Here is a 72,089-nt window from a genome sequence, read left to right as displayed (position 1 = left end):
GGCTGAGTTTTTCCAGCACTTTTTGTTTTTATTCCAAATTTCCAGCAGCTGCAGTATTTTATTTTTATTTTAGTCAAACTTAGCGATGGTTTAAAACTTGGTATTAGGAGAATAAATGGACTTTTACTGTGAACTAGAATTTATAAAACAGGCCATGGGGCACCTTGGGAATTCTGCACTTTTGTGGAATGCCTTGGGAACATTTATATAATTAAAGGAGCTGTTTGAATACAAATTGCTGGAGTTATTTCTGCGATACAGAAAACTGTGATCATCTGTAGCCACAAGCAGCACCTTGTTGTCAATAAACCTATAACTGATCCAAGAAAAGTCTCCACTGGCTTTTACAGAATACAGTTTTGAATGGAAGATGAGAGTCTTTTTTCTACTTCCAACCAAGGAGACATGAGGTTTAGTCAATCAAACTAAGTACAATCTACAATCTATAAGAGGGTAGCCTGATTCAATGCATCCATTTGGTGATCCCTTAATCTCGTGTCTGATGGAAGCAATGAATTTAGATTAGCCTTTCACACCATTCTGATGTGGCTCTCCATATTATAGTCTAAAGATTGCTTTGAGGTCAAGAATTGAGACTTAATTCAAGAACACGAAGGCAAGGTTTAAAGGAGATGTACGAGGCAAGTTTTTTACACAGAGGGTGGTGGGTTCCTGGAACTTGCTGCCGAGTGAGGTAGTTGAAGCAGATACGATAATGACTTTTAAGGGGCATCTCGACAAATACATGAATAGGATGGGAATAGAGGGATATGGTCCCCGGAAGGATAGAGGGTTTTAGATCAGTCAGGCAGCATGGCCGGTGCAGGCTTGGAGGGCCGAAGGGCTGTCATTTTCTTTGTTCTTTGCTCTTTGTTCTAACACGTATCAAAGCTACAAACTTAGAACAAATGTATACCTCCAATAAATGTGTATAAGGAGCATAGAAGGAAGCAAATCAGCTCCAATATCCAAACAAATGCGTTTGAGGTTGGCTTCTTTTTCTGCTTGCTCCATATATAAGTTCCTTGGGAGGAGGAGCAGATAGGAGTGGGCTGGGTTGGGGGATAAGGGGTGGGTTGGACTATGTCTAATTTACCCATAGCTGAGAAAGTTAAATCAGTCGTAAGGAATCATTGCAAGCATGATCATCCTTATACATTACATTCTATTTAACCAACAAAGGGTATCAGACGAGATTAATAAAAACAGCAATATGAACATAATAATAAATTTAATATGAACTGGATTGTAATTTTATAATGAGCACAAAGATGCTTTTATGAAAGGATTTATTTTACTGCATTGAAAGAATTACAGTCAAAAATAAAGCTCTCTATAAAATATGCTTGAAGGACAAACTTGCTGTAAAATATAAGTACAAGTTGAACAAAGTTATCCAAAAAGGCATTCCACTCTCTCTGCTTCATCTGTTAATTTGGTCAGTGTTTCCTATTTGGGACCTGGGTACTAAGAGGGTGAAGTTTGAAGTCAATTTTTTAAAAATCTGGAATTAAAAGCAAAAGTCTAATGATGACCATGAAACCATTGTCAATTGTTACAAATACTCATCTGGGTCATTAATGTCCTTTAGGGAAGGAAATCTGTCATCCTTCCTCAATCTGGCCCACAAGTGACGCCAGATCCACAGCAATGTGTTTTGGCCATTCTCCTTGCCACCTGATATTGTAAAGGGAGGTTGGCATCGCATCTCAGCACAGCGCAGCGTCAACATTTTTAAAATTTGTTCATGGAATGTGGGCGCCGCTGGCTGAACCAGCATTTTTTGCCCATCCCTGAGAGCATTTAAGAGTCAACCACATTGCTGTGGCTCTGGAGTCACATGTAGGCCAGACCAGGTAAGAACGGCAGATTTCCTTCCTTAAAGGACATTAGTGAACGAGATGGGTTTTTCCAACAATCAACAATTAGATTTTTAATTTTAATTCCAGATTTTGTTTTTAATTAACTTCAAATTTCACCATCTGCCATGGTAGGGTTCGAACCCAGGTCCCCACAGCATTACCCTGGGTCCCTGGATTATTAGTTCAGCAACAATATCACTACGCCACAGCCTAACCCTTCAAATTCCAGTTCCAGTGATTGCTGCAGGTTGGCTTTAAGACGTGAAACATTCAGGAGAAGACCTTTTACCTCAAGGCTAATGGCCTCCCTGAAGAGGAGGCGCATCTAATATTTATTTAATTCTGCTGTTGGACCTGCCAGCTTTACCCACAGCTGTGTCCTAGCACTGTAATTATGTCCCTACCCTATTAGTGGGCACAGATACTGGCAATCTCTGCCATTATGAAAATTGCCTGACTCCCAGGAGACCTGGCAGGTGGGAGGCAGTCAGGCACTTTAGTGGGCTGGAGGATCTGCTCCGATTTTGCTAATTGCTTTTTATTTGGTGCCCTTTTTACAGAATTTATTTAAAGTAAAAGTGTTCACACTGTGTTAGGAGAACTCGGATCAGAAAACCTAGGCTTGACTAACTGGCATTCGTCAAATCATTGTAGGCAACCAACATTTTTCAGAGACGTGATCAAGGAGAAAATTGGCGGAAAAATATGGCGCAGGCAAGTGCCCGAATGAAAGGTCAGCCTTGCAAAACATGCCCACATCCAGTGTGTTAGCAGTTTATAGCAGAGCAGAGAAAGGAAATGTCAAGATGTTTAAGAGCTTCTGAGGTTTCTGATGAAGAAGCATTTTGCAGTTTCTAAATACCTCAGCAGAATCTCAATCAGTTTCTCGAGGCTAGTCAACATCATCAAGCCCTAGACAGGCATTTTTTGTCACTGTCTTGACCTTGCGACCAGATAGCGTTAAATATCGACAGTAACACTGAAAGAATGAGTTGGCATCTCCAAATTCCATTAACAATGTTAAGTCATTGAAGTTTGATTCTTGATGACTTGAACCAGAGAAAATGTTAGCTTCAAACACATACCTCTACTGACCTCTGCTGGTTGTTGCTATAAATGCTGAAATATACTCATTGCCAGAATTTTGTCCAATGTGGCTTGCTGAGCCCCACACCCACTGGGATTCAGAGGTCAGGCCATCGATGTTGCCTATAGACTGTTTAGTGAATGAGAACGTGGGTTTTCAAACTTATTTGGGGGCTGACTATTAGAGAATTCTTGGGGGGAAACCACAAATTTCTCTGATAAAATGCAGGAAATACTCCGGTCTGGCAGCATCAGTGGAGAGAAAAACACAATTTAGGTCGGTGATCTTTCGACTGAACTAGGGGGAAGATAGAAATGGAATACGTTTTAAGTGGGTCAAATGGGGGAGGAGGGCAGATAAAGAACAAAAAGGAAGGTCTGTGATACAGCAGAAGAGGGAAGACATTCAATGATAAAGGATGAGGCAGAGTCAAAAGGGAGTGGAACCAGGACAAGCAAAGAAACAAAAGGTGGGTCCACAGAGGAGGTGTGAATGGCAGAATTGAACAGCTGCCATACAAAAGCAAAAAGCAAACAAGAGGAAAATCATGATTAGGAGTGAAACATGCAAAGAAAAGGAAACAACACAGAGTGGGGTGGGTTTGGGGAAGATTTCTTCGTCATGGTCAAGAACATAAGGAATAGGAGCAGGAGTAGACCACTCGGCCCATCACACCTGCTCCACCATTCAGTACGATCATGGCGGATCTTTGGTTTCAACTCCATTTTCCTGCCCATGCCCTGTATCCCTTAATTCCCTGAGAGATCAAAAATCTGTCCATCCCAGCCTGAAACAGGCTGGGATGGACTGATACAGTGGTTAGCGCTGCTGACTCACAGCACCAGGGACCTGGGTTCAATTCCAGCCTTGGCTGACTGCCTGCAGTCTGTATGTTCTCCCCAGATCTGCATGGGTTTCCTCTGGGTGCTCCGGTTTCCTCCCACACTCCACAGACGTGCAGGTTAGATGGATTGGCCATGCTAAATTGCCCCTTAGTCTCCCAAGATGTGTCTGTTAGGAGGATTATCCATGGTAAATGCATAGGATTACGGGGATAAAGTAGGGGGGTGAGCCTAAGATGCTCTTGAGTCTGTCCATACACAGTGGGCTGAATGGCCTCGCTCTGTATTGTAGGGGTGGAGCATACATCTGGGGCAGAGAATTCCAAAGATTCTTCTCATCTCAGTCCTAAATGATCAGCCCCTTATCCATGTTTTAGATTTCCCGCTGAGTGGGGACAATCTCTCAGTGGTCACCCTATTAAACTCCTTCAGAATTTTGTAGGCTTCAATGTTCATAGTCTCTCATTCCTTTAAATTCCAAAGAATATAATATATACGAGTTCAAATTTTTGAACTCATCGTTGAGTCCAGCAGCCGCCAAATCAAAAGGTGAGATGCTGTTCCTTGAGCTTGGAAGAATTGGTATGGAGGGATTTTCTTATGAGGAGAGGTTGAGTAGGTTGGGCCTGTTTAGAAGAATGAGAGACAACCTTATTGGAACATATAGCATTCTCAGGGGGCTTTGGCAGGGTAGATATTGAGAGGCTGTTTCCCATTGTGGGAGAGTCTAGAAGCAGAGGACATAACCTCATAGTAAGGGGTCACCCATTTAAGACTGAAATGAGGAGGAATTTCTCCTCTCAGATGGTAGTGAATCTGTAAAATCCTTTACCGCAGAGGGTTGCAGAGATTGGGTTATTATGTATGTTTAAGACTGAAATTGACAGGTTTTTCATCAGTAAAGGAATCAAGGGTTATGAGGACAAGGCGGGAAAATGTTGAGGATTATCATTTCAGATCAGTCATGATCTAATTAAATGGTGGAGCAGACTCAATGGGCCGAATGGCCTACTTCTGCTCCTACATCTTCTAGTCTTTCTTGAGCTTTATTGGGGCACTGCAGCAGGCCGAGGACAGAGATGTCAGTGTGAAAGGCAAAGAATTAAAGTAGCAGGCCACCAGAAGCGAGGAGGGGTATTCTTGTGGATGGAGTGGAGGTGTCCCACAAGATAGTCGCCCAATCAGCATTTTATCGCTCCAGTGTAGAGGAGACCACATTGTGTGGGGTACCACTTCAGGACTTAATGACCAAGGAAGGTGCATTCCTTATGTGTCCAAACAAGTCAACATTGTAAATCCTTTGGCACAGAATGGGAGAGTTTTCTGATCAGCCATACTGCAGAAGGCAATGGCAAACCACTGCAGTATTTTGCCAGATATCATCATGGACCAATTCAAAGGAAGTCCATGGTTGCCAATGCCCTCTTAGGGCATGTTTCCTGAGGGAGGAGAATGTGCAAGTCTCTATTTCATCTTCAAGGACCGTTTGAAGCCTTGGATAGTGAGGACAGAGGAGGTGAAAAAGAAGATGTTGCATCTCCGTACTTGCATGAAAAGGTGCCATGGGAAGAGAATGGGATGTGAGTCTAATTGAGTAGTAGAATACAATACTGTCCCAATTACCATGAGGTTAGCACTACTGCCTCACAGCGCCAGAGACCTTGGTTTGATTCCGGCCTCGGGTGAATGTCTGTGTGGAATTTGCACATTCTCCTCGTGTCTGTGTGGGTTTCCTCCTGGTGCTCCAGTTTGGTTTCCTCCCACACTCCAAAGATGTGCAGGTTAGGTTGATTGGTCATGCAAAATTGCCCCTTAGTGTCAGGGGGATTAGCAGCGTAAATACATGAGGTTACGGGGCTAGGGCCTGGGTGGGATTGTTGTTGGTGCAGGCTCGATGGGCTGAGTGGCCTCCTTCAGCACTGTAGGGATTCTATCATTCTATAATTGCTCCACTGAAACTGCCAGCAACTTTGGGAGTCCACGCATATGCAGAAGAATACTGAAATTCAGAAGTTGCTGTCAGTAATTCTCTGCTCCTCCTGTAGGTTTACAGCTGATGTCCCCACAGACTGCAGTCCCTAAGCAATCAGTGAGCTGACGACAATTTCCACGTTCATGTTGTTAGTCTCACTGTAAAAAGCCTTGAAAAAGTTAACCAAGTTGAATAAGGTGTGATTTAGTGAACTAGCTTCATAATAACCATTAAATGCCCTGGACCTTATGAGCTAACTTTATCTGTGCAGAATGTCATTTTTTTCAATTATGCTTAAAACAAATCCATATGTTTTAAATTATTTGTTAAAGTTTGTTTATGATAGATTCGATTGTATATTAATCTAATCATAGTCGTGTATTTGACTTTCTGAAAATTTACATTTAAATTGATGTTAATCGTTGAAACATAGAAACTAGAAGCAGGAGTGTTCATTCGGCCCTTCGAAACTGCTCTGTCATTCACTATGATCATGGCCGATCCTCCATCTCAATGCCATATTCCTGCTTTCTTGATGTCATTAAAATCTAAAAAATTATCTATCTTTTTCTTGAACTGGCGCTTTTAAAATCCTGGTTTGCCCCATGAGAGAATACTTCAACGTATTGGCGGCACACCCTGATTGCTGATATCACTGCAGTTGGATTCTTAGAGTTCCTGTTAGAATCATAGAATCCTACAGTGAAGAAGGAGGCCATTCAGCCCATCAAGTCTGCACCGGCCACAATCCCACCCAGGCCCTATCCCCATAACCCCATGCATTTACCCTAGCTAGTCCCCCTGACACGATGGCGCAATTTAGCATGGCCAATCCATCTAACCCGCACATCTTTAAATGACGGGAGGAAACCAGAGCACCCGGAGGAAACCCATGTAGACACGGGGAGAATGTGCAGACTCCACACAGACAGTGACCCAAGCTGGGAATTGAACCTGGGTCCCTGGCGCTGTGAGGCAGCCGTACTAACCACTGTGCCACTGTGCCACCCTGGTGTTGACCTGGTGTAAAATTTAAAAGGGGGACCACAGGTAGATCTTTGTGCACACTCTTCTTCAAGGTCAGCCACAAGCTCCATAAAATCTAACCCATTGTCTTCCAAAAGTTGGAAGTAGTCAATAATTTCAGAAAAAAGTTAAAACCATTGTTCTAGGATTCCAAGGCTATAAAATGTCTTTGCTTGTACTTCCTGCATGACAGGTGCTGGTTCAAATCCACAATTGTTTCTGTGACACCCGCTCCCATTTCTGCCTACTGGACACTCTTTTGGATAAGGCATTGGCAGGGGCAATATATGCCGGCAGTATTAGGCAGATTGTACTGCCATTTTGGAATGTATCAGAGAGCATGGCGCCATGTGTTTGGGTGATATGATTGCAATGTGGTTGAATAATTGGCAGTGGTTCTGTTGCTCGGAGCAGTGCTATGTGGTCGCAGCGTTAAACTTTCATGCAACCAGATTGAACTACCACTTGTAACATGTGCCAGATTTGTCAGACTTCAGCCCATCAATGTTTCAAGGAGGTTCCAGGAGCCTTGTCAGGGACCTACTATTGTCTCCTTATTGCCATGCAAAGGGGGCAGCAGCATGAGAACATACACCATTTTTCCCAAGTTTCCAAAAGTGTAGAGTCTTATCAATAGCCCACAGGACCACCATTCAATTAAGATACAGTGGTGTTGAATACAATAATGTAGATGAGTACTTTATAAATGGAGGGCTATAATACAAGTCAGTAGAAGTCATACCTCAGCTATACAAAGCCCTGGTTAGACAACACCCAGAGCACTGCGAACAGATCCAGGCAAGACACCTTTGGAAGGATACATTGACGTTGGAAGGAGTGCATCATAGTTTTACCAGATTAATACCCAGACTCCAGGGGTTAAATCATAAAGAGAGGTTATTCAAGCTAGGATTGTAACCCCTGGGATTTAGAAGCTTAAGGGGTCATTTGGTCAAAATGTTTGTGATATTAAAGATAGGGCAGAAAGAGAGAAACTATTTCACTGGTTGGGAATCCATGACTAACAGGTAGGATTAAAAAATTAGAGCTAGACCTTATCGGGGTGAAATTGGGAAACGCGTCTGCAGGCAAAGGATGATTGAAACATGAAACATTCTTCTGTAGATGGCAGATCAATTGTTCAATTTAAAACTGAGATTGATAGATTTTTGCTAACAAAATGTATTGAGGGTTATAGGTCACATGCAGGTATCTGGAAGTAGGTTGCAGAGCAGCCATTATCTCACAGGGTGGTGGAACAAACTCAAGGGGCTAAAAGGCCCACTTCTATTCCTATATTTAGATATTGCGAATGTACAATAGCACCACAGCAGCCATGATGTCTTTGTCCAGTGTCTGTCTAATATACCAGGACAATTTTCAGAAACAGGCAGATCCAAGAAAAGTCAGTTCAGAGAATAAGCAGTGCTTGCATCTAAGTTATACTGGAACATTTATTGTACCTGGTTGTTGATTCCAACTGAATTCTGGTAGAATCTCCCATTGGCACATTAAAACTCAGATTCCACTACCTAGGCAAATTAGGTGAGTACTGCTTTACAGCTTTGAAAATATCTTAAAGGCTACCAGCATGCATTATATCCCATATAGTTTGTAAAAAGGCTGTATCAGATATAATGGATGGTGGTAGCCTTTAAGATCTTTTTAAAAAACTACATCCCATATAGTTTTTAAAGTTTAAATTTACTTACGAGTGTCACAATTAGGCTTACATTAACACTGCAATGAAGTTAGTGTGAAAATCCCCTAGTCGCCACACTCTGGCGCCTGTTCGGGTACACTGAGGGAGAATTTAGCATAGCCAATTCACCTAACCAGCACAGACTGTGGGAGGAAATCAGAGCACCCGGAGGAAACCCACGCAGACACGGGGAGAACGTGCAGACTCCGCACAGACAGTCACCCAAGCTGGCTGAACCTGGGTCCCTGGTACTGCTAACCACCGTGCCACTGTGCTGCCCCAGGTTTGTTTTTGCGAAAGAAATGGACCTGATCAGTCTGACTGTACATGCTGTGTGAAAGCATGTTGTCAAAACTTACCGCTGATGTACTGTGCTTAGCACACATACATGAACATACACACAAAGCTTTTTGAGAACCCCATTTTGTGGACACCTTGGATTGATTCTGTCAAGTGGCACTAATTGGCAGTGTAGGCGGTTGTTCTGAGGTCAGTTGGCACAGTTAGAAAGAAGCAGTATAGCTGCAAAGCAGGTTTGAGATAGAGATAGTTAATAACGCTGCTGATTTCTTTTCTGCAAAGGTTGGGGGATGGAAAGGTTTTGGCAGTAAACGTGGCTGCTGTTGAACTCTGACAGGAGTCTCATTAATCAAATACAACTCAGTGTCCCATGACACACAGATGGCATTTTCTGAGTGAGGTGCCCACTGTGACGACTGCACCATGTCAATCTGTCTGGGAGCCAGTAAGGGCACTGAAGGTAAGGTAATAAAGGTTTGCTTTTCTTAGGACATCTGTGCTTTCCTTTCAGGGATTTAACATTCACGCATTTGGTAACTTCATGCTGTCACTTTGCCTTGGTGATGTTGGGTTCTGCCAATCCAGAAAGAGCCTCTCTGTGTTAACGCACCACATGCACCAGTTCAGACAGAGCATCATCTGTTAAATGAGAGTTTTGACTGCACATCTGAAGCATGTTAGCTTTGGAATTACACATTTCATATCTGACCCACAAACAGAGGCGACACTTGTACCTCGTTAGTTGACTTAATCCAATTGAGAAATGTCAAATTGGCACGATCACATGTAAATAAGGGGTGAGGGGAGGGTTCAGATAAGGGTAAATTTTTAAATGTAAAATGGAAAGTTTAGGCTGTAGAACAAAATGGCGATAAAATCAAGCAGGGCTTGTCAGGAAGGGACAAAAAGCTTATCAAAGACAATAGGGTACTGTATAAGCAAGTAACGACGCATCAAGGAAAAATACTTTAAAAAATAAAATTAAAGGTGTTATGTCTATAATGAAAGCGTGTTTATGTCAAATAATTATTTTTAATCCACTGGCTGTAAACCTGAAGGACAATGACCAAGGATATATGATTGAACCACATATCCTACCGTGCCAGGGCGGCACGGTGGCACAGTGGTTAGCACTGCTGCTTCACAGCTCCAGGGACCTGGGTTCAACTCCTGGCTTGGGTCACTGTCTGTGTGGAGTTTGCACATTCTCCTCGTGTCTGCGTGGGTTTCCTCCGGGTGCTCCGGTTTCCTCCCACAGTCCAAAGATGTGCGGGTTAGGTTGATTGGCCAAGGTTAAAAATTGCCCCTTAGAGTTCTGAGATGCGGAGGCTAGAGGGATTAGCGGGTAAATATGTGGGGGTAGGGCCTGGGTGGGATTGTGGTCGGTGCAGACACGATGGGCTGAATGGCCTCCTTCTGCACTGTAGGGTTTCTATGATTTCTATCTCCGTCAGCAAGACATCAAGGTATTCACCTGAGGTATTCAACTGAAGATAAACTGAATTGCTTGGACACTGGGACCCTAAGCTGAGAAGGGGTTCCCAGATATAAACTCATCAAACTACAATAGGAATGCCTCAAACCCAATCACTTGGACGATGAGAACCTGACTGAGAGGGGGGTAGTCCCAGACATGGACTGATTAACTTACACGGGAGAATACCCTCGCAATGACTATATTTGAATCACTGGGTGACAGCTAGGTGACACGCCCACCCTTTGTGTGTTTAAGCTTCTGCTTTCTCTGTAGTAGAAGGTCATGAGATGCTGATGAGAGAAGACTTGAGTAGGGTCCATCCTCTTCCTTCTCTCTCGAACCAACCCTGCAAGCTTTTGAACCCTGTTTGATGGCCGTGTCCACCCAGGCACACTCCTGCTGCAGAAAAAGACTTCTTAAAGAAAATCAACACTGCACTATTGTTTCCAAAAGGACAGACCAATCAATCCTCCAAAAGCCAGCCAAGTCACCAAGCTATGGAAAATATACTCCTTATATTTCTCTGGACTCTAATTAGATTAATTCACAAGTTTCCAAACTCTGCAATCTATTTTTGTGTGTGCAAATTTTGAGTATGCACGTGTCTGCAGGTCTGTGTGTATGTGCACGTTTGTGTGTGTGTGTGTGTGTGTGCGGCACGTGTGCGTGTGTGTGTGCACATGTGTGTGTGTGTAAAAGATTAAGTACAATAAAGCTAACCTTTTTCTTTGAGAAAACCTGAACTTAAGAAAATTATCCTATTGGTTATTTTATGGTCACAGCACATGAACAGTTAAATGCTCTCTGAATTGGAAAGTATATCGTTTCCACAAAAACCCATTACAGCCAAACAAGGCGTGGGAAAAGATGGGAGCAATGCAACCCCTCCTCACTTGATTGTCATGATAGCTGAATTGAAAAAGCATTAATTACAAGAGAAATAAATTAATGGCACAAATAGAGATAAAGGAATTTAATCTAATTACTGAGACATGATTGCAAAGTTTGAAATTGAATATTCCAGGACAAATTACATTTAGAAAAGATAAGCAAAATGGAAAATGAGTTGGGGTAGCCCTGGTAATAAAGGATGAGGTAAAGACAATACTGAGAAAAGTGCTTAGCCCAGAAAAATAGAATATAGAATCAATATGCGTAATGCTGAGCAAAGGGCAGAAAATACATATGACAGTAATTCACAGAAACCCAAACAGAAGTTCTGCTGTTTGTCACAATATAAATCCAGAAATTAAAGACCATTACCAAGGGTAATACAATAATCATTGATGAATTTAATCTTCATATGTTGGAAAATTGCCAAAAGTAGTTTGAAGGATGAATTAGGGAATGAATTTGAGACAGTTTTCTAGAAAATTATGTCAAGGAACCAATTTAGGAACAGATTGCATAATGCGACAGCATTCATTAGCAATCATGTGGTAAATGATCCTCTTGGGAAAGAGTGATCATAATATGTTAAATTTCATATTGTGTTTGATAGTGATGAAGTCCAATCCAAAACTAGATTCATTAATGTAAAGAAGCCAAATATGTGTGTCTGGGTTAGCTATGGGAAATTAGTTTGAGAGATAGATAAGCAATAGCAAACATTTAAAGAACAGATCACAATTCTCCACAGATTTGTATTCCCTTTAGCCCATGGAGTCTGCAACAACTCTCCAAAATAGCATCTTAACTTCCAAAAGGAAAGTGATCCAATGAAAGCATCTTATCTTCCAAAAGGAAAGTGATCCAATGAAAGCATCTTATCTTCCAAAAGGAAAGTGGTCCAATGAAAAAGGCTAATTAAAGAAGTTAGAGGTAGAAATCAAAACAGAAAATGCTCAGCAGGTCAAGCAGTATCTGCGGAGAGGGATTTAGAGTTAACGTTTGTGGCTGATGACCTTTCAACAGAACTGATGGAAGTTCCAATAAAAGATCGTCACAATTCTGTTTCTCTTGCCACAGGTGCTAGCCGAGCTTTTGCCTCTTTCCAGTATTTTCTGGTTTTATTTCCGATTTCCAGCCTTCACGCTACTTTGCTTTTGGATTAGGTTGAAGATGGGAATGGATTAAAAAAAGGGATTTACAATGTTGCCAAAAAAAGTAATAAGCCCGGGGATTGAGAGGATCTTAGAAATCAGCAAAGGATTACCAAGAAATTGATAAAGAGAGACCACCCTCGTTCGCGGCTGGGATTTTCCGGTGCCACTGACAGTGAATGGAGATTTAGCTGGAATGCCAAATTTTCCATTCTCGCTCGCAATGGGTCTTGCCACGGATGAGACCAGGGAATATTGCCCATTGTGAGAGTTTCTTCAAGTGTATATGAAAGAAGGGATTAGTGAATGTAAACATGGGACCCTGAGAGGCAGAGACGAGAGAAATTATGATGGGCAGAAGAAAATGGCAGAAATCTTAAATAAATATTTTATCCTTACAGCAGAATACACTAACAGCATACTGGCGAAACAAGAACCTAATGAGAGAAAGGAACTTAAAGCAGTTAACATTAGAACAAAGAACAAAGAACAAAGAACAATACAGCACAGGAACAGGCCCTTCGGCCCTCCAAGCCCGCGCCGCTCCCCGGTCCAGGATTGAATCCTGAATCCAGGATCCCCGCCCAATTTTCCAGCCTATCTACATACCCATATTCTATCCACCGAGCTGTCCCCCACAGCTACGATGCTTTGTTCATTTCAACCTATTAACTCACCCCCACCCCCCCATTCCAGACCATGTGATCTCCAGGGAGAGGCGAAAACCCAGAGTGAAAAACCCCAGGGCCAATATGGGGGAAAAAAAATCTGGGAAATTCCTCTCCGACCCCCTGAGGCGATCGAAACGAGTCCAGGAGATCACAATGGCCCTGATCGGAAAATACTTCCCAACCCTAGTCATTTCCACTTCCACGAGAAACAAGGAACAATTAGCCCGCGCCGCTCCCTGGTCCAAACTAGACCACTCTTTTGTATCCCTCCATTCCCACTCCGTTCATATAGCTGTCTAGATAAGTCTTAAACGTTCCCAGTGTGTCCGCCTCCACCACCTTGCCCGGCAACACATTCCAGGCCCCCACGACCCTCTGTGTGAAATATGTCCTTCTGATATCTGTGTTAAACCTCCCCCCCTTCACCTTGAACCTATGACCCCTCGTGAACGTCACCACCGACCTGGGGAAAAGCTTCCCACCGTTCACCCTATCTATGCCTTTCATAATTTTATACACCTCTATTAAGTCTCCCCTCATCCTCCGTCTTTCCAAGGAGAACAACCCCAGTTTCCCCAATCTCTCCTCATAACCAAGCCCCTCCATACCAGGCAACATCCTGGTAAACCTCCTCTGTACTCTCTCCAAAGCCTCCACGTCCTTCTGGTAGTGTGGCGACCAGAACTGGACGCAGTATTCCAAATGCGGCCGAACCAACGTTCTATACATCTGCAACATCAGACCCCAACTTTTATACTCTATGCCCCGTCCTATAAAGGCAAGCATGCCATATGCCTTCTTCACCACCTTCTCCACCTGTGACGTCACCTTCAAAGATCTGTGGACTTGCACACCCAGGTCCCTCTGCGTCTCTACACCCTTTATGGTTCTTCCATTTATCGTGTAGCTCCTCCTTACATTATTCCCACCAAAATGCATCACTTCGCATTTATCAGGATTGAACTCCATCTGCCATTTCCTTGCCCAAATTTCCAGCCTATCTATATCCTTCTGTAGCCTCTGACAATGTTCCTCACTATCTGCAAGTCCTGCCAGTTTTGTGTCGTCCGCAAACTTACTGATCACCCCAGTTACTCCTTCTTCCAGATCATTTATATAAATCACAAACAGCAGAGGTCCCAATACAGAGCCCTGCGGTACACCACTAGTCACAGGCCTCCAGCCGGAAAAAGACCCTTCCACTACCACCCTCTGTCTTCTATGACCAAGCCAGTTCTCCACCCATCTAGCCACCTCCCCCTTTATCCCATGGGATCCAACCTTTTTCACTAGCCTACCATGAGGGACTTTGTCAAACGCTTTACTAAAGTCCATATAGACAACATCCACGGCCCTTCCTTCGTCAACCATTTTGGTCACTTCTTCAAAAAACACCACCAGGTTAGTGAGGCATGACCTCCCTCTTACAAAACCATGTTGACTATCGTTAATGAGTTTATTCCTTTCTAAATGCGCATACATCCTATCTTTAAGAATCTTCTCCAACAACTTCCCCACCACGGACGTCAAGCTCACCGGCCTATAATTACCCGGGTTGTCCTTCCTACCCTTCTTAAATAACGGGACCACATTAGCTATCCTCCAATCCTCTGGGACCTCACCTGTGTCCAGTGACGAGACAAAGATTTGCGTCAGAGGCCCAACGATTTCACCTCTCATCTCCCTGAGCAGCCTTGGATAGATTCCATCAGGCCCTGGGGATTTGTCAGTCTTTATATTCTCTAACAAACCTAACACTTCCTCCTTTGTAATGGAGATTTTCTCCAACGGTTCAACACTCCCCTCCGAGACACTCCCAGTCAACACATCCCTCTCCTTTGTGAATACCGACGCAAAGTATTCATTTAGGATCTCCCCTACCTCTTTGGGCTCCAAGCATAAGTCCCCACTTTTGTCCCTGAGAGGTCCGATTTTTTCCCTAACAACCCTTTTGTTCCTAACGTATGAATAAAATGCCTTGGGATTCTCCTTAATCCTGTCTGCCAAGAACATTTCGTGACCCCGTTTTGCTCTTCTAATTCCCCGTTTGAGTATTTTCCTACTTTCATTGTACTCCTCCAGAGCTCCCTCCGTTTTTAGCTGCTTGGACCTAACATACGCCTCTCTTTTTCTTTTGACCAGTCCCTCAATTTCCCTGGTTATCCACGGTTCCCTAATCCTACCCTTCCTATCCTTCTAGTAAACAAAATATACAGGAAAAATTAATGGAGATAAAAGTTGAGAATTCCCTGAACCTGATGGCCTACATCCTAAGGTTTAAAAGAGGGGCTACTCTCATTGCAATCTTTCAGCATTCCACTGATTCTATAATGGCTACCATGTTGAAAAGTAACAAATATAACCCCACTGTTCAAAAAAGATGGTAAAGAGAAACAGGGATCTATGGGCTAATTAGCCAGACATCTATCGAAAGGAAAATGCTAGCACCTATAATTAGAGGTGTGGTGATTCCGCAGAATGAATGCAGTTTTATTAAGTGGAAACCTTGCTTGACAAATTTGTTAAGAGTTTTCTGTAGGTGTACCCTGGTAGGATAGATAAAGAATAACCAGTAGATATAGTATCTTTGAATTTCAAAAGGCGTTTGATAACATACTATACAAGATGTTGCTGCATAACATTAGGGTTCTTGGAATTGGAGGTAACATATTAGCATAGATTGAGGATTAGTTAACAGAGAGTAGGAATAAACAGATCATTTTAAGGATGGTGGGTTGTAACTAATGCACCGCACAAGAATCAGTGTTTGGATTTTAACTACTTAACATCTATAATCAATGATTCAGATGAGGGAACAGGGTGCAAATGTATTTAATTTGACTAATGATACAAAGCTAGGTGGTGAAATAAGCTGTGAGAAGCATGCAAAGAATCTGGAAAGGAATCTAGACAGGTTATGTTAATTGACAAGAAAGCAGCAAAAGGAGTATCATAGAAATCATAGAAACCCTACAGTGCAGAAGGACACCATTCGGCCCATCGAGTTTGCACCGACCACAATCCCGCCCAGGCCCTACCCCCACATATTTACCTGCTAATCCCTCTAACCTACGCATCTCAGGACTCTAAGGGGCAATTTTTAACCTGACCAATCAACCTAACCCGCACATCTTTGGACTGTGGGAGGAACGGAGCACCCAGAGAAAACCCATGCAGACACGAGGAGAATGTGCAAACTCCACACAGACAGTGACCCGAGCCGGGAATTGAACCCAGGACCCTGGAGCTGTGAAGCAGCAGTGCTAACCACTGTGCTACCGTGCCGCCCCCCACAGTATCACGTGGGGAAACGTGAAATTGCCACTTTGGTAGGAAGAATAGAATAGCAGCATTTTTTTTAAACTGAGAAATTAGTAAATGTTGGTATTTAAAGGGATTTGGATGGTAAACATGCAGACACAGCAAGCAATTAGGAAGACAAATTGCATGTTAGCCGTTATTGCAAGGGGTGTTTGATTATTAGTAAAGAAGTCTAGCTGGAGTTGTATAAGGTTTTGGCGAGATCCCACCTGGAGTAGTGTGTGTCCAGTTTTGGTCACCTTACCTAAGGAAAAATATAGTTACCATTAGAGGAGGGGCAACTAAGGTCCTCCAGACTGTTTGTCTGGGGTTGGAGGGGGGTTCAATAGGGAGAGATTGAATAGAATGGGCCTATATTCTCTGAAGTTTAAAAAATGAGAGATGATCTCACTGAAATAAATAGCATTCTTAGAGAGGTTAATGGGGCAGATGCTGTAAAGTTATTTTCCCCATTTTTTTTTTCTCCTGGCTGAAGAGTCTAGAACTAAGTCACACTCTTGGGATAAATATTCAGCACTTTAGAACTGAGGTGAGAAATATCTTCACTCAGAGTGTTGTGAACTTTCTGAATTCTCTCCCTCAAAGGGCTGTCGACATTCAAACTCTGAGCATATTCAATTAGATTTTTGGACTCTAGAGGGATCAAAGGATATAGGGGATTTGGCAGAAAGTCAGCTCGAGGTAGGAGATCAGACATGATCTTATTGAATAGTGGAGCGCGCTTAAGAAGGCAAATAATTTATTTCAGCTCCTATTGATACCCTTTTGTTCTTATGTCTGGACTTGTGAGATGTCTGTATTGGCATTAATGGCAAAATGGTAAATGTGAGAAGCACAGGTGATTTCACACAGAAGGACGTGGTGACACAGTGGCACAGTGGTTGGCACTGCTGCCTCACAGTGCCAGGGACCCAGGTTCGATTCCGGCCTTGGTCACTGTCTGTGTGGAATTTGTACTTTCTCCCCGTGTCTGCGCGGGTTTCCTCTGGGTGCGCCAGTTTCCTCCTCTATGGTTCTATGACCTTTATCATTCCAAAGATTGAAAAATAGAATTATTAAACCTCCTAAAACCAATTGCAGAAAACATATTTCAATCATAGAATCACTACAGTGCAGAAAGAGGCCCTTCAGCCCATTGAGTCTGCACTGACCACAATCCCACCCAGGCCCTATTCCCATAACCCCACCTATTTACCCTAGCTCGTCCCCCTGATACTAAGGGGCAATTTAGCATGGCCAATCTACATAACCCACACATCCTTGGACTGTGGGAGGAAACCGGAGCACCCAGAGGAAACCCATGCAGACTCAGGGAGAATGTGCAAACTCCACACAGACAGTCACCCAAAGCCAGAATTGAACCCGGGTCCCTGGGACTGTGAGGCAGCAATGCTAACCACTGTGCCACCATACCACCCTATGGCATCACTGTGTGTTCCTATTGCAAGTAAGCCTTCCTTTTGAAGGTGGAATTTGTTGTTTTATTAACCAACCCACTGGAGCTCATTGACACCTAAAATATCAAAAATATTCACATCCACAAAAGTATCCCAACACACATCACCATGGAGCTAGTTCAGTGAAAAATCACAAAGGTTTCTGTTATGATTTATTAATGATATTTTGTACAGTTCCTAACTCTTAGCAATGATATGTAGCAAATTATATTTTCATAAATTGCAAAGCATTGTAAATGTACACAATTTTTTTGTCAACATTTTAAACATTCTTTGTTTCCATCGATTACAAGAATAATCATTCTGTTATAGCATGGTACAGCTTTCAGCTACTGAGCAATCATTATATTTTTGAAAGAAAATAAACATTAACTTTGAAATTGTGTGTGAGCATCCTGCCACAGAGCTTTATAGGCTTGTCCGTTTGTCTTCCTCGATGGTTTCTAGGTTGGAGTGTGCATTGGCTTCAGCAGATCTATAGTCAAGATGCATATTAAAATTAGAAAAATCAAATTTCATGCTTTTTACAACCTTCACATTAATCTAATCCACGTGCCATTGTATCCACAAATGAAATAAAAACAGAAAGTGCTGGGAAAACTCAGCAGGTCTAGCAGAATCTGTGGAAGGAGAAACAGAGTTAACATCTTGAGTCTGTGATAACTAGTCCATGTGTGCCTTGGGAATTTCTTGGCATTTCTCCATTAATGGATGCAGCAATGGGGTACACTTCAAAAAGCAAGTGCTTTCTTTTGACCCAGTTGTGACGAAACTGTGCCTTTAAGAAATGTATTTGTTACGTTTCTTATGCAGGATCTGTTTTAACAGTCTGTTCTAACCGGTGCCACTTGGACTGTAATTGGCAGCCTGTGTTGTTACTGCAGCAGCATAATTGCTCCTAATTGTGAGAATGTTGGTTTTAATCTGAACTAATGCTGTTCTGATGTTTTTAATTATTTCCCCTGGGGTTTTGCAGAGTAGGGCTTGATTAGATTGATTGACAGGTAAGGCCATAGGACTAGGTAGAGCTGGCTTACACAGAGAACTCAAGCTTAGACGCTGCTTGGAGTTGTTAAAGAGCAATGCCTCTCTTTTCCTCGCTGAAGTTCGAGACTGGAATCTTCTGGACTAACTGCGTTACTGTGCCGCCTCATCATCTTATCATTGAACAGGTAATCGCAGGAAGACTGCCACACCTGACATTGATTGATGGAAACCCACGCAAACTCAGGCACGGTGGCATAATGGTTTAGCACTGCTGCCTCACAGTGCCAAGGACCCGGGTTCAATTCTCGGCTTGGGTCTGTGTGTGTGTGTGTGGAGTTTGTATGTTCTCCCTGTGTTTCTTCTGGGTGCTCCGGTTTCCTCCCACAGTCCAAAAATGTGTGGGTTTGGTTGATTGGCCATGATAAATTTACCCTAGTTTCGGGGGTTAGCAGGGAAAATATGTGGGGTTACATGGATAGGGTGGAATTGTTGTTGGTGCTGGCTCGATGGGCCAAATGGCCTCCTTTTGTACGCTAATGATTCTATGAACTCTGTCCCTTGCCTACACTGTGAACTACTGGAACATTGGAACTTGGGACTTCAAACTAACTCTTGAACAGCTGGAACAAGGATCTATGCTACACATATTATGGATCTCTAATTAGCTATTGCTGTTCTGTGTCTACATCCAGTGTTCTTTGATAAGGGTAATGTGTGCTTAAGTAGAGAAAATGCAATTTAGAGGTCACTATCCCTTGTATGACAGCAAGCTTGGCTGAGCACAGACTCTGTAGTAGGGTATTCCTGATGTTTCAAGGAATACATCCAAAGGACATCTCAATACAGTGCAACACCAATGTCATATTAATCTGCATAACGTGAAACGTTAGTTATTTCCACTGCTGTGAATTAAGAAGGGATAGTGGAAATTGCATAAATTATCATCGTTACACTCAAAAATAACAGCAATTTGTAAAATAATGAATGCTTGAATGACAAAAAAGTACTTACGTCTCAGTACTTAGGATAATATCCTGCTCATCAGATTCCTTATTCCTGTAAAAGGTAACATGGATAAATACAGCACAAAAATCCTTTCACAATTTTTTAAATATCTCAGATATGTTGTCAAGAAATATACCATCGCTCTGGCACCCATTGACTTTCTTATGTTCTCGGCGTATGGCATCTTGCATCTGTGATTGATTTGTTTTGGAATTGTTTTTACAACCCATTAATTAGCTTGGATACTTCAGGAGGCATGAAGAGTCAAGCATACATTGTGGTACCGGAGTCACATGTAAGTCAGGCTAGATTCCTGATTCCCTTCCCGAAGAATATGATGAACCATTTGGACTTTTACAAAAGTCCAGCAGCTTTTATGATCATTGTTCTATTGCTAGGCCACAACTAATCTGCACTTATTAAATGAAGGTCCATATTAAAGTCATAGAGTCGTAGAGGTTTATAGCATGGAAACTGGCCCTTCGGCCCAATTTGTCCATGCCGCCCAGTTTTTACCATTAAGCTAGTCACAATTGCCCACGTTTGGCCCATATCCCTCTATACCAAGATAAAAGCAAAAATACCGCAGATGCTGAAATCTGAAACAAAAAATGCTGGAAAATCTCAGCAGGCCTGACAGCATCTGTAGGAAGAGAATAGAGCCAAGGTTTCGAGTCCAGATGCTACTTCGTCAGAGTTGGGCTTTGATGAAGGGTCATCTAGAATCGAAATGTTGGCTGTATTTTCTCCCCACAGACGCTGTCAGATCTGCTGAGACTTTCCAGCATTTTCTGTTTTTGTCCCTCTCTCCCAATCTTACCCATGTAACTGTCTAAATGCTTTTTAAAAAGACAAAATTGTACCAGCCTCTACTCCAACCTCTGGCAACTCGTTCAAGACACTCACCACCTCTGTGTGAAGAAAGTACCTCTCTGGACCCTTTTGCATCTCTCCCCACTCACCTTAAACCTATGCCCTCTAGTTTTAGACTCCCCCACCTTTGGTTAAGTGTGGTGGATATGCGATAGATGCTTAAATAGAGGATCATCCTTAGCAGCCTGCAGAGTATGAACAGTGCACATATCTGTGAATGTTGTTTTTACAGCCATTTCCAGTTTACAAATGAACCATTATAGTCTGGATTCACTCTGTCACAATAACCTTCATATAAACTGAGGAAAAGGTTATAGTGATGGTACAGTGCACGAGCCAATATTATTCACATTTCCACTTGCAAATCTAATTTGCCCAATTTGGCTATGATAAATAGTTTGTTATTTTTGTTTACAATAGGTCACAGGTACAAATCTGTCATGCAACATGTCACAGTTCAAATTTGAGAGGCACTTCTTCGAAAACTAGAGACACAGAAGCATAAAGAAATAGATGGAGAGATGGCCAAATGAGATTTAAAAAGAATAAAATTAATGTAGAGGCCAAAAACGTATTGGGTCCAATTTTACCATTTTCATTCTAAGTGCCGAATCTGGGCGTAGTATAGATCCGACTTAGAAATCCGTTTTCAGGCACCCCCATACGCTCTCAGCCATCTCCAGTCCCATTCGCGCTGTGGGCGGGGCTTAGCACTGCCGGAACGATCGGAGCTCTGAACTGAGCATGCGCAATTAGAAAAAAATTGGAAAAAGCGCGCCCATGTCGGATCGCTCCTGACCTTCAGAAAGCAGAGAAAGCGGCCCGGTCGAGTTACAAGTGGGAGCGAGGGTATATCTCGGGGCGGGGCAGGGGGGGGCAGATAGATATCTGGTGGGGGGGCAGATGGCTCTCTGGTGGGGGTGCGGGGGGCGCAAGGGGGTCTGCTGCCACTCTGCGGATGATCGGTGGGGGGGAGGGGGGCAGGGGTGGCGATCGGTCTGGGTAGCGGGGGGGGGTGGATAAGGGGGACAGTGATGTGTATGTGTGTCCCTTATTCACCCCCCCACTACCCAGACTGATCGCCACCCCTGCCCCCCTCCCCCCCCACCGATCGCCCGCAGAGTGGGCAGCGGACCCCCCTGTGCCCCCCGCACCCCCACCAGAGATCCATCTGCCCTCCCCACCAGAGATTCATCTGCCCCCCCACCAGAGATCCATCTGCCCCCCCCACCAGAGATCCATCTGCCGCCCCCACCAGAGATCCATCTGCCGCCCCCACCAGAGATCCATCTGCCGCCCCCACCAGAAATCCATCTGCCCCCCCCAATAGAGATCCATCTGCCCCCACCAGAGATCTATCTGCCCCCCCCTCCCCAAGATACATCTTACCCACCTCCCTCCTCCCCCCCCAAGACAACAATCTAGCCTCACTCCCTCCCCCCCCCCCCCCAAGACAACGATCTGGCCTCAGTCCCTCCCCCCCACAGAGAATGGCCTGGCCTCACTCCCCCCCCCCCCCCCCCCCCTCCAATGATCTGGCTCATTTCCCCCCCCCCCCAGACGATGATCTGGCTCACTCCCCCCCCCTCCCCCCAGACGACAATCTGGCCTCATTCCCCTCCCCCCAGAGAATGGTCTGGCCTCACTTCCCCTCCCCTCCAGAGGAACATCCGATCCACCTCCCCCCCCAACCAGACAACGATCGGCCCTCTCCGCCCTCCCCCCGCCAGAGGTACATCTGACCCGCCTCCTCCTCCCCAACCAGACAACGATCTGACCTCACTCCCCTGCTCCCCCCTCCAACCAGAGAATGATCTGATCCGCCTCCCTCCTCCCCCTGCCCCCACCACTGATCTGAGCCAGAGAGCCGTTGGAAACACTGAACGCAATCCTTAGAGGCTGGAGCACCCGTTTCAGACTTTTATTTAGCAGGTCGCTAAAAGCGCGGTTCTGGATCGGCGAACGCGGTGGTAAAGGGGGAAATGCTGATAGAGTTGGGCGGGCAGTTCATTAATTCAATTTAAATGCATGCTAATGCATTTAAATCGTCGTTGCGCCCGATTTGGGCGCAGAACGGATCCCCGCCATTCGCAGGTCTCAGTAAAGTGGCGATCTGCGTGGATGCGGGTGCAGATCGCGATAAAGGCCTCACACCCGACTTTACCACGATTTCACGCTCGAAAACGGGCGCAAATTGTTGGTAAAATCGGGCCCATTGTGTAACAGAGAGAAAGGCAAAATAGGACAAATCAGTGAGATTTTGAAAGGGAACACAGAATGGGGAAATTCTCAGAAAACCTCTAAAATGGGCAGGTGAACTGCATGCTTCAAAAAGAACAAAATATAAAAGTTTAGAGAAATATTAATTTTCTGACTGACTGTTCCCCCAAACCATTGTCATTCTGCTGACATGGTGGCACAGTGGTTAGCACTGCTGTCTCACAGTGCCAGATACCTGGGTTCGATTCCCAGCTTGGGTTACTGTCTGTGTGGAGCTTGCATGTTGTCTGCGTGGGTTTCCTCCAGGTGCTCCGGTTTCTTCCCACAGTCCAAAACACATGCTGGTTAGGTGCATTGGCCATGCTAAATTCTCCCTCAGTGTAACCCGAACAGGCGCCAGAGTGTGGCGACTAGGGGATTTTTCACAGTAACCTCATTGCAGTGTTAATGTAAGCCTACTTGTGACACTAATAAATAAATTTAAGCTCCATTGTTAAAAAGCTGAGGAAGTCACTCTCCATGTTAAATAACTACCTCACTTCCTTTCTCACAGCTTCTCCATTACATTTCACACTGGTTCTTGCCAAACTGACAATAGTATCTTTTTTTAGCTCCATTTACTTACCTTTTACAAAAAATTCTGTTCATAATTAACAGAATAAAGACAACGAAAAGGAACCCAGTGACTGCAGTGAGTCCAGTGAGCCAAGGCTGCCAGGCTCTGCTGCTGTTTGCTTTTGCTGAAATTAAAAGAAAATTAAATAGGGTTTAAAATCCTTGCTTACAAAAAAGGAAATGGGTACCAACAAACAAAATGTTCAACTTCAGCCCTTTATCCAGCTGCAACTGAGAGCAGTCTTGTTGTATACAAAACTTCGAGAGTATAATTTATATTGAGTACTGTGTTATATTGTGTGTCTCAGACCATGCATAGCATCTGTGGCCTGAACTTTGTAGATCAGGTCAAAGATAATAGGTCACATTTGCACGATGGTGTGGGTATTTTAGGAGGAAAGAAAACGCCCACAAATTCTGGAGATCTGGAATACAAATTGAAAATAGTAGAAATTCACGGTAGGTTAATCATAGTTTGAAAGGAGAAAAGACAGATAAAGCTTTCAGGATCTGCTAACGGGTCTGTCAAGGGCTGCCACTCTCACTTCACTCTGGAATTCAGCTCTTTTCTCCATGTTTGGACAAAGGTTGTAATGAGGTTTTGGGCTGTGTGGCTCTGATGGAACATGAACTGAACGTTGGTGAATAGGTTTTGGTGCGTGAGTGCCAACGACACATTTCTGACAACTGAGAGTGGTTGGGACAGCAATCAGTCAGATTGGCTCTGTCCTGCTTTGTGGACAGTGCATAACATTTTCCACACTGTCAGATAGATGCTGGTGTTGCAGCTGTACAGGAACAGCTTGGCAAGAGATATGGTTATTTCCGGTGCTCATATCACCAGAGTACAGCCGAGCTGTTGACAGGACCCAAAGCTATTGCTTTTTAAACATTTTCATTTCATGGGATGTGGGTGTTGCTAGTTAGGCCAACATTTATTACCCACCCCTTTTTGCCCCTGAGAAGGTGGTGGTGAGCTGCCTTCTTGAACTGTTGAGACCAGGTGATACAGGTACACCCACAGTGATGTTAGGGAGAGAGTTTCAGGATTTTGACTCAGTGACAGCGTAGGGAATATGAGCAGGACCAGCAATATATTTCCAAATCAGAATGGTGAGTGACTTGGAGAGAAATTTGATGCATTCTATTTGTTCAAACATTTCTTGATACCATGTGGAGTGAATAGAATTGGCTAGAGATTAGTATCTGTGTACCTGGGGATTTCAGGAAGAGGCTGATAAAGATCATTCACTCTATACACATTGCAACCTTCTTGTTATTTTTATTGCTTTTAAAGAGAATTGCGGAGATAAGCATTTTTTTATCTGTAGATGGACTGAAGTCCATGTGGTAAAAATGCTTTCTTTGTTCATGTGATTTGCCAAAGAACAGTAAGCATCAAAGTGTGGTAATATAAACAGGGCCTAGTTTTAAGGCTGATAAAATTGGATATCCTAAATTAAAGAATTGGGCATATTAAAATCAAACACAGTCAAACCTCGGGCAGGCCAATTGTACAAATACACAAACATGTCTGGGCCTGACCCATCAACCACCCATCAAAGGTCGTTGCACTCTACTGATACTTAGCTGGAGATCATTGCACCCCATTGAAATGCACCAGCCTATTGTTAGAAGCCCAGATCGGGCCAGACTTTCTGTCACCGAGAGTTCCTGCAGTTAGCTTATCTGATAACAGGTTACATGTAAGCAACAGCATGGAGATGGACACCTGGGGGGCGGACCCTGGTGTCCTGTCAGGCAGACATCAAGAAACCCACTGGGTATTGGAACCCCCTCCTGGGACCTCATTGGCCGGAAGCCAGAGAAGTTTCTGGAAAGGCAAGCAGGCAGGGGGATAAAGGGACACATTTTCAGACACACCGGCAGCGAAGACTCGACGAGGGAGGCGGCCTTGACCATTCGGAAGACTGACCAGAGAAGGAAGGAAGGAAGAAGCTGCCATCGAGACTCACCTTCGTGACGACGGACCAGAGGGACTCAGAGAATCGGGCCTGCAGTTTAACCAAACCATCTTGCGGGTAGTTTACTTGAATCTGGGGTATCCTCTTGTTTTATGTGGGTAATTTAAGGGTTAATAGTGTTGTTATTAATAAACTTGTTGAACCTTTACTTGTGTTTGTCCTTTGTCCATCTTGCAAATAAGGACACCAGGGTAAAACCTTGGAGTAAGCAAACTGGTCGAAAGTATCTGAGAATTAACAGGTACAACATCTGGCACCCCAGACGGTCCTTCGATAAGAAGTGATACGTTGCTCCGAAGTCGAACCTTCAACCCGGTATTCTCCAACACTCCGTCTGAGCCTGAATTAAGAAGGCAGCTGCCCCACGTGACGGCCAGTCTTAAGTGAGTGAAGGACTAATACAGATTCAACCAGTAAATTGGGCCATAAACCCAGTGTCTGTAACACAAGGTGGACAAACTGTGTAGTTAGAACTAGAACAGTCTAGGGAATTTGGGTAAAATCTACGGGAGGGAATTTAGTGAAAACCGGACCCCTACCCCGATCCCTTACCTATACTCAAGTGATGAATCCTGAAAGGAAATAATAATGGCCAGTCATGCCGAATGGGAGGAAGTTCTCCGTTTATATTTGAACCATAAGTGGCCCAAATGGGTGCAGTGAGGTGACGCCCCGAAACCGGATCTGGGATCCGAGGGAGAGAATTGTTGGAATCATGCCCATAAGGAAATGGGTAAAAGGACTCCCAAGCTTAGGAAGGCGATTGCGATTGCTAGTTGTCTCGAACAGCTCCTTGGTAGAGAAGCAGAGATTATCCAGGTTAAACGGGACAGAGAAGCCCAGGTAACCCAACTAAAGCAGGACTTAATGAGTGCTACCACGTGCGTACAACAATTGGAAGCAAAGATAGGCACAGGAGAGGAAAGGAACCAGATTAATATGATACACATGAGCCAGTTCCAGGCTCAATGTGATAAAGCCTACCAAAAGGCACAGCGTGCTGTTAGTGAGAGAGAGGCTGCGCTGCAACAGGTAGAGGGAGTTAAACGTAAATGCAGCGACCTGCAGGCTGCAGTAAAAGTTTTGCACCAAGTAGGAAAAGCAAATACAGCCCACGCAACAGACCACTCCAAATGCCTGCGCGAGATTGAAGATTTAAAATCACAACTAGCCATAAAAAGGGGTGTAATGTGTGCATACACCACTGAAACAGGAGATAGTGACCCAGGGGTAGAGTGGGGGGATTTAGAAGAGGATGCCTGCCATTATGCAACAGCTAGCGTCACTGCCGACTGGGGATCCCCACCTCCCTTCCCAGTAATGGAACCAATGGCACCACCTAATCCAGCCCCCATCTCGGAAAACTCAGTCTCAGCTCCTAATCCTATTACCATCCCAATAAGCCGTGTCACTAATCCGGTTCCTGTACCGATGAATCCGGTCACCACCCGATGACAGGACGGACAGAACCACAATGTGACTTATGTAACTCCATACACCACGACACAGCTCACTGATATAGCTGAAGCGATTGGAGTATTTGAACCCTCCAGGGATCCACATGCTCTCTTTGTCCACGTCACCCAATATTGTGTTTTAAACGGCCTAGACGAGGCAGAAGAGGTTAAACTTATTCTGTTATGTTTAAGTCCCACCCGAACCCCAGAACATGGCCGGGGGAGCCCTACCAGAAATGAAGGCAGCCATTCTGGCCGCCATAGGCTACAATAGGGATGACCTGGTACAAGGCTTAAACAACTGCCAACAAAAGAGAGGAGAACACCCGACAGCCTATGCTGGCCGACTATGGAACCAATTTGTTATGGTTTTCGGTCAATTTAATCGAGTCCAATTAAATGCACACCACCAGTCCACATGGACCCGGACCTTGATAGCACACGCCACTGAGGGGAGTCGGAAAGCCTGTGAGAATTTTGACCCTGATGACAATACACATACAGAAGCCTGGGCCATCCGCAAAATGACTCACGTGTGGGAACGGGAAGTCAGACAAACAGACACCCCCAAGCCCTCAAAACACGGAATGATGAACCCGATCCACACAGACCTGGCCCCGGTTTGGCGTAACGAAGGGGGAGGTGGAAACAGGGGACTGGGAAACTCACCCCCATATGCCCCTGCCAATCATCGATACAGAAGACCGCAGCCCCGCGCAGAACTCCGATATATTCCCAACCCCAGGTACAGGGAACAAGATAAAATCAATCCCAGATATGCACCCCCACAAGCACAGTGTTATAACTGTAGGCAACCCAACCATTTTGCCCGGGACTGTAGGGCACCACCCAACTACCCCACATGACCATCTCAGACGTTCCCCAACGATGGACCCCGACCCATGCCCCTCGAAGGACTGGCCCGACAAGCCATTATAACCCCCACCCACTACCTCCAGGACCAGCACGCAAATCTGCGGTTCCCGCTCCAATTTACAGGACTTCAGGAATAAAACCCCAGCCCAGGGGACCCCGAGGAAAAGGATGGGGAACCCGCAAATCTTACCCCCTGTAGGGCACCACCAAATTTCAAGGGACCAGCAAACCCCGCACACTCATACACCCCTGCTGATCGCTGACACAGGGAACCACAAGGCCGCACAGGACATAGGCCCAACCCCCGACACCGAGAACAATACAGAGCTGAGCCCAGAGGCCCACGCCCACAAGCGCAGTGTTATACCTGCGGGCAACCAACCATTTTGCCCGGGACTGTAGGGCGCCACCCAACTACCCCACACGACCATCTCAGAGGTTCCCCAATGATGGACCCCGACCCATGCCCCTCGAAGGACTGGCCCGACAAGCCATTATAACCCCCACCCACTACCTCCAGGACCAGCACACGAATCTGCGGTTCCCGCTCCAATTTACAGGACTTCAGGAATAAAACCCCGGCCCAGGGGCCCCGAGGAAAAGGATGGGGAACCCGCAAATCTTACCCCCTATGGCGCCCCTGGTACCGGGACTCCCAGAACCGTTTGACCCGGCGCTCACTACCAGAGGTGGTAGTGCAGTGGGTATCTGGCAGCCAAAGCCCGCCCATATAGGTTCCCTTGATTAAGAAAGAATCAGGACATCATAGTCCAGATTGTAAATAGCTTTATCCGTCCACTCCATGCATCACCCAATTGAAAAGGGTTTCTTATCTGTCCACATTATACTGCGTCATAATCTTCCGACACACCACAGTTTGGTTGTGGGATGAAGAATCTATTGTTATACTGTGCCATAGTCCTCCAACAACAAGGACAGCTGCCACATGCCCAACATTTTATTTTCACACTCTGCAAACTCCTTACCCCACTCAACCCCATTAAACACTGATTGCCAACCAACCCTTCGTATGACATTATTCATTTACTTATTTCTTTGTTTTTTTTAAAAAAGAGGGGAGTCATACGACATTCTAGTAAAGAAAAGGGAAAGAGAATCAGGTATTAATAAGAATTAACAGGTGCTACCTTGATCTCCCCCAGAATGAACTACATACTTCTCTGCTATCTGGGACTCCTCGTCTCAGACCGAACCACAGACACCACATCAACCAAAGACCAGAAGATCAGCCTACGATACTCCGGATATATGTGGTTCACCCCACCAGATGCAGGCAAATGTGAGGATGGCATCCTATGGGTACACCCCAATAAGAGTATCACATATGGGTGTAATAACCAAAGAGTGGTGTATAAGAAAGATAATGGGAGCTCTGATTACTGCTCCCTAAGGACAACCCTCACTAGTGATTGGTGGGCATACACTAACCATGGGTGCATGGAGCTAGCCTGTCTAGCCCATGGTCCAGAAAAAGGGTTGGAATTAGGAAAGAAGTGCCCCGGTAAGGTTATTCAGAACGAGTATATTTACTATGAAATTAAGAATGGGTTAAGACCAACTGTTAACACACCCATCCCCACTTGTCCTGAAACCACCACAGGACCCCAAAATGGGTTGATACTAAAACATACAGGGAAAATATTACTTGACAACACACACTACGAATTGGTACCAGTAGTGGTAGATTTAGCCGGAACACAATTACCAGACTGGTGTCCCTCCCCACTGAGAAAATTGTACCTCCATTTGACCCAGAGGCTGATAAGCCGAAAGACTGGGACACACACGGGGGAAGAGACGCCCAGGTCAAAGGGGCGCAAGAAGAGGGAAATCCTGAATGATCTGGCGACTGCATACGGAGCAGGGGTATCCACCATTAATGCACTGGATCTGGCTGATTTGGATAATAAACTCAGAGTCCTAACCCGACAAGTTAAACAGACCTTGAACAGCTTAAATGAAAATGCTCGGCAAGATGCCAAGGGAGATTTGGCTGAGAACAGGGCTAGTAGCCTCATGGTTACTGTACTAGAAGGACATGCCCAAACTATTAATCAGATCGTCCGAGAGAGGGTGGAAGATGATGCCAGGCAACAGAACCGAACCCTATGTAGCATCTATGGGCAATGGATGGTCGAGCAGTTAAGAGAGAATCTCGACCAGGTTAGCAGAGGGAAAGTTCCGTCCTGGATCAGTGATGAACAGATTGAACACCTGTACCGGGGAAAAAGACACCCCAATGTCACTAGCTGCCAATTACGGCAACTGACCAAGGTCTGGTCTAACGATAGTTGTAGAGGAACCCCGGGGACTGCACTAGGAATGGTGTTGGGGATCCCAGTAATTTTAAAAGATAAGGTCGGGTTGAGACTTTTTGAAGCCGAAAATATAGGGATCATTAAAGGAGGGATGTGGATGGGATACCAGGGAACTCTACCGTATGTGGTTGAGAAAGGAGGGAAGCTCATAGGCACCAGTCTGGAGAAATGTGAACACACAGACAAAATGGTTGTATGTCCATATCCGGTGTATGAAAATGAACATGCCCTGTGTGGATTCAGAACAAACACTAACCTAAATTGTACACTGGAAATTCGAAATTTGGAAAGGGATGTCACCCGGGTGGCTTACAGGGGGGAGGGAGAATATTGTATTACAACATCACTAGAAAATTACCAGTATGGGGCAGCCATTTGTAACATCCACAACACTACCTTTTGCATTAAACCACAGATTCCCGCTAGGATAGGATTAATTGAGATGGTAGACATACACAGAAGAGAGAAAACACTAATAAATGCTAGCGAGAAATTGAGACAAAGCTTGGGAGACTATTTTGAAAAATTTGATACTGGGATAACACTTCTCCCTGAGAAACTTCAACAAATTCGGACACAATTGATCACAGCACACAAGACCTTTGTCAAAGTGGTGCAACAAACAAGGGAAATAGAAAAGAACATTAGTGAAATTAGAGTCACTACATGGTGGGAGGACCTCTGGGATTGGGGTTCAAATGTCCAAATCCACCCATGGGTCCGCATTCTGTCACACCTGGCTGTAATAGGAATCCTACTTATGGCAGTGTACCTAACCATCCTCACATTCAAATTCGCCCGATGGAAGAAGGAATTTCTGCAAACCTTGGACTCTGCAAGGACCATCCGACATCGGGAGAGGCTCTACAATCAAGAGCCTTGATACTCTCCCATCTATATTTAATATGTACAGTCACTTGTCATTTTGTACTGTTTATTGCTTTGTTTTGTATATACCCTATTGATGTATTGTTTCTTATTGTTTTTTTAAATTATTTTACTTCATTTAAATTTGTTGGTACTATTGTGGGTTAGGGATGATACTATCAACCCCAGATTCGGGGTACTTGCTTGTTGAGATGGTTTGGTAAGAATTGGGTGATCCGGTTCGCTGACGCTCATTGGATCAAGAGGAGGGAATGTGGTAATGTAAACAGGGCCTAGTTTTAAGGCTGATAAAATTAGATATCCTAAATGAAGGAATTGGGCATATTAAAATCAAACACAGTCAAACCTCGGGCAGGCCAATTGTACAAGTACACAAACATGTCTGGGCCTGACCCATCAATCACCCATCAAAGGTCGTTGCACTCTACTGATACTTAGTAGGGGATCATTGCACCCCATTGAAATGCACCGACCTATTGTTAGAAGCCCAGATCGGGCCAGACTTTCTGTCACTGAGAGTTCCTGCAGTTAACTTATCTGATAACAGGTTACATGTAAGCAACAGCATGGAGATGGACACCTGGGGGCGGACCCTAGTGTCCTGTCAGGCAGACATCAAGAAACCCACTGGGTATTGGAACCCCCTCCTGGGACCTCATTGGCCAGAAGCCAGAGAAGTTTCTGGAAAGGCAAGCAGGCAGGGGGATAAAGGTACGCATTTCAGACACACCGGCAGCGAAGACTCAACGAGGGAGGCGGCCTTGACCATTCGGAAGACTGACCAGAGAAGGAAGGAAGGAAGAAGCTGCCATCGAGACTCACCTTCGTGACGACGGACCAGAGGGACTCAGAGAATCGGGCCTGCAGTTTAACCAAACCATCTTGCGGGTAGTTTACTTAAATCTGGGGTATCCTCTTGTTTTATGTGGGTAATTTAAGGGTTAATAGTGTTGTTATTAATAAACTTGTTGAACCTTTACTTGTGTTTGTCCTTTGTCCATCTTGCAAATAAGGACACCAGGGTAAAACCTTGGAGTAAGCAAACTGGTCGAAAGTATCTGAGAATTAACAGGTACAACAAAAGTATTTCCAGCCAGTACTATCTGTGCAAGCTTTGTCCATTTTTTTTTGCAAGATGGGAAGTAACAATGTCACTTGATTGAACCGAACTTGAATATTGCTGAAAAGAGAGACAGGCCATCGAAGTTTTTCATCTTGCACCCATCAGGACGAACGGAAGAATGCCGGCTAGAATTCTTCGACATTGCCCGCGGCTGGGATTCTCTAGTCCCGCTGCTGTGAATAGAGATTTGGCTGAGGGCCATTCTCCATTCTCGCTGGCAGAGGTGGCGGGGCGTACGAGACTGGAGAATTCCGGCTGCCAAATATTTAATGAACAACAAAGAACAATACAGGAACTGGCTCTGATGATCATAAAGTTAAACTACAGGAGAAAAAGAGTACTGATTTGTTAGCAAGTCGGTTCTGCTTGGCTGAGATGTTGCCATGGACAAAATAACAGGGGACTCTATGCTCCTGTTTTGAATTACCCAGGAACTTGGGGGAGCCTGTACAGAACATACAGAATGTGCAATGCAGGAACCCAAACTAATACATCCTTAATGCCACTATTCCTCCTTCATATTTCTTTTGGAGCTAATATCAATACAACTAAATATTACTTTCTGGTGAACCATGCTTTAAACTATCCAATGACACAACCACCATTTTAAATTGCTTACAGAACTAAAAGTGAGGTGTCTAGTCTTTAGATGTTATCGAGGCAGCATTATTGTTGAATATTCTTACTGTGGAGCAGGTGCTATTTACTGTATGTTAGTTTAACTATTTGTACAGTCAAAATGATCTTTTCTTGCTTCATTAAGTTACCAGACACGGCAGCTGCCAGAACATAACTGGAGTTAGCAAATCAAACTCTCATTATTATCTATGACTAGCTCGCAGGAAACATTTCTGCAAATATGACATTGTCCTTATTTAGTTCATCAACATTTTCTTCTATTGGAATAACTAAATAACAGGATTGGGGGGGAAAAAAGACAAGATCAAGAATTGTGCTTCAGTCTGGCCAAAATAGCTTCAGAAACCAATGATGCTGGAACGTGTTTCAATATCATTTCTGGGCATTTCAAAGGATTTGCTAAACAATTTGATGAACAAAATGGACGCAATCTTACCTAAAAATGGCAGGGTGTTGCTTCTGGCAAGGAAAATGGCATGTTTTTCTCCAGAGAGTGAGGCTGTTTTTTCCTCCAGTTCTTACCCCACTCGCACAAAGAAATGGTGGGCATGTTTCACACCGTCATGTAACAGGGTGGGGCCTCAATATGCCAGCAAAGCCCAGCTGCACTGAAATCAGGGCGTCATGTTCAAAGGACGCCCAATCAGACAAAAGAGCAACCTCTCCCCCACCCATCACAGAGGTCTCAGGGGCTCCCCTCCATCCCACCACTCCCAGTCAGAGCTGGTATTCACCCCCAGTGATCTGAGCTGGCATTCACCACAGAACCGTATCCCCCACCACACAAACTGCCAGTGCCAGCAATGCCCTCTTCCCCCTGAACATCGGACTCCTTCCCCCCAAACCCCCATGCACACTGTCAATGTTGGCACCCCCCCCTTTCCCCCGAATATTGGAACCCTTCCCCCACCCACACAGTCAATGCTGCCACCCACCCCCCTTACCCCCAAGCATCCGACCCCTTCCCCCCCACCCACACAGTCAATGCCAGCACCCAGCCCCCCACCCCTAACGGCCATTCCCAGTTCCCATGTCCACTCCCACACCACCACCACCACAAAGAAATGAATCGCCCCCTCCCCCTTGAGATTCCCATTGGAGTCTGCTGCTGGAACTGCCCCCTGAAAAATTGGCACTGCCTGGTTAGCATGGGCATGGTGCCAGCCTGGCAGTGCCAATCTGTGCCAAGAGGCAGTGCCAGGGGGAATTGCCCAGCCACTGACTGGCCATGTCCCTCTCCCCGGGGCTATATTCATCTTTACGTTCTCAGGGAGACTACACGACAAGTTCACGTCTGGGTGAACCTGTTGTAAACCACACGGATGTGACATCACATCGGCAAGATTTGAAAATATGCCCCGGGCTCAATAAACTGCGACAGGGTTTTTTAATAGTATGCAAATATAATGAAGTGCATTTAAATCAGGTTCATGCACTTTGTGGACAGGTTCAATATCGTCCCTAATGTATCTTTAACTCGTATAACCTTTGTTTTTCACTGACCAGTCGTAGGAAATGATAATGTAAAATATATCTTAATGTGTGAAAATTGTCGCTATGGGAAATACATATTTAGAAAATGTAATTGTGGCTGAAATTGGTCAACTGCATTTGACCGGGTTTGACATCAAGGAGTCCGAGCATAACTGGAGTCAATGGGAATCAGGGGGAAATATCTCCACTGTTGGGAGTCAAACTGAGCACAAAGGAAGATGCTTATGGTTGTTGCAGGTCAATCATCTTAGTTCTGGAACATCACTGCAGGAGTCCCTCAAGGTAGTGTCCTCGGCCCAGCTATCTTCAGTTGTCCCATCAATGACCTTTCCTCCATCGTAAGATCAGAAATGAGAAGTACATTGATGATTGCACAATGTTCAGCACCTTGTATGACTTCTTGGATGCTGAAGCTGTACGTGTCCATTTGCAGCAAGACCTGGATAACATCCAGTCTTGGGCTGATGAGTGGCATGTTTTGTGCCACACAAGTGCCAGACAACGATCATCTCCAACAAGAGAGAATCAAACCATCTCCCCTTGGCATTCAGTGCTAGTACCAGCACTGAATTCCTCGCTATCAGGATCTTGGGGGTTACCATTGACAAGAAACTGAACTGGCCCAGCCATATAAATACTGTGGATACAACAGCAAAGATCAAAGAACAATACAGCACAGGAACAGGCCCTTCGGCCCTCCAAGCCCATGCCACTCCCTGGTCCAAACTAGACCATTCTTTTGTATCCCTCCATTCCCACTCTGTTCATGTGGCTATCTAGATAAGTCTTAAACGTTCCCGGTGTGTCCGCCTCCATCAGCTTGCCCGGCAGCGCATTCCAGGCCCCCACCACCCTCTGTGTAAAATACGTCCTGCTGATATCCATGTTAAACCTCCCCCCCGTCACCTTGAATCTATGACCCCTCGTGAACGTCACCACCGACCTGGGAAAAAGCTTCCCACCCTTCACCCTATCTATGCCTTTCATAATTTTATACACCTCTATTAGGTCACCCCTCATCCTCCGTCTTTCCAATGAGAACAACCCCAGTTTACCCAATCTCTCCTCATAACTAAGCCCTTCCATACCAGGCAACATCCTGGTAAACCTCCTCTGCACTCTCTCTAAAGCCTCCACGTCCTTCTGGTAGTGTGGCGACCAGAACTGGACGCAGTATTCCAAATGCGGCCGAACCAACGTTCTACACAACTGCAACATCAGACCCCAACTTTTATACTCTATGCCCCGTCCTATAAAGGCAAGCATGCCATATGCCTTATTCACTACCTTCTCCACCTGTGACGTCACCTTCAAGGATCTGTGGACTTGCACACCCAGGTCCCTCTGCGTATCTACACCCTTTATGGTTCTGCCATTTATCGTATAGCTCCCCCCTACGTTAGTTCTACCAAAATGCATCACTTTGCATTTATCTGGATTGAACTCCATCGGCCATTTCTTTGCCCAAATTTCCAGCCTATCTATATCCTTCTGTAGCCTCTGACAATGTTCCTCACTATCTGCAAGTCCAGCCATTTTTGTGTCATCCGCAAACTTACTGATCACCCCAGTTACACCTTCTTCCAGATCGTTTATATAAATCACAAACAGCAGAGGTCCCAATACAGAGCCCTGCGGAACACCACTAGTCACAGGCATCCAGCCGGAAAAAGACACTTCCACTACCACCCTCTGTCTTCTGTGACCAAGCCAGTTCTCCACCCATCTCGCCACCTCCCCCTTTATCCCATGAGATCCAACCTTTTGCACCAACCTACCATGAGGGACTTTGTCAAACGCTTTACTAAAGTCCATATAGACGACATCCACGGCCCTTCCCTCGTCAACCATTCTAGTCACTTCTTCAGAAAACTCCACCAGGTTAGTGAGGCATGACCTCCCTCTCACAAAACCATGCTGACTATTGTTAATGAGTTTATTCCTTTCTACATCCTATCTCTAAGAATCCTCTCCAACAACTTCCCGACCACGGACGTCAAGCTCACCAACCTATAATTTCCCGGGTTATCCTTCCTACCCTTCTTAAATAACGAGACCACATTAGCTATCCTCCAATCCTCCGGGACCTCACCTGTGTCCAGTGACGAGACAAAGATTTGCGTCAGAGGCCCAGTGATTTCATCTCTCGTCTCCCTGAGCAGCCTGGGATAGATTCCATCAGGCCCTGGGGATTTGTCAGTCTTTATTTTCCCTAAAAAACCTAACACTTCCTCCCTTGTAATGCAGGTCAGAGACTGGGAATTCTGCGGAGAGTAACTCACTTACTGAATCTACAACACATGTCCACAAGTCAGAAGCGTGATGGAATACCCTCCACTTGCCTGGATGTTACCAACTCCAACAATGCTCGGCAAGGAGGCACAGTGTTTAGCACTGCTGCCTCACAGCACCAGGGACCCGAGTTCAATTCCGGCCTTGGGTGACTGTCTGTGTGGAGTTTGCACTTTCTCCCCATGTCTGCATGGGTTAACTCCAAGTGCTCCAGTTTCCTCCCACACTCCAAAGATATGTGGGTTAGGTTGGTTGGCCATGCTAAATTGACCCTAGTGTCAGGGGGATTAGCAGGGTCAATGTGTAGGGTTACAGGAGTAGGGCCTGGGTGGGATTGTGGTTGGTACAGACTCGATGGGCCAAATGGCCTTCTTCTGTACTGTTGAGATTCCATGATTCTATGAATCAAGAAGCTCGAAACCATCCCAGACAAAGCAGCCTTGCTTGATTGGCACTCCATCTAAGACATTCAACATACACTCCTTCCACCACTGATGCACACTGGTAATTTGTGTAAGATCCACAAGATGCACTGCAATGACTCACTAAGTCTCCTTCAACACCATCTTCCACACCCACAAACTCCACCACTGAGAAGGACAAGGGTACCAAAACGGGTGGAAACACCACCACCTACAAGTTCCCCTCCAAGCAACACCCCATCCTGACTTGGAACTATCGCCGTTCCTTCGCTGGCACTGGGTAAAAATCCTGGAACTCTTTCCCTAACTACACTGTGTGTGTGCCTACACCACAGGGACTGCAGTGTTTCAAGAAGGCAGCTCACCACCACCTCCTCAAGGGCAATTAGGGATGGGCAATATAAATGCTGTCCTCGTCAGTGACACCCCCCTTCCATGAAAGAATACAAAAACCCTCTGGAATGAGAGAAAAAAATTGTTGTCAAATTTTTGTTCAGGTGGGTTTCATTTATGTTGGGCGAGGATGGCAGGTAATCCAGTGCCAGCAGACAGGTTGGCATTTTAATGGCATAAGTGAGGTTGTAAGCAGGTATAACTGACCAGCTACATAAAGTAGGCTTTGAACCCTGACAGCTGCAACAAGGCGAAGGCAGGCTTTAGGAACACTCATCATGGGCCAGGAGGAGAAGATTGGCAGTATCAAATCTCCCCCATACAAACCACCCCTGCACTCAATCCATCCCACAATCAGGTCTTTTCAGCCCAGGATCGAAATCATTCTTCTGGGGATAGCTCACCACAAGTTGTCATTAATTTTTTACCTGTCCATAGATTATGAAAGCTGCATTAGGGAAAAATATTTAAACGTATTTAAATTTAAGGGTGATCCTAATTAGATTGTTCTAACGTGAAAACCCACAGAAGTCCATGCAACATTAGGATAAGATCTAATTTTGTTGCAGCAACCAACCGTTTTCACACAAACTGTGCCACTAATAATATATAAACACATAACAGCAAGTAAAGCAAGCTGTCCCAATTATTGATGACGCAATAATTTTCAAAACGTGTTGCCGCAGACAGAATTGAAATGGGAAAGTTATCTACAAATGTCCAACATAATGGCCCTTTAATATTCCAGCATCTGAAACATTTCAGTTTCCACAAATCTATCTTTCATTTCAGTAAACTGTAGGAAAGCAGCCTGCAGTTGAACGCAATGTTCCAAATTTTAAAAGCAAATGGGTCGCAGTTAACATAATGTTTCAGACCTTGTATTGTACGTCTGTGTCCGGGTACATTTCTGGTTTTTCAAGGGGAGTCACTGGTCAATTGCACAAATGAATAATAAAATAGCGCTTACCACTCTGTGCATGTACTGCACTGATTAGAAGCAGAGCAACAAGGACTCGACAAGGAAAAGCCATTTTCACTGGGTGCCTCTGACAGAGTGCTTGAAAATGAGTGCAGGCGACAGACTGTGATGTTCTGACCCTGAGGGCAGCCCAAGGATCAAAGTACTGATCTACGTAGGTAATGCTTCAGTTACTCATATGCCATTATAGTAATAAAGTTCATAAATGTTTACAACTGCTTGGCTATTTAAGCAGCACTGACTTCTTGGAAAATGTTTGCGAACTTCAGTGGAAGAGTCTGACATTCAAGCATTCAGGATATGAAAGTTTAAAGTGACAAGACCTATGTTATTGTGTTGTGCACTTGTAAAGAAACAGTAAAAGATTTGTCAACCATTTTGAGATGTTTATACATTTGCTGCACTTTTGTTCTGCTCAAGGACTCCATTACTCTGAGATCAAGGGCCAAGAGCATCTCAACAGTTAGGACAGAAGTCTATGCAGGTTCCTTCCACCTCTGCAAGAGCCATGAGGGTTGCATCATGAAGGAATGATAGAGAAAGGATAGGGGCTGGGAATCACAGAAAAGCAGCCTGGGAATGGTGTCCTCGCAGTCAGTGTAGCAGTGAAGCAGTCTGGTAATGGTGTTCTCGCATTAAGCATCGCAGTGAAGGGGCCTCGGAACAGTGTCCTCGCAGTCAGTGTTGCAGTGAAGTGGTTTGGGGATGGTGTCCTCGCGGTCAGCATTGCAGGGAAGCAGTCTGGGAACGGTGTCCTTGCAATCAGCATCACAATGAAATAGTCTGGGGGCAGTGTCCTCATGTCAGTGTTGCAAAGAAGCAGTCAGTGATTTTGGTTAAGATCAAGCCCAACACTGGGGTGCAATGCCTTATCTTGCCAGCTTGGATCTTGTTTGTCTTCCTTGTGGGGACCATGAATTGGATTCAGTTGGATTTTGAATTTGGTTTTTGGAGCATGCAAGAAATGGATTTGGGTTTACCCGGTCCCTTCTGAGCACTGGATTTGTAGCTTTAAGGATGGAGTAAAAACATTTTTAATATTCACTGAGAAACAACACAAATAAGCAAAAGTCAAGGTCATTATAATAAAGTAATATAAGTAAAAACACGAGGGTAGGGGAAATAAGTTAATAGTATATCACATCAATTACTAGGGGGCATAGGTTTAAGGTGCGAGGGGCAAGGTTTAAAAGAGATGTATGAGGCAGATTTTTTACAGAGAGTAGTGAGTGCCTGGAACTCGTTGCCGGGGGAGGTAGGGGAAGCGGATACAGTAGTGACTTTTAAGGGGCGTCTTGACAAGTACATGAATGAGATGGGAATAGAGGGATATGGTCCCCGGAAGGGGAGGGGGTTTTAGTTAAGTCGGGCAGCATGGTCGGTGCAGGCTTGGAAGGCCGAAAGGTCTGTTCCTGTGCTGTAATTTTCTTTGTCCTTTTCTTTGTTCTTTATATAGACATAATATTTTGTTTAAAAAGGGAGTAAATAAGGGGTTTAAGGTAGTCATGACAGGAGAACTTACACCCATGATATGCTCCTCCTACGCTATGCGGCAAGCCATAAAGCTTCAGTTTTCCCTGGTTACCATATGTGCAGGATGTGTGTCCAACTGCAGCTATTGGCTAAAACATTTTGGAGTTGTAGCTGAGAGTGGATTCATTGTGGAACATCTGCAACGTCTTGTGACTGTGCTATTAGTGGGCCCATGCTCTTTGAGCCTCATTTCCCCTGAAATGATCCACAAAAGCTGATGAAGTTCATTTATTTTATCCTGGATAGTAAATACTACTTTTCCTACCATGACAGGTGGATCTACAGGTCACAGATTGCACGTTCAGTGTGCTGGTCACAGCACAGGTGAAGACTGAACAGGCAGATGGGACATGAGTGACCACCAGGCAGAGCAGGGGAAGGCAGGTAGTGCAGTAATCCCGTGTGGCCATTATCCTTTCTAATAGATATGTCATTTTCGATACTGTTGGGAGAATCGACTGTGCAGGGAAAAGCAGTGGCAGCCAACTTCATGATGTGGAGATGCCGGCATTGGGCTGGGGTGGGGACAGTAAGAAGTCTCAAAATACCAGGTTAAAGTCCAACAGGTTTATTTGGAATCATGAGCTTCCGGAGTGCTGCTCCTTTATCAGGTGAGTGGAGAGGCGGGTTCACAAATACATAGACAGTGACACAATTGCATGATAGTGGTTGGAATGCGAATCTTTACAGGTAATCAAGTTTTTACAGGTACAGACAATTGTGTCTCTTTAATCTGGTGTTGTGAGAGACATCTTAGAAAGCTTTGCTAATGAAGATATATGAATAGAACCTAAAATCCAAAAAGGAGCAATCACGGCTGCGATTCTCCCAAAAGTGCTGAATTGGTGGGAAAACTGCTCTAAATCCCGATTGTTCTGACAGTTCAGCTTCGTGCCTCAATCTCTGCACTCTATGCACTGAAGCGATCCCAGTCGGGAATCTCATTAAAAACCCAGGAGGGTGGGATCTATTCACGCTGGAGTTTGACAGTTCTGGAACTCTGCGCATGTGCAGTGGCCCCAAACTCGATGGCTGGCCAGCCCAGGACCTCCGCAGTGCTGCCTCTCCAGCCACCCCCACAGCCTGATCGCGGCCCCCACACAATTCCCGGGCCAGCCCCCACCCCCCCTCCCCCCGCCCCCCCCGGCCCCGGAGTGCCGCGATGTACAGCCCACCACCCCCCCCCCTCTCCCGAGCAGTGGCGATCCCCCCCATCCCACTCACCCCGGCAGATCCCCCCCCCCCACCAGAGGCAGGCCCCCACCCCCCGACAGACCACCCCCTCCCAGCCCGCCCCAATCGCTCCTCCTTCCATCCCAAATCGATCCTGTCTGCAGAGTGGCAGCAGGACCCCTCACCCCCACCAATCGCCCCTAGGCCCGGCCCACAATAGGCCCCACCCCCTTGGCACTGCCCGATGCCCAATGGGCATCCTGGCCTGTGCCTCCTGGCACTGCCCAAGGCACAGGCTGGCACTGCTAGGGTGCCCATGCCCAGGGGACACCACCCCCCTGCCACCTGGCCCCCCTCGGAGGCCCCGATTGTCCCCCCTTCATTCTGGTGGGGTCTCACGCTAGTTTCCCAAACGTGGGGAGCTAGTCTGAACCCTGCCGGAATGAAGTACTCCTGGCGGGGTGGGAGATTTAATCGGGACCCCATAACAGGTTCACGTCTGGGTGAAAATACGAATACGCCTGAGGCTCAATATACAGCGAGCGGGGATCTTTAATAAAATGCTAATGTATGGAGATGTATTTAAATCAGTTTCATTGTGGGCATGAATCTGATTATGTCATCGGTGAGGGGCGGCAAAAATCGGAAGTTGCGATCTCACTGGTGAGATTCGCGATTTCTGGGCTTCACCAGATCTTGAGCCAACGCCGCCATTCCCGTGGATGGCGAGCACGGGCTCAGGATTGCGCCCTATGATTCTTTGACTCTTTGAGTAATGCTTTGTAGTTCACCCAGAGCATGCCCATTGTGTTAGTGAAAACATTGTTATTACATTGCCTTTTTTTGTCAATTCGCATATAGTATTTTGCACCAGTTCCCCATGTTGCCCATTCTTGTGTCTATGAGTTAACTCACCTTTTCAATTTCTTCGTGATGAATGCGAAGGCATATTCCCTTGTGATTCTATGCTAATAAATTGGCTCTCTTATTCTGATTATAGAATTATAGACTCACATTTTTACGGTCCTGGACGTTCATTCATTTACATTAAACATTGTTTTCACATTCCTGTCTGGGTTAAAATTGAGTCCCAGATAACTGCAGTTAGCTACACTTCTATAATGCAATCATACCTTATCTTGCCTTTTGTTTGAGACATAAGATATTTGGGATCAAAGGTCAGTTGTTGAATTATGTAGAGTTGAAGAATTGTTGAAGACCAAATGGTGGATGGTTGGCTACAGGATTGCTTTCTGTCCATTGCCTCCTTTGTGCATCTGTGCAGTCATCTGGGAGATATTCAATATATCTCAGCAGTACCCTGGAAGGAACGCAGAGGTAAAAGCATTGACGTTCATTACTAAGGGTAACACATAGCCAACAGGTCAAACGAGGTTTCTACTAGGGAGCTACAGCTATCTATCACCACCTAGTGTGATAATTGGAAGCACTATTCTACCAAGAGGTCATGGAAGCTGAGGTTCCTGTCTGTACCCTGTTAGGTGAGTCGTGCCTCTGGCAATCCAGATGCCTCTGGTTCTTTTCATTCTACTGTCCACCTGAAGCTCCCTCCACAGTATATCCTTGTTGCTGCTGATGCTGATTATCTACTGAATCCAAAGCCCAATCTAAAACAGGTGTGGCATTCTCTGATGTTCTCTGTGTGAAGACGTTCAAACTGTACAAGTAATTATTTCATAGCAAGTGCACTCACCAAACCAGGAAAGCTAGGAAAGCAGCTAAGGGCACTAAACCATTATTAATCTCAGGATTCCTGATCTTTAACTAGCCTCATGTAGCTTTATCATCTTTCTTTAATACCAAGTTTCCCAAAGCCTGGAAAATCTGTGTAGGAAGCATCAACTTCAAATCACGATGGAAAACTAATTACTTCAACGTAATTTAAACAATTTAAATATTAAAATAACTAACTTGCCTCTCCAGAGGGGGTTACAAACATTCATTCCCTCCAGTCCTGACACACAGTAACAACAGTGTGTATCACCTCCAAGATGCACTGCACAAACTTGTCAAGGCTCCTTAGGCAGCATCTTCCAAACCTATAGCCATGACCATCTAAAAGAACAAAACAGCAGATACATGGGAATGCCACCACCTGGAAATTCTCCTCCAAGCCACCCACCATCCTGATTTGGAAATACATTGCCGTTCCTTTATCGTCGCTGGGTCAAATTCCTGAAAGTCCCTAACAGCACAGTGGATGTACTTACACCGCATGGACTGCAGCGGTTCGAGAAGGCAGCTCACCACCACCTTCTCTAGGCACTAAACGCTGGTCTATCCAGCTATACCGACATCTCTTGAATGAACAAATAAACAAGCCTCCAAACTACGGTTAAACAGGAACTTACCGTGTTCCGGTTTTAGATTTTTGTTAATTTAGCACCACACCCCTCCCACAGATGAGCCTCCCCTGCCCATAGTGTGACCGAGGAGATGGGGGGGAGGGGTGGGGGGGGTTTGCGGGGGGGGGGGGGGGGGAGAGAGAATACATGGAGGGGTGTTCATATTCCCTTGTGATTCTATGCTAATAAATTGGCTCTCTTATTCTGATTATAGAATTATAGACTCACATTTTTACGGTCCTGGACGTTCATTCATTTACATTAAACATTGTTTTCACATTCCTGTCTGGGTTAAAATTGAGTCCCAGATAACTGCAGTTAGCTACACTTCTATAATGCAATCATACCTTATCTTGCCTTTTGTTTGAGACATAAGATATTTGGGATCAAAGGTCAGTTGTTAAATTATGTAGAGTTGCAGATCTATTGGGATGATACTCTGCCTTTGAGGTCATAGTAGCAGGGCAAATATACTTCTGAATTTCTGGAACATGTCAAATTCAATTGTGCTAAAGAAGAATCTAATTCCAGTTCTACAGGTTAACCACACATCTCCATTTACTACCAAATAAAAATCAATCCAACTCTCCTCCTCTGTACATTCAAGGCATATGAGTCCATGTTCACCTCTTCCCTGATGTGGAGATGCCGGTGTTGGACGGGGGTAAACACAGTAAGAAGTCTAACAACACCAGGTTAAAGTCCTAGTGGCTTTTGCTACCAAAAAGCTAGTGGCTTTTGCTACCAAATAAACCTGTTGGACTTTAACCTGGTGTTGTTAGACTTCTTATTGTGTTCACCTCTTCCCCAGCAGAGATTGGATGTAACCATCACTGCAAGTTTAATAAACCCAAAAACATAGAATTATTAGAAGCAGCAGTGTAAATGATACAACTGAAATTCTTAACCTGTTGGCAATAAAACATACATATGTTATAAGATAAGGGGGCAGCATGGTGGCTATATCATAAGGGGGTGGCACAGTGGTTAGCACTGCTGCCTCACAGTGCCAGGAACCCGGGTATGATTCTCAGCTTGGGTTACTGTCTATGCAGAGTCTGCACGTTCTCCCCGTATCTGCGTGGGTTTCCTCCAGGTGCTCCGGTTTCCTCCCTCAGTCGGAAAGATGTGCTGGTTAGGTACATTGGCCATGCTAAATTCTCCCTCAGTGTACCCGAACAAGTGCTGGAGTGTGGCAACTAGGGGATTTTCGCAGTAACTTCATTGCAGTGTTAATGTAAGCCTACTCGTGACACTTGTAAAATAAACGTTAAACTTCATGCAGCTGTTATTTATGATTATGCAATAAAATAAGGCTAACATTTAATTGTTCTAATCATTTTATTATTATTAATGAAAATGTTATAACCAGCTGAGTCAATGGTCATTTTGAAATGTGATAGTTCGACTTTGTACAATCAAAGTGACTATACAAAAAGACTATAAAAATCTGAGGACATTATTTTACAGTGCAATTATCAGCAGGTTCAAACTTTAACAAAATAAATACAATGATCTCTCATCATTCATACTGGATAGAAATTTTAATCTGTGTGCATTGTTTTTTAGTGTTTATTCCTCAGGATTCAGTAATATTGTTTTCACATTTGCTACCTTTCATTACTAGATATTTACTTTTTGTGTGTTCATTTAAGATGGGAAAGGAAGTATTTCCATCCAGATGCTATAATATAAAATAATATTTTGTAGTCTAAACTAATGGAAGAGCTCCCAATTGTGCAGTGAGTGTTGGTTGATCAAGTATATTGGTCACTCTTAACTGGAAATATGGTACATAGTAACCAATTCACTCTGCAGGCAGCCTATCAGAGAGTCATTACAAGAGACATGGAATCCATCGTGGTTGAAGCACCCAAACAAAAATCCAGGCGTGAAATATCGTGGTCTTTTTTGATGTAGCGAGTTAATCTGAGATTACTTGGATGTATTCTTGAAAAGGACACAATGGGAAAAGATCAAGGATTGGATAGAATGTTCAAAGCAATGACACAGACACGATGGGTGGAATTTTCCAGCCTCGCCCACTGCCAGGGTTGTCCAGTCCCGCCAAAGATCAATGGACCTCTGGCTAAGCCACCGATTCTCCAATGTTGGGACCTACCAATGTGAGGCCAGAAAATTCCAGCCAATGGATTAAATAGCCTCGTTTTGTAACTCACAATTCTATGAACATGCTTAAATTGGCTCTTCAGATGGTCCAATTTGCTTCACTGCATCTCCAGCTTCTGGGTAGGAATATCTTGGCTTCAGGCATAAGGCGCCATTATGGATGGATGGAGAGACGCATCTTGGCTTAGGGGCATGAAGGTTCATAGAAGGTGGGTAGAAGGACATAGCTTGGCATGGGAGCATGAAATGTCATGGGGGATTGGTGAAGGGGCATAGCTTGGCATTGGGATGTGAGGGACCATAGGCATTGTTTGGGGGAAAACATTGGCATGGGGGGCATGAGGGTTCATGAGACATGCCGTGGCTTGGATAGGGCATGGGGAGTATGTGGGGTTTGCTTGTTTGTTAGTGCAGCTTCACATTTATACTGTGTTTTACCTTTTGGGGAATAATGCGGGAAGTGGTGAAAGGATTTACGAGCTGATTATCAGCCTGTTGAAGTGTATTGAATGTTCCTTCCATGGACAACAAGTGCTGGTGATGAGTGTCCGGGGTGAGTGTGTATGAGGGCTGGAAGGCCTTTGTGTTTTTCTATTACAACTGAGATGAAGTCTCACAGCACCGGGGCAGGCATTTTAAACAAATCATCCCAGCACTCACTCTATCCACCTACAATCTTGTTCCTGGGTCGGCTGACCCAACTGCAGCCTGCATCTGACCCCCTCCACAATGAAAATCCCATTCCTGTGGACAACTTCTCCCAAGACAGGTGGACCGAGGAATTTTTCCGACTCCCTCTACCTGCCTCAAGGTTGAAAACCCGGACCCTTGGGAACCAACAAGCTAGAGCTATCAAAATACCAAATGGACATCCATTAGAAAAGAATGGTGTCTGTTCCTCCATGAGTTTGTTTAAACGTGTTTTTGCCTGTCCAACAAGACTGAGGAATCCAAAAGTAAATGACGTATAGCTCTAGTTATCATGTCTAAAGTTAAACTGCTTCCTCTCCATCATATGGTTGTGGACTTGAGCCTCAGAATCTCCTTCTGTTGAGAAAAACCCTACCATTTATGTGGCTAATTCTTAGCTGAAAGGAAAACTTTAAGAGGAGTGAAAACAAAAGCTGCCATTGGCTTAACTTATCTTTTGTCAAGTGACAATCACAGGTTCAATCCTGAATCATTCCATTCCAATTACCAAGCTGAGGCAGATCACCACGAAAAGAAAGACTCTAGGGGAAGGTCATTTATTTTTTTAAACCATCACACTATCATTTGATTTTACAGTATTTCAAAATTTCATATTGTTTGGCTATAAATGTTATTTAACCACAGCAACATTGACTGAATTTTGCAGTTTTCCATAAAGTCACAAGGTTTTGTTACCAAAGATGTCCTTCTGCTTAAACTGCATGTCCCGCCAAACTATTCAGATAAATTGCACGGTTATGTTATTGAGATGGAAAAGGAAGTTCTTGGACTTGGTATTACACGGATTTTAGGCACAGCAACTACCAAGTTATCCATCTTCTCTTCTTTTATATCTAATACTGTTTCTTCCAACTGCTCATCAAATTCTTCATCTGTAATTTCATTATTCCAATCATCATGATCAGGATTTGGTCCAAAGAGCCCATCTGTTGTGAACGTAAAGATAGCTTTAAAATTAAATAGTTACTTTTGTGTTCTTTATTTATGAGGCAGAAGATGAAGAGTTTTATTGTATTAACGATTATCAATTGGATTTCCATTTCTAACTGAGCAAGTGTGACATTGCTCATGGGATGGTTATTAATTTTAAACCTTCACAATATTATGTGATTTATGAAAGCAGTTTCTCCATCTACAATTTAACAAATCAATATATTTTCCATGGCTAACAGTTTTACACATACTACTGATACTAATTGACACAGCCTCAATTATCACTTTAGAAAACCTATTTAAGATGCAATAACGTTACATACATTATAAAATATATATTGTTTCCCTGCTTGCATGGTTGCATTGCATTATTGGCTAAGAAGACTAATGGAATGCTATCCTTTATTGCGGAAGGAACTGAACATGCTTCAGTTATACAGGATATTGGTGAGGCTGCATTTTGAATGCTGGGTGCAGTTTTGGTCTCTTTATTTTAGGAAGGAAGTCATCGGAAGCAGTTCAGAGGAGGTTTACTGGATTGATACCAGGAATCAATGGGTTGTCTTATGAGGAAAGATTAGACACACTGGGCTTGTTTCCACTGGAGTTTAGAAGAGTGAGGGATGACTTGTTTAAATATGTAAGATCATGAATGGTATTGACAAGTTGGATGTGGAAAGGATGTTTTCTTTTGTTTAAGTTTATTTATTAGTGTCACAAGTAGGTTACATTAACACTGTAATGAAGTTATTGTGAAAATCTAGTCGTCAAACTCCGGCACCTGTTTGGGACACTGAAGGAGAATTTTAGTATGGCCAGTGCACTAACCAGCAAGTCTTTTGGACTGTGGGAGGAAACCAGAACACCTGGAGGAAACCCACGCAGACATAGGGAGAACGTGCAGACTCCATACAGACAATGACCTGAGACCGGAATTGAACCCAGCGTTGCCACCCTGCCGCCCACAGCTGGTGAATCCAGAATTAAGGGGGGGTGGGGGGAGCATGGTTTTAAAATTATGGGTTGCCCTTTTAGGACAGAGATGAGAAAAAATTATTTTCTGTCAGAGGGTTGAGCGATTTTGAAATTCTCTGCCTCACAAGGTGATGGAGGCACCTATGTATTTTAAGGTGGAGGTAGATAGATTCTTGTTAGGCAAGGGAATGAAAGGTTATCAGGGGTACATGGGAATGTGGGATTTGAAACGCAAAATGGATCAGCCATGATTTTATTGAATGGAGGAGCAGGCTTGAGGGGCCAAAAGGCCTACTTCTGTTCCTATTTCTTATGTTCATATGCTTGTAGCTACAAATACTTTCACTTATTTATTCATTCTTCCCCTTTCCCACCCCCAAACTATTTTTTACAAATTGTATTAATTACAAAAAGTATTATGACCCCTTTACCTGCCATGGTGAATGATCGTTGGAACACTGCCCAAGAAAGCTATCACCACAGTCAAAAGTACAATGCTCAGATGGTTATTCAGAAGTTGCAATGTCTGGCTATTCAGCAAACCACATCATAAATAGATGTTTTTTTCAAAAACAACTGTACATAATATTGATATATCACCTTTATCATAGTCAAATATTTCAAGGCATTTCACAAGAATGTTATCATAGAATCATAGAAACCCTACAGTACAGAAAGAGGCCATTCGGCCCATCGAGTCTGCACCGACCACAATCCCACCCAGGCCCTACCCCCATATCCCTACATATTTACCCACTAATCCCTCTAACCTACACATCTCAGGACACTAAGGGCAATTTTGAGCATGGCCAATCAACCTAACCCGCACATCTTTGGACTGTGGGAGGAAACCGGAGCACCCGGAGGAAACCCACGCAGACACGAGGAGAATGTGCAAACTCCACACAGACAGTGACCCAAGCCGGGAATCGAACCTAGGTCCATGGAGCTGTGAAGCAGCAGTGCTAACCACTGTGCCACCGTGCCGCCCATAATCAAACAGGATTCAACACAGAGTCAGATTAGGGGGATTTAAGGCAGATGATTAAAAGCTAAGTAAAAGGGGTAGATTTTAAGGTTAAAAGAAGAAAGAGAGACAGATAGAGTTTGGGGGCCTGAGCAACCGAGGGCAATGTGGACTGATTAAAATCAAGGACACTGAAGAGGCCAGAATTAAGAAGCATATGTATCTCTCTGAAGGTTGTAAGACTGGAAGATATTACAGAGGCCAAGGAGGGGTGAGGCCAGAGTGTTTTGAAAACAAATTTGAGATTTTGAAAGTCAAAGTTTTGGTTAACTAGGAAGATAATGTAGGTCAGTTCCTGTAATCAGTGAACAGGACTTGGTGTGAATAAGGACACGGGAAACAGTGTTTTGGTTGACCTCAAGTTTACAAAGGGGAGAAAATAGAAGTCTGGCCAGGGGTGGGTTGGAATAGTCAATTTTAGAGCCCCACCAAAAATCCTCCTATTGAACAACTTTAGCTCAGAAGTTTAACCTGTATGAAAATTAGGAGAGAATATGATTATTTTTGCTATTATTTCTGATTTACCATTATAAGTTTTCGGGCCAATTGTCACAGGACACAAGTTGACATGGTATGATGCAGTTCTACAAGACAGTATTACATTCACATAAGGAAAAGGTGCAGGCAAGCATCTTTTAAACATGTGCTTTAGGAATAGCTGACAATTCCAGTTTTGGAGTTGCATTGAAGCACAATTCAAGTCAGAAGCCAGAGAGAGAGGGAAGCAAGATTCTTCAAGAAACTCTTCGAGGATCTCCAATTATTAAAACATGACTTTATTTTCCTGCTCTGGACATAATTTACACCCATTTTGAACCAGTGTAATTTTAAAAACTTATTCTTTGGATGGGATGTGGGCTTTGCTGGCTCGGTCATTATTTACTGCCCACCCCTAATTGCCCTTTAGAAGGTGGTGGTGAGCTGCAAATCCATGTGACATTGGCACACCCACTGTGGGGAAGTGAGCTCCAGGAGTTTGACCCACTGACAGTGAAGGAATGCAATATTGTTCCAGGATGACACATGGTGACATAGTGGTAATATTACTGGGTTCATAATCCAGAGGCCCAGGCTGATAGTCTGGGGACATGGATTCAAATTCCATCATGGCAATTGGAGGAATTTACATTTAATTAATAAGGACTGGAATTGAAAGCTAGTTTCAGTTTTGGGTGGTGCTGTGGCACTGTGGTTAGCCCTGCTGCCTCACAGTGCCAGAAACCCAGGTTCGATTCCTGGGTTGGGTCACTGTCTGTGCGGAGTCTGCACATTCTCCGTGTCTGCGGAGTTTCCTCCGGGTGCTCCAGTTTTCTCCCACAGTCCGAAAGATATGCTGGTTAGGTGGATTGGCCATGCTAAATTCTCCCTCAGTGTACCCAAACAGGCGCTGGAGTGAGGCAACTAAGTGATTTTCACAGTAATTTAATTGCAGTGTTAATGTAAGCCGACTTGTGACTAATAAATAAATTTTAAAAATAATGGTGTCCATGAAACTATCATTGATTGTTTTAAAATACCTATCTAGTTCACTAATACGCTTTTCGGGAAGGAAGTCAGCCATCCTTACCTGTTCTGGCCTTTATGTGACTCTAGGTCCACAGCAATGTGGTTGACTCTTAACTGCCCTCTGAAATGACCTACAAGCCACTAAATTCAAAGGCAATTAGGGATGAGTAACAAATTCTGGCCACAGTACCCACTTCCCAAGAAAGAATAAAGATTTGTCACTTGCCTGATTCCTCCTACTTCTGAACTATTCTTCACTGTCTCTTTGTTTTCTGTGCGCCCTATTTCTCCTCTCTAATGTTTCATCCTGCTGCTTGTCCCCCTCCCAGGTTCAAATCCTTCTCCACTACTTTCGCTCCTTGTTATTTCATCAAAGAACTCAATCAAGTTGAGTGGGCACAATTTGTCTTCAACATATATGTGCTGACTGTCATTTATTAACCCAGTTTTCTAAGCGAAAAATAATTTTGCTCTAGACTATGATCTCTATAAGTTTGATCACCATTGGCATTAGGCTGACTGACCTGAGTTTACCCCCTCCTCTTTTTTTGACATTTACAACCCTTCAGTCCTTTGGCAGTACTTGCATATCCAAAGGGAATTGACAGATTGTGACCAATGTCCTTAATATTCTACCAATACTTTTGTTCTTTCGTAGTTTCAAATTATTTCTCAATTATATTCTCAATTACTCCTCTTAAACTGGAATCAACATTTTGAAGAATGTTGCATAGCATTCCTGAGGTAGCTGCTCATTTTCAAATATTACTCTTTACAATTGTAGGCAATCTTAAAAGTGACTTACCTGCAAAATCATGCAACAGGTCCTTAATAAGATGTCCAACAATGGCATATGCTACAGCCGCAACAATCAGGGATGCCATGAGCAAATATATAATATGATTAGGAAGATGAATGGCATCTCTTGAAGGAGGTTTATAGTCCTTATAGACAATTTCTTCTCCATAGGTGTTCGGGGAAGGACGTTCGGTTTGATCTGGGGTAGTAGACATATTTTTGATGATCCGTATGCAAACAAATGCTCATGTATTCCTGTAGTTACAACCTCCAGCTGCCTTGTAAATACATATTCTGCAGATTAAAGCCTGGGCTGCAGCCAATTCTTTCCTCAGGCTTTATTAAGTATTGTGCTTTATCCCCTGCTGTTCTTAATCCTCTACTGTCTCTTCCTACAGTGGTATTGAATAGATTGATGGGCAAAACTCCTTAAAGAAACTAACAATGCACTTCTACTCATTTGCTAACCATTTCTAAGTAATTAATTTAATCACGGTGCAAAATCAGTTAACAATTCTGGGTCTGCATTTGAGTTGAAATATTTTGTTCAAAGGTTGTGATTTGGAGGGAGAGATGTGAAATACCAGAAAACTGAAAAAGAAAATGTATATTAATAGTAAATCATTAACACAAACTCTATGTGAATCTATATTAGCAATATTGGACATAAATTCTGCACATATAGGGCCCTATTTTGCCAGTTTGATTCTAAGTGCTGGGCGGACTTGAAACTGGGAGTTTTTCCAATCCGACTTTTAGGCCCATTCTGAGGCCTATACGCACTCTGCCTAAAAAAAATTAGTGCTTCTGAATTGTGCTGCACAGATCTGTGGGTGGGGCTTAACACGCCCGAAACCCTGCAGCTCCAATCGGAGTCTACAAACGTGCATGCGCAAAAAAAAGGATAGAATGCTGCTCCCCTGCCACATCCCTCCTGGGCTGGATAATGCCTCCCCCTGGCCCCCACAGACATTGCCCCACCCCCCTTCACAGACATTGCCCCACGCCTACAACATTACTGACCCCCTTATTCCACCCCATACCTCCCAGACCAATTGCAGCGGGCCCACCTTCCCCCCACTGATCACAGGCAGAGTGGCAACAGACCCCCCCCCTTCCCCTCCACTGATCTCAGGTAGAGTAGCAGTGAACCCCCCCTCCGATCTCAGGCAGAGTAGCAACGGAGTCCCAATTCCCCCACTCACATTCTCCTCAGAATCATAGCTCCTTGAAAAGTTCAGAGGCTACAGCAGTGCATTTGCAAAGGCTTTTTGCACATCCTTCAGCTGGCAGAGTGCTGAGTGCACTAAGACCCAGCAAAATCCAGAAGACCCGAGGTCAGTGCTGCAAATTGGACATTGGAGACCCTGCTGAGCAACAGCCCCCCAACCCTACCCCCACCCACTCGCAAGGCCCCCCCCCCCCCTCCGACCCGAGAAACAAAATGGCCACAAAGCAAGCAGCAGAGAGCCGTTGGACGCGAGGCACTTACCTCCTCACCAACCCTCACTGATGGAGCGCCAAAGTTGGACTTTTATGGAGCATGTCTGTTTTGCGCCGATTCTGGATGGACGAACGCAGTGGTAAAGGGGGAAGTGCCGGTAAAGGGGGAAGTGCTGGTAAAGCTGGGTGTGCAACCCATTAAGTCAATTTGAATGCATGCAACTGCATTTAAATGGCCGTCATGCCCAAGTGCGGTTCCGATCGCGGCCATTGTTGGGCCTTGGTAAAGGGGGAACCAGCACAGAGGCGGGTGCAGATCGCGTTACTCGCCTCACACCCAATTTTACCAAGTTTTCGTGCTTGGAAATGGCTACAACTCGTTGGTAAAATCGGGCCAATAGTGTATGCCATCCTGTTTAGCATTCATATTTGTATTCAGACGAAGAAGCACCAATGGACACAATAATTAAAGCTGGTGGTTTTGAGTTTCAGGCACACCCAATAGAACATAGAACAGTACAGCACAGTACCCAATAATCTTTAAACTTTAATACAAGTGTTTTTACAAACCTTGCCTAATAAATATCATAGTATCAGCTCTGATTAAAATCTAATCGAGCCTTCCCTAATAGTTTAACACACAAAAGATATCTCTAAAAGTTTAACAGGTAAACAATGTTACAAAAGGTCAAAGGTGCACTTTTCTCCTCTGGAAGTTGGGTTACCCAACCACAGCAACATGACAAGCAGATAGCAGTCACTTTCTGTGCACCTGGAATTGGGGCAAAGAAATCACACTTCTTCCACCCAAATGAGCTGGATATTTCATTTCTCAGCTTTCCCTATTTTAAGTAACTCCTTTAATATCCCTGTACTAGTCTATATATTTGTACTGGATTACACACCAGAAGCGCGGTGAGACAAAATTTGACATTGAGGTTAATTGCTGATACAATACAAACTGATGGCTAAGTCCATTTACAGCTGCTTTAATTTCCAAATTGTGAATTAAAATAAATGCCACTTTGTAAATGAATCCTCCCCTGTCCTGAGGTAGGGAATGTGTAAGGAGGTTCCATAGGCACTACCAACTAGCCCTTTCGGGCAGTGAATATCAAGCATGTTTAAACAAAGGGGGGGGGGGGGGGATATCACAGCCAAGCCCAATCCTGTCCTCTTCCTAACCACACACACTTCTCAGTGGACTATTGGATAATATTCTGACCCTGATTTGCTGTAACCCACATTCTCTTGCCTCGAAGCATTGAACCCAGTTCCAGTAGCCATTCAGTATTAATTTAACTTGGTGAAGCCTGCAGGTAGGACCAGGGGGAGAGGGTTTCTAGTCTGTGTGCCTAGGTACAACATCATTTACCCAGTGATGCAGCAGAGAAGCTCAAACCTGCATGAAGTCAGATGCTGCAGTGGACCTTGGGAAGCACAGTCTAATAGGACCCACTTGGGTCAATTAAACCAATCAATAAGGACTTCAGTGAAAACCTCCTTACCCAGACAATGGTTAGAATGTGGAGCTCTTTTTCAAGGAGTACTTGAGCCAAATAGCATGTGTGTTTAAGGAGAAGCCAGGTATGCACAAGTGAGAAAGGAATAGAAGGTTATCTGAATAGGGTAAAATGAAGAGGAACAGGAGCGTCTCATATTAAGTATAAATGGCACACAGGCTAGCTGAGCCAAATGGCCTGATTCTGTATGGCAACTTTTGTATAATTCTAGGTAATTAACATTGCATTCCTGATTTTACAACTTATTGCCTCTGCTTTGCACCATCAAGGAACTGAGTTTAATCAATGTGCCTCACTAAACTTGGTTATTGTTGTAGCTCTTCTAGTGGGTAACTCATGAAAAAAGGGGGCAGTCTCATCAATTGTTACTCTGGATAAGAAAGGGCACAACTTACCCAATTGGAGAGCTCAGAATAAAGTTGGTCCCCTTGGAACAATACTTTAGTTTTAAAGCTAACAATTCTTTTAACCTTGACTTTAAAGTAAATTTTTGAATACTACATCAAAATTGAATAGAGGTTAAAAAGCAGAGATAGGGACTGCCCTTATCAAAGGCAGCATTGTGTCCAATATTGTTCAATGTAATACAGCAGCTTACCTATTTAAAATAAAATTTCTATCGCATACATATGGTGGAACGCTTAGGGATTTATAATAAGGTGATTACAAATAGGCACAAGGACAAATAATTAAAAGCTTGAGGTCAAGATGTTACCATAGAGGCAGGGAAATACTGTGTAGTTTGGTATGGCCAAGTTAAATTTAAAATGGCAAATCTTCCACAGGGCTGCTTGCAGGAGGAAGTGTACCTTATTTTTTTTTAAAAACAAGCATCTGCTTTGGATTGGAGCAGAATCTAATCGAAGGATTTATGGGTGGGCCTGGAAGGGAGAACGCAGATGGGTGGATGAAAGCAGCCGAGGCAATGCTGGAACACAGATGAACCTTCAAACGGAGTACAAGGTGTAACAACCTCACAGGTTCATTAAACAGAGGAGCTCAAGGCTTCTCCACAGTAAAGCACTGTGAATATAATTGCCATTAATCTCATTAGCTGTTATGTGATAATCCAAAACTTGTAAAGCAAGTTTATTTCCTCACGGCCAAGGCTGGGTAAGAAATCAGATGATATTTGTATTAGATTTTTCTGTATCGATATATCGTTTTTTGTTTTACTGAAATATGGGTGGGGTGAAGTTGAAGAGCTTTCTACAATACCATGGATGAATAAGAAAACTTAATGTGTTTCATTTTATCTTGCTAATTTAAGAAAACAAACTGAAATGTTCACTACAAGCAATATTTTCTATGATTTGGTATTGAACCAAAACAAAAATCTTAATTCGCTAAATTAAGAAATTGTGTCTTGATTATATTTGCTACAGGTGTTTTAGAAACATAGTGCCTCTTTATTTTTTCTAATTATGGTATATGATGATGAAATGTTGCTGTACTTGCAGAAGCCTGCCCACTCCCCCCTCCCCCCTTAAAAGAAACATTTGATGCACAAGAGCCACAGTATATGCTACTTCTACCAAATAGTTTTCTTGAATTCCTTTCTGTCCAGGGTACCAATTAGACAAACGACCAATACCTCGAGGGGTTTTTAAATCCCAAGAGGACAGCACGGTGGCACAGTGGTTAGCACTGCTGCCTCACAACGCCAGGAACTCAGGTTCGATTCCCAGTTTGGGTCCCTGTCAGTGCAGAGTTTGCACATTCTCCGTGTGTCAGCGTGGATTTCCTCCGGGAGCTCCGGTTTCCTCCCAGTCAGAAAGATATGCTGGTTAGGTGCATTAGCTATGCTAAATTCTCCCTCAGTGTACTGGAACAGGCGCCAGAGTGTGGTGACTATGGGATTTTCACAGTAACTTGATTGCAGTATTAACGTAAGTTCAGTTGTGACACTAACAAATGTAAAAATGCATTACAGAGCTGTCATCGTGTAATGTGCAAAATTTCCTCAATCGACTGGAGTGAAAGATTTTAAATCCAAAAGTAAAATACCGTGGATGTTGTAAATCTGAAATACTGAAAATATGTGGCAGATGCTACCTGATCGGCTGAGTATGTCCAGCGTTTTAAGACTTTAAATCCCTTTTAATACATTTTTAAACTAATTCCCACCAAATAGCACCTGTCAAGCTGGTGTTAAATTGTCAGCTTGCACAATACTGCATAGGATTTTGGACTCAAAATCCCTACAGTGCAGAAGGAGGCCATTCAGTCATAGAATCATAGAAATCATAGAAACCCTACAGTGCAGAAGGAGGCCATTCGGCCCATCGAGTCTGCACCGACCACAATCCCACCCAGGCCCTACCCCCACATATTTTACCCGCTAATCCCTCTAACCTACACATCCCAGGACTCTAAGGGGCAATTTTTTTTTTTAACCTGGCCAATCAACCTAACCCGCACATCTTTGGACTGTGGGAGGAAACCGGAGCACCCGGAGGAAACCCACGCAGACACGAGGAGAATGTGCAAACTCCACACAGACAGTGACCCAAGCCGGGAATCGAACCCGGGACCCTGGAGCTGTGAAGCAGCAGTGCTAACCACTGTGCTACCGCCATCAAGTCTGCATCGACTCACTGAGCATATTACCCAGGCCCTCTCACCCACCCTATCCCCATACATTTACATGGCTAATCCACCTAACCTGCACATCTTTGGACTGTGGGAGGAAACCGGAATTCTTGGAGAAAAGACATGGGGAGAACGTGCAAGTCACCCAAGGCTGGAATTGAACTCTGGTGCCACTGCTAACCACTGTGCTACCATGCAGCCCTCCATATAGGATAGCTCTGAGGCACAATGGTTAGCACTGCTGCCTCACAGTGCCAGGGACCCGGGTTCAATTCCCGGCTTGGGTCACTGTCTGCATGGAGTCTGCACGTTCTCCATGTCTGCGTGGGTTTCCCCCGGGTGTTCCAGTTTCCTCCCACAGTCCGAAAAACGTGCTGGTTAGGTGCATTCGCCATGCTAAATTGTCCCTCAGTGTACCCGAACAGGCGCCAGAGTGTGGGTGACTAGGGGATTTTCACTAAGTTTATTGTAGTGTTACTGTAAGCCTACTTGTGACACTAATAAATAAACTAAACTAATATAGTCTAAAGTTACCAAGTAACAATAACTAAATATGATCCAAAGTGAAGTTTAGAAGACTAACCTTGAATTTAACACTTTGTATGGTATAAACTTCTGATTTATTAAATTTGTTAGACACAAAATAAATAAAGCTTGATGTATTTCATTACAGTTTCTACATTATTTCAAATTAAACATAGGAACAATAGCATCAGAAAATACATGACTTGGGTAGGCAAGTTACAACTTCTGGGAATAGTGTGTGCATGACGTCAAGTCCCAAACTTTTTCAGCAGTTTAAGGAGAGTTCCATTAAGACAATGTTAAATTCTCAGACTCGGTTTTTTTCAATTTAATCAATGCATCCGCGTACTGAAACTCCGGACCATTTTCATACTCAAGCATGTCCAGTGCCACCTCACAGCTCTCCTTCACTACACGTTCACTGTCATGTAGATATTCTTTTAATACTTCCACACATGGCTCTTTGGCAATGGATCCTAAAGCTTCTGCACACTCATGACGGACCATGGGATTTTCATCTACTTTTTTCAATGCTGTTATAAGTTGCGGAATACTGGCATCGTGCTGCATCTGGCCAAAGACATAGCCAATTTCATGTCGAAACAAAGCACTGTTGCACTGCAAACCTGCAGGGAAATACACAAAATTAGACGTCACCACCCAAACTCAGATCTAATTTATATCCAGAACTGCTTATTTACAGGATCTGGCACATTTTAAGTTTGGAAAGTGATTAATGGTACAGTGTAAATAATAAGCCAATTTCCTGATTTACTGTGGGTTTATTTTCCAAAAGTCTAAATAAACAACTAAGTTTTCGACAGCCTTTCTACAAGTTACAAAACATCAACGGCGCCCCAAAATGTGAACATAATAAGATTTTTCAACTAGAATGCCAGCAGCCCTATCAGAATCCTGTTGCCTTAAGTAGCTCACCTGAAGAAGGGGCTTGGAGCTCCGAAAGCTTGTGTGGCTTTTGCTACCAAATAAACCTGTTGGACTTTAACCTGGTGTTGTTAAACTTCTTACTGCCTTAAGTAGCTGCCAGTGTAGGCCTGGGAGAAAAAAAAAAGACTCTCTCCAATAGTTCCCCACCCAACTTACCAAAATAATTCTATGATATGAAATGATTATAAATCGATCCAAGTTTCATCTGCCTGTAATTAGGTTTCAGGGCCTCATCTACTTTAAGATGGTCGTGATAGACAAGATAAAGTTACTCTTTACATTAAAAGTTGCAGCTTAATTTAGAGTTTAGATACTATAATGTGTGTCAGTTTGAATTTGCTTTTTGCCATTTTCAAAGAGAAATTTTCCAAGGTCTGGGACAAGTTGAGTACTATATTTCAGCCCCATAGAATTGAACCATTTTGGATTTAGATCCCTTAGAGGAGAAAACTGTTCCGCCAACTACAGTCTCGGCACGGAGCATCTCACTAGGGAATATTATATATTTATTTCTCAGTAACTGATGAGAAGATATCCAATATATCAAAAACATTGAGAAGTTTGGGTCTTCCCCAGATTTGCCAACATGGTGGTATATGAAAATATTGTGGAATGGTAAAAGCAATAAACTGCTTACAAAAATATTTGAAAGGAAGCATTTGTATAGAGCCTTATGCATTCTCAGGACATTCCAAAGGACTTCATGACCAATGTGTGGAAATATAGCAACCAACGTGAGCACAGCAAGATCCCATGTGAAATAAGTCAATCATTTGTTTCAATGATCTTGGCTGAGCGATAAAGGTTGGATAGGGAGGGTACCGAGAGCCTGCTGCTTTTTTCTATTCAAAAAATGCCATTGGATCTTTTGTGACCCTGAGAAACCAAGCCAGGGCCTTTGTTTAACATTTCATCCAAATGACAGTACTTCAAGCAGCACAGCCTGCCCAAAGTACTGCATTGCAGCGTCAGCCCATATAATTTGGTCAGGTCAAATGAGGCTACAACATCTGATTTAACGGCGAGAAAACAATCAATGGTTTTACATTGATGCGCCAACCCTAAATTACAATTTTTTAAAAAATTGATAAAATACATACCATCTCCTAAGGCCAAGACTGCTTCTCTACTTCCAATATTCCGCAGGGCAAACATCGCTCGGTATCTGTCGAATAAGGGCAAGGATTCATCCAGGAGAGTTTCCCTCAACTTCTTAATATCTTTCTCCGGAGCTGGGGGAGCAGGATCAATTGAACAGTACTGGCTTTCACTCTGGTCTTTGTTGTTCTGAAGCCATTCAATTCGTTTAACTGCCAGCTGGCAAGTTTCAGCGACCTAAACATTTCAATACAAATTAACCATTTATCAGATTATGAGGTATCAAAATAAATTAGAACAATTCAGTCTCCCTAAAAAGAATCATGGAGGAGCACCATTCTAATATCCCATCAAAATGAACTGAATATGTTAATTGGCTTCATCAGCATATCATGATGCACTGGTTATATTACTGCTATCATTTTAGAATCCCTACAGTTCAGAAGAGGCCATCTTGCCCATTGAGTCTACACCGACTTTCTGACAGAGTATCTTACCCAGGCCTTCTCCCCCTTCCCATCCCTGTAACCCCACATATTTACAGTAAGGGTTTTAACAACACCAGGTTAAAGTCCAACAGGTTTATTTGGTAGCAAATGCCATTAGCTTTAGGAGCACTGCTCCTTCGTCAGATGGAGTGGATATCTGCTCTCAAACAGGGCATACAGAGACAGTTTGGTTAAAACTTTTTGTTAAAACTCTTACGGTGTTTACCCCAGTCCAACGCCGGCATCTTCACATCATGATCCCACATATTTACCATGGTTAATCCATCTAACCGGCACATATTGGGACACTAAGGGGCAATTTAGCATGGCCAATCCACCTAATCTGCACATCTTTGTAATGTGGAAGGAAACCCACACAGACATGGGGAGAATGCGCAAACTCCAGTCACTCAAAGCTGGAAGTGAACCCGGGTAAACAGTTAAACAGCCCCAATGGGGTTGTCAAATTCTGCAAAATTGGAGCCCACCATTTTGTAATTATTGCCTAAAATAAAAATCAACTCAACAGCAAATGAGTTGACAAATGAGAGAGAATGTGTGTATCCTTAGGTGTACAGCTGCATGTTATGTTCCCTCGCTCTCTTCCCACTTCTCCAAGAGAACAAACAAGGTTTTACCCAGGTTCACTCATATCTTTCATTATAAGATTCAGATTCCACTACAGGACACAAACAAAGATAACCTGAAGATGGGCACATGGGATCTCAAAGAACTGAATTCAAAACACCCGACACCATAGCTGTTATTTGGTCTAATCTGTTCTGCTTAGTGAGCATAGCTTTGTTTTTACAAGTCTCATCATTACAGCATGCTTTTATCGTGCGGTCTTCGAGATACGGATTTGCTTCTTTGGCACACAGTCTTCTACACACTTATTAATGAAGTCAGTTACTGTAGTGGTGTACTCGTTCAGGCTGGTCGCACCAATTTTGGAACTGATTTTATCTTGAGCACTCCTCCATTGTCTTTGTTAGATCTGCTCCTGCCCCACACCCATGCCCGGTTGAATGTCCCTGCCTTAATAGGCTTCAAAAATGTCACGAAGGACCGAGATTAACAACAACTATCCCTCTTTGTATAAACTGCAACTTTTCCACGGTTCCAATATCTGTCCAATAATGGGATAGCCAAAGCAGACCCAGCTTTGCTTAGAACTCAAGTCTTGTGATCTTGAGCACAAGCAGCAGTGCTTTTGCTTACTGTATTTGGTGACCGCACTGTGAAAGAAGAATTTATTGATACCTTCTAATTGGGGCAGTCATTTAGAAAGCCACATTGATGCTGGAAAGACTTATTGCCACTGCTTCGGATAGATCAATAAGTAGCATTTTGTAAAATAGATACCAATTTCCAAAATTCTACAGATATAGTGCAAACACACCTGAATTTGAAATACATCATGAAAGTTCTGCTGCACCTTAAGCACTGACACACAAACAATCCAAAACTTAGGTTCCCTGTGGTCACTGGATAGCAATCCAAAGAGGGAATTCTGGTTTAAATTTTTCACCCTAGTCTGAAGCCAATCGCAGTGCGCCATGTTGCCTTAGGATCATCCCAGTTGAACACAGTAGAGGGTGTGTAATTTGAAGCTGTGTACGAAAGAAGAAACTGGAATCAATAACTTCCAGTCAAGATTCAAGAACAAAGAGGGATAGTTGTTGTTAATCTCGGTCCTTCGTGACATTTTTGAAGCCTATTAAGGCAGGGACATTCAACCGGGCATGGGTGTGGGGCAGGAGCAGATCTAACAAAGACAATGGAGGAGTGCTCAAGATAAAATCAGTTCCAAAATTGGTGCGACCAGCCTGAACGAGTACACCACTACAGTAACTGACTTCATTAATAAGTGTGTAGAAGACTGTGTGCCAAAGAAGCAAATCCGTATGTTCCCCAACCAGAAACCATGGATGAACAGGGATATCCACTGCTTGCTGAAGTCCAGGTCTGAGACGTTCAAGTCAGGCGACACTGACCTATACAAGAAAGCCAGATATGATCTCAGGAGATCCATCAAAGATGCCAAAAGAAAGTACCGGGCCAAGCTAGAGTCCCAGGCTAGCCACACCGACCCCCATTGACTATGGCAAGGTCTGCAAGACATAACAGGCTACAAGATGAAGGCATGTAAAATCGCCGGATCCAATGCACCCAAGTTTGCTGACGACACCACTGTAGTGGGTCGGATCTCAAACAATGACGAGACAGAGTACAGGAATGAGGTAGAGAATCTGGTGCAGCAACAATAATCTCTCCCTCAATGTCAACAAAACGAAGGAGATTGTCATCGACTTCAGGAAGCGCAAAGGAGAACATGCCCCTGTCTACATCAATGAGGACGAAGTAGAAAGGGTCAAGAGCTTCATGTTTTTAGGTGTCCAGATCACCAACAACCTGTCCTGGTTCCCCCCATGCCGACACTTTAGTTAAGAAAGCCCACCATTGCCTCTACTTTCTCAGAAGACTAAGGAAATTTGGCATGTCAGCTACGAATCTCACCAACTTTTACAGATGCACCATAGAAAGCATTTTTTCTGGTTGTATCACAACTTGGTATGGCTCCTGCTCTGCCCAAGACCACAAGGAACTACAAAGAGTCGTGAATGTAACCCAATCTATCACGCAAACCAGCCTCCCATCCATTGACTCTGTCTACACTTCCCATTGCCTCGGCAAAGCAGCCAGCATAATTAAAGACCCCACGCACCCTGGACATTCTCTCTTCCACCTTCTTCCTTCGGGAAAAAGATACAAAAGTCTGAGGTCACGTACCAACCGACTCAAGAACAGCTTCTTCCCTGCTGCTGTCAGACTTTTAAGTTGATCTTTCTCTGCACCCTAGCTATGACTGTAACACTACATTCTGCACTCTCTCATTTCCTTCTCTATGAATGGTATGTTTTGTCTGTATAGCGCGCAAGAAACAATACTTTTCACGGTATGTTAATACATGTGACAATAATAAATCAAATCAAAAAGCTCTGATGCCACTTTAGAAATACAAGCTGTTATTAAACGCTTGCTTTTTCCCCCTCCACAGGTTTCTGACCTCAATACACTTTTAGATGAAGACGTTCCGTCCCCCGTCCCCCCTTGCTGCTTTGTTCTTGGATAGCATTTTGTTTTTGTTGATATGAAATAGGGAGTGTGCCTTGGACAATTCCTGGGCTTAGCCTCTTTCTGATATATGTGGATCAGAGATGACTTGCGATGCTCAAGAGCTGGAAAAGAAATTTGTGTTTGGGGGGGAAAAGCCAGACGTGTTCTGGCCCTTTATGTTACAGTTTCTATCCCTGGAAAATCACTGGGTTATTGGCTGGTATAGCTTTAAAAGATTTGTTTAGAACTATGCTTAGCAGCAGTGCTGAGGAGGGACATGGTTCCATCACTAGGCATTTTAAATACTAAATGACCCACATATCCATTAAATATTCCTATTTTCAAACGCATTTAACAGCAATAAGATCTTTTACCCCAAATACCCTCTTCTTTGCTAAAAGTGAACAACGGTTAAATAAAAGTGACGAACCAGACACCAGGAGTATTAGGGTAGATGATCAAAAGCAGAGTCAAAGGGCTGGTTTTAAACAGCGCAGTAAAGGAAGAATGAGTGGTAGAAAAGCAAAGGTTTAGGGAGGGACAATTCCAGGGTTTTAGGCCTTGACTAACTGAAGGCACCCCCACCAATGGTGCAGCAATTAAAACTGGAGGGCAGATAGTGGAAGGTAGTGGGGCTGGAGACTGGAAAGGGAGGGATTTGAAAACAAGGATGAGGATTTAAAGAGACTTTGCTGAACAAGAAGTTGATTCAGGTAAATGAGTGCAATGGTGATGGGTGAACAGAACTTGGTGAGAGTTAGGACACAGGCAGAATTTTGGATGACATCAAGTTTATGGAGAGTAGAATCTAAGAGGCTGGACAGGAGAGTGTTGGAATAGTCAAATCCAGATGCAACAAAGGCACCGATGACGATTACAGCAGCAGATGGAGAGAGGCGCGGATGCAGTCGGGCAATGATAAAGGTGGAGATAAGCAGTTTTAGTATTAATGTGGTCAGAAGCTCATCTTAATTAAAATACGCACCTACGAAATTAAATTGAAATATCCTTACTTCTACAGCTGGATCACGTGAGTAACGTCTCAATAATTCAAGGACCTCTGGATTTCCAATAGCTCCCAATGCCTCACCTGAAATAATAGTAACAACATTTTTTAAAAATGCAATCCAAGTAGATTCCAGAAAAAATTTATAAACATTCATCAACTGCAGCAGATTGCGAATTGGCTGAATGACTGCAGGCACAAAGTGGTAACTGAAGGGGAGATCTGCTTGGAGGCTGTTACCTCATCATTTTCTGCAGGGCTCAGGACTGTTTCCATTGATGATTTTGATTTTTGTGTTGAGGGTTGAGCCACAAGTTTGCATTATAACGAGCGTGTGGGATGTACATACATCTACACATTATATAAATATACACATCTAGTGGTATGTGCATGGGTGGATAAAATATGGAATATATTTGCACTCTATAGCAACAGAAAGCCACTGATGAAAAATAGAAAGATTTACATTTACAAATCATTTTCCACAATCACCAGGTGTCTCCAAGGGATTTAACGCCAATAAGGTACATCTGAAGTGTAGTCACTGTTGTAATTTAGAAAACACTGAGCTAATTTGTGCTCAAACTCCCACAAAAAATATGATAATCACTGGATAATCTGATTTTTGTGGTGTTGAGTTACAGATAAATATTGACCAGGACACAGGTGATATCTCCCCTGCTCTTCTCAGAAATGGCACCAGGCGATCTTTTACATCTATCAAAGCAGGCAGACCAGGCCCTGGTTTAACATCCAAAAGACCACACCTCTAGCACTGCGATGCTTCCTCTGCTTTGATTTTTGCGCTCAAGCCCTGGAGTGGGACTTGAACACAGAGGCGAGTGTGCTGCCAACAGAGCCACAGCTGATGCAGATATGTAGGTGTTTTCATACATCAGTCTCCAAAAAGCTTGGAGACTGGCGTATGAAAACAGCTACATACCTGTGCCAACTGTATGAACAATGCTCTGAAGCAACGGTAACTGCAAAAATCATTTTAAATTGTTTCATCCAGTGAATACAAAGCACCCAATTTTGCTCTTGTACAAGACCTTGGTTGGATGACAGAATATTTTGTCCCGTTTCGGTCTCTTCACAACATGGGGACAATGAGGCACTGGAGAGGGTGCAAAGGAGGGCCATTTTGGGAGACTAAAGAATTTGAAAAGGTGGGTTTGTATACTTTAGAGAAATACAGACTCAACTGAGGTTCCTAAAATAATGACAAGATAATATTAATATATTAGGTCGATGTGCTTGCTTAAAGGAATTTTCCAGACTCCCTTTTCTAATTAGCCATGTTTTTATCTGGTTTCACTTCTCTTCCTGGATATTATATGGTTGGGGAGCGTTTGCATTGTGATGGACTGATCATTATAATTAAATGGGACTAGTTGGATGGACTAGAGGTTTTTTTTCTTGGCTGTCATTTTCTGAACTTTCCTGTCTGTCACATTCCTCAAAGTATTATTTTGCTGGAGAAATGGAATTTTGTGACTTTAACTAAACATAATTGTTAAACACATAACTAGTAGTTCACAATCAAATTGTTTGGTCATGGAAGTTTACAAATTATACAGTTTCAGGTTCCAGCTCAAGCACATATTATTATTCTGTATTTGTAACAAGTCATGATATCTTCTCACAAACGTACCATTTTAATATATTAGCTACTAATTGATATCCTTCAGTGTCATTCAAACAGTTGGAATTCACTTAAGCAGTTAAAAATCAGGCCTATGATGTTTCATGAGAAAGTGGATCTCCAATTATGTTGCAACCATTAAGTGATGAATTGTTTGAGGGGTGCTGGTTTTTAAGTACTCAGGAGGGGATGTGATGCATTTGAGGGCATCGGGGAAATTGAAGCTAGGGAAGTGAAACAAATACTTTGGGGAAAGTGTGGATGAGGAATTAGCGCACATGGGTGTTACTGGTACTCAAGATTAGATACATTGCAAACACAGATGTAAATCAAACAGAATATTTATATTTAAAAGACAGGTGATGATAAAAGGTCCTATACATTTACCTAAGCAGCTTACAACTATGAGTTTCTAACACTCAGTCCAGCTATCATGTTGACAGCTTGGCTTAGTGATAGAAGGTTGTTCAAGTGACTGAGCCATCACAGCATTGTCAGAGATGCCATCTATCAAACGAGGAGTTACATTGAAGTTCCACCTGCTTGTTCAAGTGGATCTAAAAGATTTCACTGCACGATTTGAAGAAAAGTAGGGGAGTACACTCAGTACCCTGGCTAATGTTTATCCCTCAACCAACACCATCAAAACAGATGAACTCATTATTTATTGCATTGCTACTTGTGGCTGTGTTTGCTTGTGTAACAAGATTGTTATGTTTATAAAAGTACCTCAGCGGCAGAAAAAGAGAAATCCTCAGGCAACCTGTTTTAAACCATGAACAACTACCCCCCCACTCCCAACATTATTATTCAACCTGAATTCTTTAATACTGATGAGAATCCAACAGATCCAAATATAACCAGTACGTATACACCAATTCAAAGAATAGATAACTGCCCAGGAACAAAAGCTAATACTGGAAATCTGGACAGGCTCTGCAAGTCCGGCAGCAATTATGGGGCGAGAAACAGAGTTAACATTTTAAGTCCATATGATGTAGCTAGACATTGTGTCGGCTCCAGAACGTTTAAAAAAAGTGTTAACAGCTAGTCTTACTTATAACATATACAGTAGAGGATACAGGCATGGAACTTTCTCCATCCTTGGCTTCACATCTCTGGCCAACACCACACCAATCCTCAGTGTAGCTCATGTGTTTTCTTACATCACTGTGTGGGCAGTACTGTACTCAGTCTCACATTAACCCAGTATACGCCAGATCCTTCTACAGTACATAAACAAACCCGAGACATTGATCAAGGACCCTCACGGACCCCAAACATACACTCTTCCATCTTCTTGCGTCAGGAAAAAGATACAAGAGTCTGAGATCGCATACCAAGCCACTCAAGAATAGCTTTCTCCCTGCTGCCATCAGACTTTTGAATGGACCTACCATATATTAAGCTGATCTTTCTCTACACTCTAGCTATGGCCATAACACTACATTCTGCACCCTCTCCTTTCCTTCTCCCCAACGTACTCGATGACCCTGCCCCGTGTTGCTAGGGTCAGCACCTGCTTCGTGCCTGACCATGGGCTCCTGGCTCTGATCCTGCAGCACCCGGCTCAGGGCGGGGATGGCGCGCCGGTCCTGCATCTGGCCCAGGCAGTAGGCCAGCTCGTGCTTCAGCAGCGCCGACTCATCGCCGAAGCCCCGGGAGATCCACTCGATGGCCAGCGGGCCGCCCAGGTTGCGGAGGGTGAAGAGCGCCCGAAAGCGCTCCTTCAGCGGCCGCGACACATCCACCAGGATCCGGCCGATCGACTCCACCGCCTCCGTGTCCAACATGTCCGAGCGGCCCGGGCCTCCGGGAAACACGTGACCGCAATCTCCCGGCATCCTCCGAGAGCAGGCTGGACTTCCCCATTCAGCCTAGACTGCGTGGGGGAGGATGGGACACTCCATTCCGCGGGAAGGAGGGGGGGATTGAACCATATTCCCTGCCATTCACAGCAAGTGAGGAAAATTACACTCAGTTAAGTCTCTCCAAAAACACCTATTACCATTCTTTGATTGAACACTGCATTTTTTTGTGAAACTCACTGGACAGCAGCAAATGTTATCATAGAATCCATGCAGTGCAGAAGAAGGCCATTCAGCCCATCAGGTCTGAACCATCTTTCTGACAGAGAGTCTCACCCAGGTCTTCTCCCCCGCCCTATCCCGGTAACCCCAAACATTTACCATGGCTAATACATCTAACTTGCATTAAGCTAAAAGCAAATTACTGCGGATGCTAGAAACTGAAACAAAAACAGAAAATCCAGGAAAATCTCAGCAAGTCTGACAGCATCTGTGGAGTGAGAATAGAGCCAATGTTTTGGTTCTGAATGACCCAGCATTTTCTGTTTTCGTTCCATCAAAACTACACATGTTTGGACACCACAGGGCAATTTAGCATGGCCAATCCACCTAACTTGGACTAACATCTTTGGACTGTGGGTGGAAACCGGAGCACCCGGAGGAAACTCACACAGACACAGGGACAACACGCAAACTCCACACAGTCACCCAAGGCTGGAATTGAACCCGGGTCCCTGGTACTGTGAGGCAGCAATGCTAACCACCATGCCACCGTGCTGCCCCATTTCCCTGCCATTCAGAGCAAGTGGGGGAAATTACACTTAATCCAGTCCCTACAAAATCACTATTACTATACTTTGATAGAACACTGCATTTTTTGGTGAAACTCATTGCACAGCAGAAAATGTTAATCATAGAGTCCCTGCAGTACAGAAGGAGGCCATTCGGTCCATCAAGTCTGTACCAACTCTCCAACAGATCAACCCACCCGGGCCCTATCCCTGTCACTACATATTTACCCTGCTAACTCCCCCAAACCTCCACATCTTGGGACACTAAGGGGCAATTTATCATAGCAAATCAACCTAACTTGCACATCTTTGGACTGTGGGAGGAAACCAGACCACCCAAAGGAAACCCAAGCAGATGCGGGGAGAATGTGCAAATTCCACATGGACTGTCACCCAAGGCTGGAATTGAACCCAGGTCCCTGGCACTGTGTGGCAGCAGTAAAAATCATTAGAAAAATATTATAAAGTAGGTTTAATTCCCAGCCTGAAGTTAGCTGATCCAACTGATCTCAATTGCCTTTGAACAGACTCAATGTCACTTCATTAAGAAGGGAAAAAGGAGAATCAGTTAGAGTTCCTGGCAGTGACCAAGATTCACTGGCTCCCATTAGAAAATGATTCTGAAATTATGGAGTATGAAGACCATCCATGTTCAAATAGATTTCTGACAGTTGCTATTTGAGCTCATACATAAAGCATGGCTAATATTAGACAAGTTAGTGGAGGGCTGATGCACAGATGGCATGGCACTTTCAACAAGGCACGTGTCAAAAGTGTTATGGAATGCTCACCACTTGCCTGGCCGAGTGCAGCTCCATCAACACTCAAACTTGATACCATTCAAGACAAAGCAGCCTGCTTGATCAGCATCCCACCCATCACCTTCACTAAACATTCACTCCTTCCACCATCGGTGCACAATAGGAGCTGTGGGCATCAGGGGCCAAATGGCCTCCTTCTGCACGGTAGGGATTCTATGGTGATACACAAGATGTACCGGAGCAACTCATCAAGATTCCTGCGCCAAAGCTGTGATCTCTACTACCGGTTGTTTTTCATCCCTCGAGGCCAAGATGATGATGTTCATCATCTGAGCTGGTTGATAGGATTCTTGGGGATATGTAGGTGGCTGCTGAGGGCGATCTACACCTGAAAAGTTCTGCTGCAAACAGAACAGGGTGAGGTTGATTGAGCTTTGAATAAGCTGCTGGCTCAAAATTTCCACTCTGCCGCTGATATGTTCTTGCGTTTGAAGAAGCCTGCACCCTTTTTTATTTGGTTGCACCAAGTGCACCGATCCTCAGCAAGTGTCTTCCAACTCTTGGGCCAATATCAAACTTCCTAAACAAAACCTTTAGAGTGTCCTTGTAACGCCTGCTTAAACAGCATGCTAGTGCGCCCCAGACTCAAATCCTCCCTAAAAGATTTGCATTGCTAAGCGAGTGTCAGGCAGTCAAGTTACATGACGAGCCCAACTCAGTATGGACTGTCTCAATATGATGTGGATGTTTGGCATGCCAACTCAGGTGAGCATCTCAGTGTCTTGTATTTTGTCCTGCCATTGCACCTTCAGAAGCTTCTGAAGATAGTTCAAATGAAAGTGTTTGAGTTTTTTGGTATGACTCTGGTACACAGTCCAAGTCTCACATGCTAGAGCAGAGTGGGCAGGACTATATCTCTATAGACTTTCAGTTTTGTAGGTAGACTTATTCCCCTTCATTTCCCAGATTGATGTCTACCAAAGGCTTACACTTGCATTTGCCTCTGTGGTCAGGTGACCCATGACCTCCAGGATTGTTGCAGAAATATTGATATTTTTTCATGAGCATGGATAAAACTTCAAAATGTGGAAGCCAAGTTTAAACCTAGCTAGACTCCGCAATTTGCAAACTGCAGAGATGGAAGACAGTAGTCATGTAGCCAGGTCTTGGATAATCAACTTCTCATCGAAACTGGACGGGCCTGGAACTGCCTGGCCAGGTGCTAACTGCCAAATTGTTTCAAAATGAACTATTGTTTACACCTCCAGTGAACCGAGGCTCTATCCCATAACCCCATGCATTTACCCTAGCTAGTCTCCCTGGCACTAAAGAGCAATTTAGCATGGCCAATCCACTTAATCAGCACAACTTGGACTATGGGAGGAAACCGGAGCACCCAGTGGAAACCCTACACAGACACAGGGAGAACGAGTAGTCACCTCATTGGATCTTCCTGGCCTGCCCAATGGTAGTATTGGATACAGGCCATAGAATTTTTGAGAAGGGCGTGAAGAGGGGAATAAAAGAAGCAACCTAGAGCCCCAGCTCTCTCTGCTTTTGCACCTTCTTCAACAGAGTCTCCAGAGAGCGCCTTCGACTGGCAGCTGAGCAGCACAGCATCTCCAGCTTCTTGTACCCCGTGGCATCATCAAACTGACCAGGCCCAGAGACCACCCCGGTGAGATGATCCGAAGACCAGAACCAGGCCTAGGTGAGGGAGGAAGCACAAATCGATGACTGCAGATCATGAAACATTAGCCAACCTTCAAAGACTGAGGAACTGCCTGCCCAGCCTTATTGAACCGGTATTACCGGTTCCACCTTTGTGACACTTCGTCATCAATATAGACAATGCAAGATGAGTGAAGCTATCCACTGCTGACAGGTTTAAGTCATGGATTGAACCTTGGGTTCTAATGCTTCCTTGGAGCAAGCTGATACGTTACTTTTTTTGTGCTGATCATCAAGCTAAAGTTGTCACATGCATTGGAGAATATGTCCATGATAAACTGGAGCATGCTCCAACTTACTGAAGTTCTTTGAGGAAGTAACATGTGCTGTGGATAAAAGGGCATGGATGTGGATGTTCTGTACTTAGATATTTCCAGAGGCCTTTGATAAAGTCCCACAGACCGCAATCAGTAAGGATAGGCAACAACACCTCCTCCACGATCATCCTCAACACTGGTGCCCCACAAGACTGTGTCCTCAGCCCCTTACTATATTCCTTATACACCTATGACTGTGTGGCCAAATTCTCCTTCGACTTGACTTTCAAGTTTGCTGATGACACCACCATAGTGGGTCGGATCTCAAAAAATGACGAGACAGAGTACAGGAATGAGGTAGAGAAACTGGTGAAATGGTGCGACGACAATAATCTCTCCCTCAATGTCAACAAAACGAAGGAGATAGTCATCGACTTCAGGAAGCGCAGTGGAGAACATGCCCCTGTCTACGTCAATGGAGATGAAGTAGAAATGGTCGAGAGCTTCAAGTTTTTAGGTGTCCAACAATCTGTCCTGGGTAGCCCCATGCCGACACTATGGTTAAGAAAGCCCACCAATGCCTCTACTTTCTCAGAAGACTAAGGAAATTTGGCATGTCAGCTACGACTCTCACCCACTTTTACAGATGCACCATAGAAAGCATTCTTTCTGGTTGTATCAGAGCTTGGTATGGCTCCTGCTCTGTCCAAGACCACAAGAAACTACAGGATCGTGAATGAAGCCAAGTCCATCATGTAAACTAGCCTCCCATTCATTGACTCTGTCTACAGTTCCAGCTGCCTCAGAAAAGCAGCCAGCATCCCGGACATACTCACTTCTACCTTCTTCTGT

At 44.1% G+C, this 72,089-nt stretch overlaps 2 protein-coding genes across 2 annotated transcripts; both read right to left on the bottom strand.

Moving 5' to 3' along the window:
- Positions 1–17,880: 17,880 nt before the first annotated feature.
- smim24 (small integral membrane protein 24) lies at positions 17,881–38,464 on the bottom strand. The gene is made up of 4 exons (XM_078198777.1): positions 38,338–38,464; positions 23,470–23,584; positions 19,758–19,802; positions 17,881–18,234 (listed from the first exon to the last, which is right to left on the bottom strand). Exons 1-4 carry the CDS (start codon positions 38,399–38,401, stop codon positions 18,168–18,170), a joined length of 291 nt encoding a protein of 96 aa, XP_078054903.1. The 5' UTR covers positions 38,402–38,464; the 3' UTR covers positions 17,881–18,167.
- A 19,160-nt stretch (positions 38,465–57,624) lies between these two features.
- Positions 57,625–67,738, bottom strand: dohh (deoxyhypusine hydroxylase/monooxygenase). The gene is made up of 4 exons (XM_078198404.1): positions 67,409–67,738; positions 64,252–64,328; positions 59,633–59,867; positions 57,625–58,210 (listed from the first exon to the last, which is right to left on the bottom strand). Exons 1-4 carry the CDS (start codon positions 67,731–67,733, stop codon positions 57,873–57,875), a joined length of 975 nt encoding a protein of 324 aa, XP_078054530.1. The 5' UTR covers positions 67,734–67,738; the 3' UTR covers positions 57,625–57,872.
- Positions 67,739–72,089: the final 4,351 nt, after the last annotated feature.

The sequence above is a fragment of the Mustelus asterias genome, chromosome 26 (assembly GCF_964213995.1).
Source record: "Mustelus asterias chromosome 26, sMusAst1.hap1.1, whole genome shotgun sequence".
NCBI classification, from domain to species: Eukaryota; Metazoa; Chordata; class Chondrichthyes; order Carcharhiniformes; family Triakidae; genus Mustelus; species Mustelus asterias.
The sequence above is the reverse complement of the archived record's forward strand: the minus strand, read 5'-3'. Positions and strand labels throughout refer to the sequence as shown.

Excerpts from the sequence above, each read along its gene's own strand:
- smim24 (XM_078198777.1), bottom strand. The coding sequence starts at position 38,401 with ATGGCTTTTCCTTGTCGAGTCCTTGTTGCTCTGCTTCTAATCAGTGCA. Across the intron at positions 23,585-38,337 it reads TGCAGTACATGCACAGAGTG|CAAAAGCAAACAGCAGCAGA; the intron begins GTAAGCGCTATT and ends TTTTAATTTCAG. Across the intron at positions 18,235-19,757 it reads ATTATCCTAAGTACTGAGAC|ATCTGCTGAAGCCAATGCAC; the intron begins GTAAGTACTTTT and ends TCTTGACTATAG.
- dohh (XM_078198404.1), bottom strand. The coding sequence starts at position 67,733 with ATGCCGGGAGATTGCGGTCACGTGTTTCCCGGAGGCCCGGGCCGCTCG. Across the intron at positions 59,868-64,251 it reads CACGTGATCCAGCTGTAGAA|GTCGCTGAAACTTGCCAGCT; the intron begins GTAAGGATATTT and ends TGAAATGTTTAG. Across the intron at positions 58,211-59,632 it reads AGTCTTGGCCTTAGGAGATG|GTTTGCAGTGCAACAGTGCT; the intron begins GTATGTATTTTA and ends ATTTCCCTGCAG.